The sequence below is a fragment of the Babylonia areolata genome, chromosome 21 (assembly GCF_041734735.1).
Source record: "Babylonia areolata isolate BAREFJ2019XMU chromosome 21, ASM4173473v1, whole genome shotgun sequence".
In the NCBI taxonomy this organism is placed as follows: Eukaryota; Metazoa; Mollusca; class Gastropoda; order Neogastropoda; family Buccinidae; genus Babylonia; species Babylonia areolata.
The window spans coordinates 41,715,361-41,787,449 of NC_134896.1; the positions used below are offsets into that span (position 1 = coordinate 41,715,361).

The window sequence follows — 72,089 nt, forward strand, 5'->3', positions numbered from 1 at the left end:
CAGTTGAGTGTGACAAATATATGGACATGACCAAGACTGAAATTACGGATTAAAAAAAATGGGGGGGGTGAAACATATTGAGCTCAAACAAAACATGAAAGTAATAATAAGACACAGTAGCTTGATTTATCATACATCAAAATAAAATTTTAAAGAAAAAAACTAAGAAAGACTATTTCCGAATAAGGAACAGCATGATAAAAATCATCATTATAAATTCTTCAGTGGCAGTTTCTGTACTAAAAACATCCCATTCATGTACGCCATAATGTTCTGATTTTAACATATATAATGATACATTAAGAAACAATGATTCTGAAATAAGAAACCCAATTACAAGTTAATCATTAACAAATTCTTAAAATTGCAGGTAAAGTAGGTCAATTTAGAAAACAAACATACACTTAGATATAAAGGCAGCATTGCCCACCCACTCAAGATCTCTTTTGGTTTGCTTTAACAAAATGAACCAGAAATAAGGTAGAGCAGGAGCTAGAGAAAATGCCCACTGTCTCACTGTGTCAGTTCAATGGTGGCTGGGGTGGAAAAGCAGAACTTGGTGGCTTCTTTTTCATCTGAAGGTACGTCTTTTGGGTCAACGTAGGCCATAAAGTACAGGGAAAAGTCCATTCCGTCTCCAAAGTCCAGCTGCTTCAACAACCTGTCACCATCCACACTTCAGGTTGAACAACCCAGACAGAACTTTCATTGTTAATCAATCACATCACACATTAAACCCTATCAATCATACCAGAACAGAAAAGAAGGTAATTCCAGTGATATAGTGTGTGTGATTGAGTGTGTGTGTGTGTGTGTGTGTGTGTGTGTGTGTGTGTGTGTGTGTGTGTGTGTGTGTGTGTTGTGTGTGTGTGTGTGTGTTTGTGTGTGTGTGTGCGCACACACACACACACACGCAAGCATGTGCACATGTATGTGTGTGAGAGAGAGGATAAATAAATAAATAAATATATATATATATGATATATACTTATATAGATATAGATATCTGAGCGGACAGATAATCAACAACAACAAAAATTCACAGGTCAGAGCCAAGCATCAATTCAAAGCACAGAATTTGGCTTTTTTACAAATATATTTTATATGCATTCATGACAGTAATCGTGAACAATGTGAATCTTCAATTTCAGCAGTAATTCCACATCTCAAGGAAAACTTACAACAGATTACAATTCACAATGTTAATCAGTTGCTCCAACACAAAGTCCATACCACTACTGGTATATATCATACACATATGGTCCTTATATCCATAAAAAGTACAGCTGGTTCTGTAGAGTCTTCTTTAGCATATTTAGAAACAAAATGTAAAAAAAAAAGAAGGGAAGTGTGATCTTTAAAAAAAAAAAATCAAAAAAAAATCTAATGCCCCCTAGCCATATTACTGTTGAGTTCTATTCTAACCATTCTTCTTTTCAAAAATAAATAAATAAATAAACAAATAACAAGGACAGACACCGTGGAAAAATAAAAAAATCAATATGAAAAATGGTGAACCATACGTCATCCCCATGACACGTGTGTAGAAATCCAGCGACCTCTTTGGGTCCTTGATTCGCAGCATTGTCTGCTGCATGAAAAAGCCCTGAAACAGAAAAGAATGGAATCTGACCAGCACATTATATGTCATAATAAATAAAAACACACTGCAATTTCACATTTTATAATCAAGTATAGTTGTTTTCACTATCAACTTAATATAGAGACTGGACATGGAGGAAGACAGGAGATTGGGTAGGCAAATCTTCCCGTCTGGTTTGTATTCATCATCAGCTCTCTTCTAACTGAGGTCTTGGGAGTTACACTATTTCAATTCAAATAATTATATGTCTGCAGGTGAAATCTTTTAATGTTCTCTGTCTTGTGCAAGCACATCCACAGACAAACAGAGAGAAAATAAAACATATATTCAAAGGATGCATGTGCAGTGCATACATACAAATGCACACACTCCGGGAGGTTATCGGCCGTAGTTTCGTTTTCTTCGCATAGGCGGATAGTAGTTTGCACAGGACAGGAATGTCAGACCCCTGCCCGAGTCTGCACTAGTTGTGTCACGGTTAAGTATGTGTAATTAAAATGATGTTTAGCTGAAATCAACAACACATTTTTTTCCAATATGACCTCAGTCACAGCTGACTTTTCCCTCATTTGGCAGAAGATCTGCCTCTACTTTCTAGTTCATTACCAAGTTAACACTAACAGCAGCAGAAATTATCATGCCTATTATGATAATTATGAATAATTTACAAGCATATTAAAACAAAAATAAACAATTAACCAGAAACGGGAAAAAAAGGAAAAAAGAAAGCAAGAAGAAGAAAAAAAAAACATAACAAATTTGTAGTGGGCTGTCTGCTTTTGACTCAACTGCAAAGCAAGCGAATAAGCCAGTCCTAGGAACCACTTAATACCAATGCCAAGTCAACCTGAATCTACTTTTCTGCAACAGAGAGGACAGACTTGGAGCACATTATGCTGGATTGATCATATAAAAATCAACCAAATTTTCAACCTTGCCCTGGGCTAGAATGAAACTAGTGTGTGTGTGTGTGTGTGTGTGTGTGTGTGTGTGTGTGTGTGTGTGTGTGTATGTGTGTGTGTGTGTGTGTGTGTGTGTGTGTGTGTGTGTGTGTGTGTGTCTAGCTGTCTCTGTGTGTCTGTGTGTGTTGTGGGTGTATGTGTGATAACATCTGCTAAGCAACAACAAAATCTGATGTGCAGCTTTCAGACACTTTCAGACTTATGATGACATTCAGTTGTTCACGTTATGCTTATTCAACAAAATTCTGTCATAACAACTTAAAGCCCAGTTCGCACTTTTCCACTCTTCTTTTTATTATTTTTCTTTGTAAGAAAATAAAATTACGCGTGAAACCAAAGTGCACAGTTGCACAATGTTTGAAAACCTGAAAGTGTCTGCTCTTGAACTTGCAATGCGGACTTCTACTCTTCTCTGTGAACTTGGATCTGGTTTCAAACGCACCAAGTTCAGTTCAGTTCTGTTTCAAAGGTGGCAGAATGGTTAAGACGCTCAGCTGCCAATACAGAGAGTCCGTGAGGGTGTGGGTTCGAATCCCGCTCTCGCCCTTTCTCCTAAGTTTGACTGGAAAATCAAACTGAGCGTCTAGTCTTTCGGATGAGACGATAAACCGAGGTCCCGTGTGCAGCACGCACTTGGCGCACTGAAAAAGAACCCATGGCAACGAGAGTGTTGTCCTCTGGCGAAATTACGTAAAATGAAATCCACTTTCATAGGTACACAAATATGTAAGCATGCACTCAAGGCCTGACTAAGCGCGTTGGGTTATGCTGCTGGTCAGGCATCTGCTCAACAGATGTGGTGTAGCGTGTATGGATTTGTCCGAACGCAGTGACGCCTCCTTGAGAAAGTGAAACTGAAACTGAAATCTGTTTCTCAAGGAGGCGACACTGCATTCAGACAAATTAGGATTCTAAAGCTGTATTTAGGATGCTAAAGTGGGACTTTACCTAAATCCATATACGCTACACTACATCTGCAAAGCAGATGCATGACATGCTGCGTAGTCTGGCCTTGGGGGGGAGGGGGGAGGGAACAAAAAAACAACGAACCAACCGTTGACCCCCTTTCAACAACTAAGCTGCGTATGTATGTACTGGCATTTCGCTGTCCACATGGACCTGCTAGACAATACGTGCATTTTTTCATACATTATACTGTACCTTGGTTTCAGGTGCCGGTGCCGAACATGCTGCCAGAGCTTCTGTTTGTTTCAGAGCCATCGTTCTTGCACTTCTGACGATTCTGCTGACACACGACAGCGTTGATTTGCAAGGGAGAATGAGAGTGAGAGAGTGGTCTCTCTTTAAGATAGGCGTACTAACCATTAATTTTCGTTTGTGCAGTGTGTGTGTGTGTGTGTGTGCGCGCGCGCGCGTGCTTGCGGATTCCCCTCCCGAACACAACTATTCTCACGTTCACTCCTCAAATAACACTCAATGTCTGTGGGAAGTATACGACGGCGAAGATGGATTAGGCGACGGATTCTCAGTTGTTGCTTGAAAGTACATATTTTAGCACTCACTATTTTCAGATCAGTGGTTAGCACTGTGAAAATAGCTGGTGTACAGTTCAACGCGGATTATTTTACCAAGACCAATGGATTTTGTTACATGTGCTTTTTTTTTTTTAAGTTTATTTTTTAACTGTCAGCAGATCTTCAAATCATGATATGGTTCAATGCGCTGGCAGTGCAAAATGGTTTGGCACTCTTGTCGTGTTGTGTTCAGTATCTCGCGAAAACACCTCATTTCTACGGCTTGGATTGTTCTGTCCAAATCTTCTTTCCAACGAGGGTCTGTGTTCAGCCGGGTTATCAGTGCCGGCCCGGGAGATTTAACACTGACGGATGTGAGAGAGACTGGGGACCCCCCTAAAAAAAAACCCCAAAACTAACTGTTACCGGGGTCACATAACCTTCCGCTTGGGGGACGAAGGGGGTTGGGGTGGGGGCTCCCTACTGAGCTGATGCTGACTCCAGCAACAAAAGTTCCGGCTTAAAGTTGTTTGCAACCCCGCCGGCCGTCAAGAACCGTGCAAAACTGAATCTCCGATATTTCATTTTTCTCAGTTTTGCACGCATACAAACATACAAAATAAAGAACAGACAATGTTTCCTATTGGCTTTTAATCAGAACTATCATGGACTTCTGTCTCAGTGAAAGCCTGGGGGAGGGCGGAGGGGTGGGAGACATTTGACATGATCAGATCAGTCACTGGCTGATCTGATGAGTTTGCCCCCACCCAACTCAGTCCCCGCCCTCCCCCCCCAAAAAATCATCAGGTTTAATGTGTGTATCAGTTTATCTTAGTAATGTGTGTGCTAATGTGCGCGCACCTGGGGGGTGTGTGTGTGTGTGTGTGTGCGTGTCACGTGTGTGTGTGTGTGTGCCGGCGTGCGTGCGTGCGAGCGTGTGCGTGTGTTTGTGTGTGTGTTAAGACATTCACTGACATCAGTTGTGCAAGTCAGTGTGACGGAGTTTGAGACTTCAGTTGTTACATCTACGTGGAAGTTGCACTGCTTTCCACATGTACCGACGTCTGACCCTTTAACAGAACTGGACTGACTTTGACCCCCACCCCTCAGTTTAGCCCCCTATAACCTTTACCTCAGTCCATCCTTTTTGTTAATTTCTATTCTGTCCAAATACTGAAAAGGATCTAGGAGGGTGGGGACAGGTGTGGCCAGTATAGACAATGGGAATGGAAAAGGAAATGAGAAAGAGAGGTGAGTGGATATATGTCGTATTATATATACACACACACACATATATATAAAGGAGAAGCCCAAGGAGTTGTGGAAATGGATGGATAGAATAGATCTACATGGGTATAAATTGCTGATGATGCCTGTCCATTTAATAATAATGGAGTCTCCCGTCGGACCGACGGATGAGTAGGCAGGCAGGCTTATCTGTCGGTGTGTGTCCTCATATGGGAGGAGAGGCCGATTCTGGAAGCGCAGCACTTCCCACAGGTGTTGCAAGGGAAAACGTCTCCAGAAGTTGAGCCCTGCTTCCTTCAGTCGCTCACGCTTCTCCTTAATGGCCAGCGTTCTCTTGTTTTCAAACGTCTTTATGCCACTAGAGCACAGCATCCTCCAGCGAGAGCGGTCAAAGACATCAGTTTCCCTGAGGAAGCGACTGATGATGTCTATGTCACAGGTTTTGAGGTTTGTCTTCAAGGTGTCCTTGAAGCGCTTGCAGCGGGGTCTTCCAAGTTCACGGTGGCCTTCCTTCTGGCCATACAAAAGCATCTTCGGGATCCTGCTGTCTGTCATGCAGACGTGTCCTGTCCAGCGTAGCTGGCACTGGATCAGCAGGCTTTCGATGCTGGGCAGGCCGCTCCTCTCTAGGACCTGGAGGATGGAGACCGTCTTAACACTTTGTGCCGAGGATCTTTCGAAGGCATCTCTGGTGAAACTGCTCAAGTTGTTGAATGTGACGGCGATACGTCGTCCATGTTTCACAGCAGAACAAGGTGGTCGGCACAACAGCTCTGTAGGTTTTGATTTTGGTGCTGAGCCTGATGCCCGCTGTCCATTTACTTTTGAGTAACACACACGATCTTCTAACTGAGAAGACAATGAAAAGAGAGTGGTTGGGGAGGGAGGATGAGAGAGAGAGATAGAGATAGAGAGAGAGAGAGAGAGAGATGGTAAGACCTGATTGCGTGTGAGTGAGATGGTGAGATCGGCATATGTTGGAGCAGTTGGAGGACGAGGAGGAGGAGGAGGACCAGTAGTAGTAGAATAGGGACAAGGCAAGCTTTGAAGCTTTTAAATAGTCCTTTCTTTGTTTCATAACACTGTAGTTTGGTAGCAGTTTTGGTCAAGGTTTGACTCTTCATCTTAGTCTTGTTTACTTCTCCTCAGTCTTCTTCTTCTTCTGCGTTCGTGGGCTGCAACTCCCACGTTCACTCGTACGCAGACGAGTGGGCTTTTACGTGTATGACCGTTTTTACCCCGCCATGTAGGCAGCCATACTCCGTTTTCGGAGGTGTGCATGCTGGGTATGTTCTTGTTTCCAGTAACCCACCGAACGCTGACATAGATTACAGGATCTTTAACGTGCGTATTTGATTTTCTGCTTGCACATACACACGATGGGAGTTCAGGCACTAGCAGGTCTGCACATATGTTGACCTGGGAGATCGTAAAAATCTCCATCCTTTACCCACCAGGTGCCGTCACCGTGATTCGAACCCGGGACCCTCAGATTGAAAGTCCGGCCAACGCTTTAACCACTCGGCTATTGCGCCCGTCACTTCTCCTCAGTCGAACCTCAATGTGCACTCATCACACTGATTTCGTATAGGTATAGGTATAGAATAGGGACGAAGTAGGCCTCGCGGCCTTTTTGATGTCCCTTCTTTTTCGTCAACATTGAGTAGTGTCTGCATTGCATGCGGTAATTTTCCTACGAGTAATTTAATCATCATATTCATACTTTTTTATCTTTACATTTATATCAGCGTCCAGAAGATTCTTGAATTGGTTAATTCCTTGAGGCGGAGACACTGCATGGGGTAAAGATGGCAGCATGTGAAAAAACATAATAGTTGAAAGTGCAACCAGACAGCAAGATGCAAACAGAAGCAGACCAAGCCACTGATGACGGGTGAGGCCTGGAAAAATATCAAGACAGAAAACAAGCAATTAACCCCACACCCCTTCTGTTCCTTCCACTCGTGACAAAACACATGCGTGCGCACTCACAAACTTACAATGAGGGTTTAAAGCCCAATGATCGAGTGACGTCTTGCAATACACAAGTATATCCATGGGAGAACCAAGGCAGCTGCGACTGTGCAATGTACCTATGTCCAAATGAGAGACATTGGCTGCACGCGTGTTTAAGCAAAACTCTTTCCATGCTTGCAGTGTTGACGAACCTTTGGTACCTCAGCGACAGATCCCAGATAACCGCTGCGGCCATGAAATGTATCGACTTACTTAATTTCAGCACACAAAAACATGACGTCAAATACGACGACAGTTTTTGTTGCGTAAAGTCAATAGGTATAGGTATAGAATAGGGACGAAGTAGGCCTCGCGGCCTTTTTGATGTCCCTTCTTTTTCGTCAACATTGAGTAGTGTCTGCATTGCATGCGGTAATTTTCCTACGAGTAATTTAATCATCATATTCATACTTTTTTATCTTTACATTTATATCAGCGTCCAGAAGATTCTTGAATTGGTTAAGAGTTGGTGCTGTTTTGGTTAGTTCTGTTAGTGGGTTCCACCATTTTATAACGCGGTTAGTAAAAGTGTATGTTTTGGCATTTAATCGAGTATGTTTTGGGTATATATCTTTGCTAGAGCTTCGTGTTTTTTCAACAGTGTTAAATGCAAAGAAATCTTCCACTCTTAAATCATCTAAATTGTATATGATTTTGTATACTTGGATCATATCTCCCCCATATCGTCTATATTTCAGTGATGGAAGGTCCAGTTGCCTCAGCCTTTCTCCATAATCCATGTCTTTTAGTTCACTTAATAATTTTGTAGCTCTTCTTTGCACCCTTTCTATTGATGCTAGCAATCCTTTCCGGTTTGGGTATCCCCATATAGTGTTACCATATTCCAAGTGTGGTCTTACCAAGGCTTTATATAGACAAAGGAAATTTTCTTTATCAAGGTAAGTAACGGTCCTTTTAATAATTCCAAGCATACTATTTGCTTTATTGATTGCCGTATGAATATGTTTCTCAAAAGTAAATTTTGAGTCAAAGATAACTCTGATGTCTTTTTCTTCGGTACATTTAGTAATGCTTATACTTTTTTGCAATGGCAACAAATGGGACAAAAGTCAATACAACTGAGGAATTGGAAATCTAAATCAAAAGTGGGAGAGACTCATAAATCTACGTGGTGTCCAATATGTGCACAGCAAAAATGATTTTTCTTCACAAAGAAATCCACAAAATCACCATGAACTGCACGGCAAACTAAGGAGCTGATGCTGGAAACGACCATTGCCAATGCATAGTCGAGGTCAAGATGAAATTAAAAAGAGCTATAGATCAGGAGAATCAACTCAAAGACTGAAAGTGACAAAATGTGACCAGTATCAAGAAAAAATTCCAGCTGGAACAGGAAAATAGTTTCACTGAGCCCGCTACAATTCCTTGAGGCGGAGACACTGCATGGGGTAAAGATGGCAGCATGTGAAAAAACATAATAGTTGAAAGTGCAACGCAGGCAGCCAGATGCAAACAGAAGCAGACCAAGCCATTGATGACGGGTGAGGCCTGGAAAAATATCAAGACAGAAAACAAGCAAAACTCAAACTCACCGGGGCAGAAAGTGGAGAAGCAGCCATGAAGGAAGCTAAGAGCTGTATCAGAAAGCCGACGACAAAAAGGAAGTCAAGTGGTTCAACAGTGGAGTGGTTTAATTAAGCGTTGGACTTTCAATCTGAGGGTCCCAGGTTTGAATCTTGGGAGCAGCACCTGGTGAGTAAAGGATGGAGATTTTTCCGATCTCCCAGGTCAACACATGGGCAGACCTGCTGATGCCTAAACCCCCTTCGTGGGGCCTAAACCCGCTTCGCATGCAGAAAATCAAATACACACGTTAAAGATCCAGAAATCCATGTCAGCATTCGGTGGGTTATGGAAACAATAACATACCCTGCATGTACACCCCTGACAACGGAGTATGGCTGCCGACATGGCGGGGTAAATAAACAAAATTGCCATACATATAAAACGTTATACGTCTGCATGAGTATTATGTGTGACTGAAACCTGACTGAATGACAGGAAACAAAATGATGAGGGCCCAGTGACAGTTCTACCCAGGTAGGCTGCCTGTTGTGCAAATGATTCCGTGTTTGTAAAGCTCATAGAAACTGGCCCATAACCAAAGATAAGCGCTGTATAAGTATCCGTATCATCATCATCATCAAGTGCAAAAGCTCTTGTTACTGAAGCACAATGCAGCTGATTGATTGATTGATATGGATACTTATATAGCACCTATCCTCAGTTGGTGAACAAGTTCGAAGTGCTTTACAAATACCGGGTTATTTGCACAACAGGCTGCCTACATGGGTAGAGCCAACTGACGGCTGCCATTGGACGCTCATAATCAGTTTCCTGTGTCATTCAATCAGATTTCAGGCACATACGCACTCAGACAGACATGTAACATTTTATGTGTATGACCGTTTTGCTTATTTACCCCACCATACAGGCAGCCATTCTCTGTTTTCGAGGGTGTGCATGCTGGGTATGTTCGTTTCCATAACCCATGGAACGCTGATATGGATTACAGGATCTTTAATGTGCGTAACTGGTCTTCTGCATGCATATACACTCGAAGGGGATTCAGGCACTAGCAGGTCTGCACATATGTTGACCAGGGAGATCGGAAAACTCTCCACCCTTTACCCACCAGGCGCCGTCACCAAGGTACAAACCCAGGACCCTCTGATTGAAAGTCCAATGCTTTAACCATTCGGCTATTGTGCCCGCACCCAGATAGGGACAACCAGGCATCATGAAACAGCTAATGAGTTGTAATTATGCCAAGGATGTTTCTCTGTTTGCACAACATGGGCTGCATGTTTGATGGTGGTTGTAATACAAATCTGGAGAAGGCTGCTCATTCCAAGACAAAGCCTGATCACTCCTGTTTCCAGTGTAGTAGTAGGTATATAGCCAATATCAGTTCAACTATCTTGGGTTGAAATAAATGAATGACTTCACTTTATTTGTTCTGGGAGATTGTTCCAAAATCCTGTGGTGCTAAGCATGAACAAGTTTTTTATTGTTCTGTTTTACATAACTGTAATCTCTGCCATAACTTTTTAAAGTCTGCGTCTTGGATACAGATTTCATGTGGATACAAGAACTGTGGCCAGAACTAGATGACATAAATGATATGGACACAAATGATGAATCAATTTGTAAAAGTGAAATAGATTATGCCTTCTCCATCTTTCTGTCAATGGACAAAGACCAGGCTCCTCCCACAACTTTTTATGATTGTCCATCTAATTCCCCAATGGTTCTGATTAACTCCATGCATCTGTTTTAGAGTGTTTTCCTGTTTCAGTACAATTGTCCTAAATTTTATCAGCGTGTGTGTGTGCGTGCATGCAAGTGCGCTCGTTTGAGCATGCTGGCACTCTCTCAGCGGAGAAAGAGAGAGAAGGCAAGAGCAAGTGTGTGAATTACCTCTGTTCAGCTTTTTTTTCAAGAGCAGGCATCTCTCGCTTATCTTCTGTGCATCTGAATAACTTGCACACGAAAAAAAAAAGGTGGTTCTTAACTTTTGATGTATCAGTCGATGTATGGATCTGCTGATGTGATCAATCAACACAGAGATCTATCGATGCTGAGATCTATGGAGAGGAACCCTGATGATAATGATGGAGGAATGGAGGGATCAAAGGGGCAAGAGAATGTGAAGGTGAGAAGGAAACAGATGATGACAGCGATGTTGGTCAGTAACTATGATTGGAAGACAATCGTGAGGAAACAAGTTTTTACATATTAGAATTTTTTCAGACTGATGCAAACATTTTTTTCATATCCTAAACAGTATGGCATTGCATATTTGTTTGTGAATGCAGTATATCCAGACGTTTAGGATCGAATGACTTTCCCTCATTTTCACAAAGTCCAGTCTATTTAAACAAATGTTCACAACAGTAAGTATTTGATCCTTTCATTGTGTGAACATCCCTGTCATTCCTAATTCATCCATTGAGTACCAATTTAAAATTATTGTTCAGATTTAAAGTGATGCACATTTTTGCCATGTGACTGGCCAGCGCCATTGTATGCATATGGATTGTGAGTAAAAACTGTTCAAGTTACTTCAGTTTGTTTGTGGTCAATGGCTGACATTGCAAACACTGCACAGCACCAGGAATGTAAGTCAGGATCTAAGGGGCACTTTTTTTTCCCCTTCCCTTTTTATTTTCTCTGCACATTTTTGTCACGTGACTGGACGTTATCATCTTACACACTATAGGTTATAACTGCTCAATTTACTTCAGTTTGTTAGTAGTCAATGGCTGACATTGCAAACATTGCACAGTACCAGAATGAAAGTCAGGATCTGAGGTGGACAAACAATTTTTCTTTCCTTTTTATTCCCCTTTGTTTTTGTTCTCTCTCCTTCCTCTCATACATGTGTGTGTGTGTGTGTGTGTGCTTATGTGTATGTGTGTGTGTGTGTGACAAGGAGGTATCTTTCGTGTTAACAATTAGTAAATGTCACTGAACAGTAATTAACTGACTTCTCCATAATGCAGCTTGCTGGAACTGAACATGATGAATTACGTCTGTATTTGTTTCTAGGCAGGTCTATTGGCAATGAAGAAAAAAAAAATATATATATATAGATACACACACACACAAACACACACACATATAATCACACCAAGACTGAAGTAACATATACAGAAATCATTTCAGTATGTGAATGTTTGGGTGCAATCCAGTGCAATCTTTTGAGTGACATATGCCCTGCTGGTATGTGAATCAAAATACATGCACACACTGTCAGACTTGACTGTGACCATGAGCAATTATCAAAGCCACGGTTACAAAACAGACATAACATGGTGGTGGTGTTTTTATTTTAAGTTTTATATGCCAGCAGCACACCTGATAGCTGAATAGAATATTGAATACAACTGGATTTTTTTTTTTTTTTTTTTTAAATATACAATCACACCATCTATGAACAATATAGTACACTGTGGCAGTGGAGTCACATGAATAATTTCCTTTGTTGCCAGCTCAGGACTTTTTTTCTTCTCTCCCCCCCCCCCCCATATTTTTTTTTTAAAGAAGAAAAAAATTATCAAAGAAAAATGAAAAAAACAAAACAACAACAACAAAAAACAACAACAACAACAACAAAAAAACCCACCCCGACTTCTCATGTTCAAAGTTTGAAAAACTGAATTCTTTATGTTAAAAAGAGAAGAAAGAACAACAGCTTAATTCTGAAACTGCTTTCTTTAGATACTTTGAGGGGGAAAAAGAGAAAAGACTTTTGTTCATTAATTTTAACAATTTCAACATTTTCTCTTTCTATATCTCTCTTTCTCTTTCATGTTGCTTTCATCAAAAAAGAGAGAGTGAGAGAGAGAGAGAAAAAAAACCCAAAAACTTCTTTTACAAAATTTAAGAAACATGATACTTTATTGGAAACTCTGACCCAAACTTTGTGAAAAAAGTTAAAGGAACACCACCAACCCAGAGCAGTAAAGACCCACCCACAAAACCTGTTACCAGTAATACTGATATCCCATTTCACATGCAGATTAAAGGCCAGAGTCAAATATCCCTCAACTAAACACACTATCCAAAACATGATCAAAGTACGTAAGGCTGTTGCAAAAGAACAAAATGAAAGAACCTTAAAAGCAAACTTGTATCACACACACACATGCACACACACACACACACAAAAACACAATGAAAATGGAAAGCTGCCTTGTGTTTGATACACTAAAATACAGGGGGAGAAAAGACTGAACAACAGGACGAATATTTGTAGAAAGAGACAGACAGAGAGAGAGAGAGAGAGAGGGGAGAGAAGAGCAAACAAAGGGAAACAGACATACATATATACATGATTATAATACCCACAGAGAATCACAACTAACTGCTGTGCCATAAGCAGAGAGGGTGTGCTACAGAACATGCATGGTAGAACTGGTGTCAGGATGATTAAAATATAGTGGTTGTCACTCACATAATGTGCACACTGTTGAGAAGAAATGGAACAGAATTTAAGCTGGTAACTGCAAAAAATAGTTGTTCCTGAGTAAGCCATTTAAAACACGAACAACTACCTTGTCCCAATCAAAATCAGCAATGCTGACCACAGACATTGTGATATGTCTAATTTTGAGACCTTCACCTCATCTCATGGATGAAGTGGACAATTTTTTGTCCACACCTATGAACTTAAGAGTACAGAGTTTGCTTATGTGGTAAAGCTGTACTCGGCACAAAAACAACAAAACAAAATTGCAATTTTTTCCAAAAATAGCCATGTCACTGAGGCAACCCAATGACGTTGCCAAGGACTTAAAGCTGTCATGAACACAACTGTCCTTTCCAGAGACTGAAAATCACTTTGGATGACAGTGACAATGACACTGGAGACAAATAACAAATGAAAGAAGCCAGCAACAGATAAGTCATCCATTCCATATGGAGACAGAAACAGACAAACAAAACAACTTAACAGGGGTATAGCAAATACCAAAGGCACCTGACCGGAGTATAGCCGAGATGCAAGATCAGTAAAAATGGTAAGGCACACTAGTTTAATCAATACATTACATGCTAAAGAACATCCCTTTAAAGGTTCATTTTTTTTTTCAATCTGCCAGAAAGAAAAGCCTTTAAAAAATATCTTGCTGTGGACTATTTTTTTTTTTTTTTTTTTAAGAAAAAGGTTGAACGTTACGTGATGATTCTTTTCTCTGTGCATCCCTGAAGCAAGGAATGAACTACAGGACTTTAAAAATTACACCCCCCCCACTTCTTTTTTTTCAAAGAAGATGGAAAGTGCATTTTGGCTCTTCTAGTCACAAAACAGCGCTATGGATTCTGTAATAGTATGAATAGTCTGCCCTTTCTTTACACAATGCACACCTCACAACACTCAACAGCCAAGTAAGAGCAGTGGTGAAAAGATGAAGAAAACCAAGCCATTAGCATCTGACAGATCGACAGAGAAAAACTGACCTCTAATATAAGATCAGAAGAGATTTCAACATTCTAACCTCGCCTGAAAAAGGTGTCCAGAGGGGTGAAAAGGCCAGATATACAAAAGTATATTTATCCAATGATACCATGTGTGAGCTGCAGACTATCTGTGCATGAGCGTACCTTGAGAAGATATAAAATGAGAAATCCTGTACATTGTGAAAGTAACCGCCTGCTGTTCACAGTCTTCAGAAAGAACACATACACCTGTGACTTGCACAAGAACTTTCAGGACAAACAAATGTGTTATATCATTACCCTGTACACACTTCAGATTGCATGCTTCAATGCACCTTTTCAGTCTGTAGAATGTCTGATGCAAACACAGCAATTCTAAAATACATTAAACGGGGAAACCAGTGAACATTTCATCATGATGCAGTAAAAATCACGCTAAGCGCTTAAAGTTGATCTGACAAGATAAAAAAACCAAAAACCAAAAACAACAACAAAAAGCAGTGAAGAGAATGAAGGGACTGGGTTGTGCCTCGAAGATCTTGATCCTGGAAAAACAACAACAAAGAAACAAAAAAAAAACAACAACAAAAAACATCTCCAGTTTAACTTGTGAACAACATTACAGTGCTAGTGAGGATAGTCTTCAGAATATTTCTCTGCTTTTTCTGACAAGACAGTGGTGGTGTTTTCTTTCATTCTTTGCTGTAGTGAGCTGTTTTCTAACTTACAACAAGCGCTTATACCTAAACGCCATCAATTCCTTCACATGACAAAACAATCATTACGAACACCCAGCCCTTTCACTGTCACTTGAATAGATATACACCCTCCTCAACAAGTTCAGGCCTACACAAACAGCAAAGAGATCACCGCTGGTTTTATTAGTTTACCGCACCAACATGACATTTCATTAAATAAATATTATACATTTTGTCCTTTTGGTGATCTTTCAACAGGATAAAACAAAGCTTGCCGACAGATTTCTTTTCATCAAAAATAAAATCACGCCCAATGGCATATTTGTTTGAACCACACACCTCTTTCTTTCGCATGCACACTTTCTGTCTCTCTCTCTCTCTCTCATATACACACAATTTCTCTCTCAATCTCATACAGAAGCCATACATTCACTGCAACAAAATGCTTAAAACTCCTCTCAGCAGATGCACATTTCCGACACGTCAGTTTTCTTCTTCAGAGTAGTAAAAGTCAGAATTCTCTTCCTCATTGCCAGACCGTTCCTCTACGATGTCGAAGAGGCCCTCAGGGACAGAGGGCTGGTTGAAGAGACGGACAGACCTTGCGCCTGATGCTCCAGCCTCCTTCTCCTCACTCTGCTCCGTCTTCTGTGCCACAGACATGCACCACACAAACATGGTGATGGCAACTACACCCAGCGTTTTTCTCTTTGTTAGACCTTCAAATGGGGAGATAGAGAGAGAGAGGGAGAGGGAGAGAGACAGGGAGACTGTGTGTGTGTGTGTGTGTGCGCGCGCGCGCGCGTTTGTGTGTGTGTGTATGTGTGCGTGCGTGCGTGTGTGTAAGCATGCATATGAAATTCTGTGTAGATATGTGCATACATGCATGTTATAATGCAGGAAACTTTTAATTAAAAGTGATAGTGAACTAAAGGTGTGCAAGTCAAAACTGTCTGTTGGGCCGTTATCATCTGCCACTGCATTTAGGAAAATTGATTTATACAATATGCCCAATAGTGATGAATAATGGCAAGTCTGTTCATCTTGAACCAACCCTCATACACCTCCAATGTCACCCCACTTGATGTCAGCACAAGCAGCAGAATATTAGATTTATATTTTGTACACATTTATCCAACTGACTTTGTAAAATTATGAAAGTGTCTTTTTGTTTTTTATAAGTATTTCATTCTTGAAAGTTTGGAGAAAATCATGCACCAGGCATCTAACAGTTACTTTTTCTCCTTTAGAGAAAAAGTAATCTTTTCTAACTGTATTAATGAAATCTTCCAATGAATTTGAAACTCAAACTAATGCAGACATTTTGCTGTGATTGGCAGCTTTCAAAAAACAAAAACATCCACAATATCAGCTCGTTGTACAATAACAGATTTTGTTTTTCTTCTGCTTAACTCTCTCTGGATGATGGAATCCTATTGCGTTCCTGACGTAAGGTGTGGTTCAGGACGATGGAATGTGATAGCAGTTTTGACAATCAAAACATTTTCCACGTTTTCCTCACGAGGTAGCCTAACAATCGCAGCTACACACGGCATTGCGAATGTGTCAAGAATCTAATGGAAAGTTTCATAGTGAGATTCTATAAAAACACACTCGCCGGCAAGCTACTTACTTCAGCACCCCACATGACAAGCTAATCTGCATACGTATCGAAAATGACATGGCAGGCGATACAAGTAGACATGTTTTGGAGCAAACTAGATCACGACAGCGCCTTTTTACTGCTGCTGAAGTGATTGAAACGCTTTAAACTGAACATTTGGACACTGATGAGGATGATGAAGATGTTGAATAAAGTATCTGTATTGAAGAAAGCTACCAGCAAGAAGGTACTGACAGTGACTAAAGACTCGGAGGGCAGTGAAGAGGGAGGAAGGTGGGTGTACACGTAACGAGAGAAGAGGGGTCAGTGGGTCAAGTACATCAAGTTTCATTCAGTTACTTTATGTTTTTTATTTTTTAAGATTTTTTTCCTAACCCTAACAAATGGGTCATCTGTAGGGAAAAGCAAGGGAGAAAATTATCCATCCCGAGTGAGTTAAAATGAAATGAAGGCGTTTGATTGGCTGAGAGCGGGTGGGCCCGTCTTTTCACTGTTAGCCGCGCGAAATTTGGCCAAGCAGAGCAAACCAATAGGCCTAGTTTGCATCAGTTTGACATGGTACAGTATATGACACCAAATGAGTTATTTTCATACTATATTTCTGCTTTTCAAATGTATCTTACATGCTTCTGCACTGATGTGTGCACTGTGAAAATATGTTGCCATAAAAAAATGCCTTTTGATCAAGAGAGTTTAAAAAAATCTTTTTTTTAAGAAAACAATGCACACTATTGTAGGCAAAACTGTGCTGGATTTTCACATATCACAGGATAAATCTTGATAACTTTTTGTATAAGCTGTAGCACAAAAGACATCTGATCTTCATACATCACTTAGGACGAGTCAAATCTTGGTAACTCCTCTAACATCACACAAAACTAATTAATAAATCTAGGTTTTTACTTTCCCTTCAAAATTTACCTTTTTGTTGAAGGATCTGGTGTGCTGTCTCTTGTTTTTCTGGTGCCTGAAGATGTACTGATCTATGTCTCTTCTGGAACAGAACAGACACATCAAAATACATATGTGTCTTTGTAAAGTCATTTTTTAACAACAGCAGGACTGTTTACCTGCACTGGTTTTCCTCCGACCCTGAGCATCACAGCAAATGTTTTGAACACACTTTGAAACGATGAAGTTAGGTGATACTGTTAATGATCATCCAATAACAGTGCCCATGAATCTGCCACCACCACTGATGACAGGCATGGAAGTTGATGTGAAACTGAAACTAAAGTCACTATGACAGCACACAGTGTATGACAATTTCAACATTACAACAAAAAAAAAGAAAGAAAAAAAAAGATGATTAAAGATGCTGCTGCCGCTCTGAAGGTCTTTTCTGGTGTGGGACTTTGTGATATGGCAACACTCTTCGTTTCCTTTCATTATGTATCCAACATTTGCCTGTATTTTTTCCTCTTCCACTATACCTTCAGTGGTGGTTTGTATGCTAGTCGTTCAGATGAGATGATAAACCGTAGTCCTGTGTGCAGCATGCATTTAGTGCACATAAAAAAAACAACTACCCACAACAACAAAAGGGTTGTCCCTGGTAAAATTCTATACATGCAGAACAGCAGACACTTACCTCTCATAAACGGAAGAACAGCTAATCCCATTTGACTGTCGTATTTAGTCTTTGCAATTCACGTCACTGTAGGCTAGGCCTAAGCAAAGCAGCAGCAGCAGGCGTGACTCACAGCCACTGTACCACGCTTCGCGTCTGCCACCGAGCAGAAAGCGCACTACTGTTAGGGCCTAGGCCTATAGGCTGTATCCTCCTACAGTAAGTACTGAGTTTCAGACGATCGCGTCGGCATCTTTCAACGCGCTTTGCAACTTGCGGTTTTGGTGTTGAAGGTGTTTCAGTTTCGTTCTCAAGTCTCTTTCTCTTCATAAAACAGGACTTAACAGTACCTTTCAAAAATTAAAAGGACCTCCTGATGAGTTAAAAGGACCAACTTGCTGAATCAAAGCACTTAAAAGGCCTTTTGACCAAAATCCAATTCCTAAGGACTTAAAAGGACTTGAAAGGACCCTACGAACCTTGAAAAACCAACTTTGATAGGGAAACACATATACTTGCAGACAGAAAAAAAAGAAAAGAAAAAAATGGTGGAGCTTTCATGTGCTCTCTCTGGGGAATTTCACACAAAGAATTTTATTGTGACAAAAAGAGTAATACAATACAATACAATACAACACAATACAATACATAACCTGAAGTACCAAAAAGCTCCAGAAGTATGGACACTTGCAGCATTGGTCAGGAAACTTGAGCAAACACATCCATGAATCGGGTGACAGTCAACAGGAAGAGACAGAAGTCTTACTTTTGGGCGCTGTCCTTGCTGTGCCAGGGACTGTTGGTGATGGCGACAGTGGGTGTCTTGCGGCTGGAGGCGGGGGTGTGGCTGACAGCACGCCCCATCAGCACCCCGTCGTTCCTGGGTGTGAAGAAGTTGGGGTTGCGACCAAACACATCTTCATCCGTTTTGCTGAAGTCGATGGCAGCAACCTGCCCACAGCATGCAGAGAACAAGGGGTGATAGCGACTGTGGTGAATTGCGGTGCAGCAAAGATAAACGGTTGTGTGTGCAGAGTTTAAAATGAAATGACACACAGGGATAAACTTGAGAGTCTGAAACAAGGCTGTCTTGTGTTCACAATCAAGGATACGCAGAACTAAAAGCTTGAAATGGAGTTATACATGTGTTGTTTACATTATGGTATCTGTTGCAGCATTTCCTTTTCACTCTATAACTTACCAATAATTGCATTTATGGTTATGTGTATGTCAATCACTGTGTGTATGCTTGTGCATCCAGGTGTAGAGAGAGAGAGAGAGAGAGTGTGTGTGTGTAACAATAACAATAACAACAATAACAATAATTTTAATGCAGTCTTTTCAGGCCATCTGGCCCATATGGACAGGAGAAGTGAAATTCTACATGGGATAAGCAGCACAAGGTGAGCATACAGACATCAAACATTAAGTACATAGCATACATGTACATAGCAACCTTGAAGGCTAACTTCCCATTTAGGTTTCTACATAGCAACTGAACTTTAAAAGATGATGGAAAACGGTGATAATAAAGTGGAATATATTACGAAGTGTTGCATATCTGGGGCAAACAAAAAGAAAAGTGTGTGTGTGTGTGTGTGTGTCTGCGTATGAACACGTGTGCCTGTGCTTATAAATGTTTACAAATGATGTGTGAACATAATCAAATACTCTATCAAAAGCACAAATACTGAAATGAGTGGAACAGTTATCGAGTCACTACAAAGACAACAAACACACACACACACACACCTTGGCCCTCTTCTTCGTCCTGAATGGAGTGGCCCCAAACAAGTCGTCAGGACTGTTGTTGCCGTTGCTGACATGTTCCCAAACAGCCCTCTTCTCCTGCCGTCTTTTCAGAGTGCCACGCTTCGCATGCAGCACAGGAGTCTTGTCAGCTGATGACAGCAGTCACACAAACAGTAAAAGTAAGAGTGAATCATTTTCATAGACAGCGCTAAATCTTGTGCAAAGCAACTCATCGCCCTTGACACACTCCACTCACACAAATCATATGAGTATCCAAATCATCATCATCATCATCAATGCATGCACTGAAAGTAAAACCACACACCATAACCAGCCATCTTCAGACACATAGCCTGTCACACAGCCAACAAAATAAGTATGTCCTGAGACTGATTTTGAATTTACTCAAAATTGGAGTGTTACAGAGATGGCAGCAAGTACCAAATTTCTGGGGCAGTGAAACTAAAACCATATTCCCCAACTGTCTTAATTTTATGTTTTGGAAGTATTGACCCTTTCGCTGCCAGGGAAATAAGATTTAAGAGAAATCTATTTGCCAGGGGTTTTTTTTCCACAAAAAACAGGTATATATATTTTCAAAAAATTCTGTGCTCTTTGTTACTGGAGAAAGACCCATAAAAGTACATTATTTTCTGAAAGGTAAGTGACTAAAGAATACAAAACACATAATTTGTTTCCAATTTCATAACTTTTCAGTGACATGCTGTTGTTTTGAAATCAGTGTTTTGTTTTTTGTCACATTTTCAACTTGTTCATTACAAACATTAGTCAGGTAATTTACACCATATTTTCTGGAGAAATTGATAATACCTGTACCAGGCTGGTCCAGCCGCTGTGTAATGCTGTGTAACTATGGTTGACGGATCGTATTTTTATAATTTTTCACTTCGCCCAAGCAAGCGCAATACTGCATATATCGAGCTGAAAGATATACCAGAAAATAAAACCAGCCTTTGTTCGTTCCTGTAAGTGTTTTTTTGTGTGCAAGACAGTGTGAGTGAAACTGATCGCCCGAAGCGGAGTATCCTTCGCTCTTCAAAACGCAGCGTGGTAAACAAGTTTGCTGTCTGCTTTTGGTCTGAGAGGGTTGGTGACAAAAATAGGTTACGGACATTGCTCCTTACAACCACTCCACTTAAGAGACCTATCAAATAAAAGATCACGTTCTCTACTTTATGTGGGCTAAGTTTCCAGTTGATATATTTTACTCGATTTATAAAAAAGGTGGCTCAAAATTTACCTATTTTTCTTGACACTCTACTGCACTTCCAGACAAAATAAATCTTCTAGTCAAACCCACCACTGAAAAATTCATTCTTTCACCTTTAAAATGCTTTATAAAATGACCCGAAAGCTTTTAAGGAGCAGCATCCGTTTAACGAAAAAATGGAGACCTCATATCTTTTATACCACTGATCAACTAGATCTATTTTAGATCTGAGGTTTCAATGCCCGGCTTCATGGAAGTCTTGCTGCATAACTCAAAGTAGTTGAGGTTTTGATTCAAATACTGGGGGAAATTTTTTTAAAATGGAAACCAACTTTACATTACTTATTTTAGTAAGTATTTTAATGACAGGTTTCATAATTTCAGTTAATATCACTGTTTTCTGTTGTGAAACAATTTTCTTTCTGACAACGAAAGGCAGCCAAGAACTCCGTCAAAATAGCAAACGAATTTTTCAGTGAGAAGTTCAGTTAGTCTTCTTCAACTTTGTAATCGCACAACATACTTACTCTATTTTCTTACTTGTTTTATTTCACACACATACACACACATAAACAAAGCAAAAAACAAACAAAAAAAACAAAAAACAAAACAAAACAAAACAAAAAAAAACAAGAGAGGCAAGGCATTCAAGACTCACTTGTGATACACTAAATAAAAAAAAAAAAAAATCTAATCGTTAAAATGTGTTCTGTATTTGTTATTATAAAGCTTCAGGTTAAAAAAAAAGAAGTCCAAACCAGATTCGAACCCATTTCGGGTGAGAAGAAACTGTCTTACTCATTACACTATAGTGGCTCCTTAACTGACGTTCTAAAATTTAATATTTGAACATACTTTTTCAATGGGCGATAAATCAACTGCGGTATTCACAGTGAGAATGCTGTTTAAATCATATTATTCTGGTGTATCTTGACCATTCAAAAAATCTTTAAGGGCAATAAAAAAAATTCTTTTTAAGTCCGCGGTAAAGGAGACGTGGCTATCACCACAATCACACTGCAACATTTAGCCGTTTTCACTAGATCTAGATAGATGTACAAGTTTAGTTACACCCGCCGGGAATGTAGTACGGCACAGTCAATTCAATTTCTCTTTTATGTTCATTCTAGTTTTATAGTTTTAAAGTTGATATGAAAATTTAGTATTCTGTTAAACAAATAACATGTAGAGCCAAATACAAGTACTTCTAAACGTCGTATGAAGTGAAAAGAACTTCATTTTGAGAAATGTCAAGACTGGAAATTTTTTCGTTTCATCAATTCAAGGGTATGGTTTACAATTTTTAACTATAAATTCCGACTGATTCTGTGGATACTTTTATAGCAGTTTGGGGCATAATCCAGTAAGTGATGAGGCGTTTACAAATCTTTCTCTGAATAAATATTTAACGGTCTCCTTCTCCAACTTTCCATCACATGTTAACGTGTATTGTCCATTGAATATAGGATTGAACGGGCAGGTCAACAACTTGAAACAAAATGGCGTTGTTCATGTTCGCGAAGAATATGAGCACGCGCTTTGAATGTGTATAAATATGTGTACGCAACTGATTTTTGCCCATGACCTTCAGGGCTCAGCCAATAGATCTATAAAGTCCACTCGTCATATTGTTTTAGTATTTTCTGAAAAAGACCACTTGGGTGAATGAACACAGTGAAAGTAAAACACACAAGCTTTTTATGTATTGAGTATAATTTCAAAATGTAATGTTTAAGATAAGAAAGATCAGTTTAAAACAAATTAAGTCTCCTAGCATTAATTACAGATTAATTTCCCTTTTTTACTATCTGCACCAAAACGTTTGCTTAGCAAAAGAAGTTCCTGTTTGAACAAAAAATGATAATAATGACTGCTCTTGTTGTTGTGTCAGAATATCAGATCAAAGTGCCAAGTTTAGAGAATAAAAAAAATATATAAATATAACAGTAAATGCAGTTTGCATATAATTTGGCTTCTTTTTTAATTTTTTTTGTGCCCTTCCCAGAGGTGCAATATTGTTTTAAACAAGATGACTGGAAAGAAGTGAATTTTTCCTATTTTTATGCCTAATTTGGTGTCGACTGACAAAGTATTTGCTGAGAAAATGTCAATGTTAAAGTTTACCACGGACACACACACACACACACACAGACAACTGAACACCGGGTTAAAACATAGACTCACTTTGTTTACTTTGTTTACACAAGTGAGTCAAAAAAAAAAAAAAAAAAAAATATATATATAGAGAGAGAGAGAAGAAAACCTAATCAAAATAACACAACCAGGGATACATTTGATGCTGTATTGTAAGACTATTGTTTCCTTTCAACCTTTTCATACTTCAGCACTGATATGGAGCATGCATTAGTTCAGCTGGATGTCTGTACTTTGAAACTGGTATGATCAGCTGTGCTGATTAATAGTTAATAATGATACTTGAACAAGAAAACATGCAATTACATAAAGTGATGCATACATATTGATTCTGAAACACACACACACACAAATCCTGAAAAATATGTAAAAGGAGAATCATTTTTAGCTTTAATGGAGCACATTATCCCCGATTGTCTTGAATAAAACTTTTTTTTTTTCCATACAATCATATCAAAAGCTGTCATTTATCAAGATTTATCATTAGCATTTGCTGTCTTGTAAGTCTAGTCTTTCTTGAACCTGAAAATATCTTAAATGTTTATGTAGATGCAATAGTTTTTGAGTTTCAGTCATTTTGGTAATGCTACTATCAAAACTGCAGGATCAGACATGCAGAAAAGGAAAATTTCTTCCTGCAGTTACGTTTAAATAACATACTTACCATGACCCACTAGTGCAGACTCCGGCAGGGGTCTGACATTCCTGTCCTGTGCAAACTACTATCTGTCTATGCAGAGAAAACGAACGTAGCTGCGGCCGATAACCTCCCGGAAGTAGGTAACCTCCCCTGTGCCCCCCTGACAAATAATCATTTTCCTCAGAATGTATGACACTGGCATCCAGCCAACTAAAAAAAAATGGGAGGTCTTCTGTTTACTATACAGATCATATATGAAGAGTTTTGACTGGTGTGTATAGGGCATGGTTGTTGCATGGTGTATTGTGTGTGTGATGTGCATCTGCATGTTCTGGTCGGTGTAAGTTTATGTACGTTGCTGTGTTGTGATGTGTGTGTGTGATATCATTACATATTTATGTCAGACCTTCTTTTATTGAAGCACTGAAAAATTAATGAACTGCTCATTCTTGACTCTTTCCTCCTCACAAGCATCATACAGACAGTTGACCACCATAGACAACTTAAGTTGACATCTATGGGTCAAGTTGAAGGACACGTTTTTCACATTTTAACAAAGCTTGACAGCTGCAGCCAACTTACCCATGCAACAAGAAACTGACTACCATTCCTCAACTGACCCAGTCTGTAATGAACAAGTCCACAATGTTGTTTTGAAATGAACCGAGTCATGCAACTGACGGGGAGTTTAGTCTGAAGTGAACAAGTCCACAATGTTGTTTTGAAATGAACCGAGTCATGCAACTGATGGGAGTTTAGTCTGAAGTGAACAAGTCCACAATGTTGTTTTGATATGAACCGAGCCATGCAACTGATGGGAGTTTCGTCTGAAGTGAACAAGTCCACAATGTAATTTTGATATGAACCGAGTCATGCAAATGATGGGAGTTTCGTCTGAAGTGAACAAGTCCACAATGTAATTTTGATATGAACCGAGCCATGCAACTGATGGGAGTTTCGTCTGAAGTGAACAAGTCCACAATGTAATTTTGATATGAACCGAGTCATGCAACTGATGGGAGTTTCGTCTGAAGTGAACAAGTCCACAATGTAATTTTGATATGAACCGAGTCATGCAACTGATGGGAGTTTCGTCTGAAGTGAACAAGTCCACAATGTAATTTTGATATGAACCGAGTCATGCAACTGATGGGAGTTTAGTCTGAAGTGAACAAGTCCACAATGTAATTTTGATATGAACCGAGTCATGCAACTGATGGGAGTTTAGTCTGAAGTGAACAAGTCCACAATGTTGTTTTGATATGAACCGAGTCATGCAACTGATGGGAGTTCAGTCTGAAGTGAACAAGTCCACAATGTAATTTTGAAATGAACCGAGTCATGCAACTGATGGGAGTTTCGTCTGAAGTGAACAAGTCCACAATCATGTTTTGATATGAACCGAGTCATGCAACTGATGGGAGTTTCGTCTGAAGTGAACAAGTCCACAATGTAATTTTGATATGAACCGAGTCATGCAACTGATGGGAGTTTCGTCTGAAGTGAACAAGTCCACAATGTAATTTTGATATGAACCGAGTCATGCAACTGATGGGAGTTTAGTCTGAAGTGAACAAGTCCACAATGTAATTTTGAAATGAACCGAGTCATGCAACTGATGGGAGTTTCGTCTGAAGTGAACAAGTCCACAATCATGTTTTGATATGGACCGAAATGCGACTGATGGGGAGTTTTTTCACACATAAAGTAGGTGCCAAAAGTGAGGGGAAAAAAAAAGACACCCCCCTCCCCCCCCCCCAATCTGCTTTCCTCCATCAAACCTACTCTGCTTGGTCTTCTTTTCTTTAGCCTTGCCATTGGGTCTCTTGTCCCCCATGTCGTCCTTCAGGTGGAAAGCAGCACATTCCTTGGATGACCGGCTCCCCACATACTGACTGACCGCCTCCCAGTACTCCGGGTGGTCACTGCTGATGCTCTCAATGCCCCTGAAACATGTGTGCACAAATGTGTGGAGTTTTATTGATAAAAAGCAAGTGTGTGTAGAGTATGTCAATATACAGTAAACTTACTGGTAATGAAGTTATGTTTTTTTAACACGTCTGATCCAGTGCTGGAAAATGTACAGACAATGCATGGATGTACTTTTGTCTCCCAGTCATCCAACTCTTTCTTCTATGGATTATTCTCAACTGCTGTACTGTTTCAAAACACCTTATATATATGTGTGTATAACTTTTGTTTGGTTTTGGTCATTATATATATATATATACACACACACACACACACATATATATATATATATATATATAGAGAGAGAGAGAGAGAGAGAGAGAGAGAGAGAGAGAAAGAGAGAGAGAAAGAGATTTAAAAAAAAAATTCATGTTCCTCTCTGTGTGGTACAGTCATTTCACTGAGATTACCTTTCCCCTCTACTCCTCTGAAAAACCCCATAAGCATCACAAATTCTGGAATTTTTCTATCAGTTTGCCAAAAGCTTGTTCATGACAAATTTGCATGCTGCAATGGATATAATTTACAAGGTATGCTCTGTGCAAATGACTGTGACAAAAAGGGATGTAATTAAGTCACATAAATGCATTACCCAAGCATTCCGTACTCCTGAAAAGTGAATAAAATCCAAGTCAACATAAAAAAATTTTTTTTTAAAGAAGCATGGTCAATACCTGTGAAGATTCTGAATCTCCTTTTTGCTCCAAGGACGTGTGCCGTCCGACTCTGACAGGTTTTCTTTCTGCAAGGAATCTGCCTTTCCCGTCTTTGATGGCGCTTTCTTCCAGCCTCCCTTTGTGTTGCGGGCCTGCAGGCGCTGACGCGTTGACCTGTTCCCAGCCCTTCTCTTTCTATGACCCTCTTTCTCCTCACTGTCCTCAGCACCTGAACCCTCAGAAGAAGGCTCCCAGTCTATGCCTCCATTATCCACCTCCTGATATGATTTCTTTCCTCTTGTTCGAAGTCCTTTTCTCCTGGTCTTGCAGTCAGGGTCTGAGGTGTCCCTGTCTGTGATGGCGCTCTGTGTGGGACCTCTTTTCCGATGGGCATCTTTGCTTGGAGTTATGGAGGCTGAAGCAGAGGAGGAGATGCTGTTTGTCAGGGCAGACCCACTGACATCCCTGCCTTCATCACTGTCTCTGTCATCAGGGTCAGACATGATTGGCTGAGACTGCTTTGGCTTTCTGCCTCTGGTAGCACGCCTTCCAGGGTCTTTGTTCCCGGCACTGGTACCATGGTGTGGTTCTGCCTCGTCACCATCAGAAACAGCTAACTGTGTCTTTCCCCTTGTTCTTCCCTTTGTGTCTTTCTCGGGTGGGTTTGTGGGAGACTGTTGTCCATTCCGCTTTTGTTTATCCTTTCCTGTGAGCCTTAAATTCTCTGAGACATTTTGTCTTATCTCTTCAGGCAACTTTGTGATACACACTGAGACAGGCTTTAAGCGTGTTTCCCCTACAACCTTTTGGGTACAGAATTCTTTGTCCTTATCTGTGTTTTCTAATGAGTGTGGTGCTCTTTTGTTAGTCGTTTGCTGAGAGTCATCTGCCTGCTTGGAGTAGCATGTTTTTCTCTTCTGTACTGACTTTTGCAGGCGTTTGGCTTTGGATTGCTGGATGAGGGACATGATCTCCTCTTCCAGGGATGTCTCATTTGCAGTGTTGTGGCCAGAAGGAAGAACACTTTGATCATCATTTGCTTCTTTTCTGGAGGCTTTGTTGGCTGCAGCGGTGTGAGAAAGTGTGCCTGCAGATTTCTTTCCTCCGATGCCTGCAGCACTGTGACTGGCTCTGCTCTGCTGGCGGGGGGAATCTTTCACACTGCTGTTCTTTTTTCGGATCTTTGTCATCTTGGTAGGCATTGGAGAATTTCTCAACCGTGGCTGCAAAAAAAGAAAAAGAAAACAAAAAAAACTAAAAAAAACTGAAACTGATAATTAACAGGATACAACTGGCATAAAATGAACCCTACATTTGGCTTGACTCAGATTAACATCGACACATAAAGTGAGTTATTCTAAATGAATGTTCACCAAACATGCAACATATAGTACCTCAGTTGTGAAGCTTGCTATGTGTTGAACTAAAAACACGTGCACATGAAGGAAGTATATGACTTGCACTGCATCATCCGTTCACCTCAAGTTTCTGGACCCCGTCCACTGACCCTGGTCAAGTGGTCAGTCACACACACACACACACATACACACACACTCACATATATACACACATACATACACACTCACTCACTCACACACATACACTCACACACTCTCTCTCTCTCTCACTCAGCAAATTCAGTGCAGCATTACAGGCCAGTGATGTGGACACATTTGGGAGATTTCACACAATGTAAAGTCTTCCTGTTGCTGGAAACCAAAGAAACTGACAAAACCTAATCAAAATCAGGCATTGGCAGTGGTTTTATTCACTGCTACAATGAACAGGCGACAGGTCAGAAACATGTCATTTCATGAAAGTGGTTTATTTCCTTGCCTATGCATTTCCTGTTTTCTGACATACAATCCTTAATTTTGCAATTTTCAAAAGATCTGGGAAAGGAAAAATAATACAGAAGTTATCTTATCTATTTTTTTGTAGAAGCTACATTTTCACGCATCCTGACAATATAGTATCAGTATGAATATATTTATGAAATACAACTAATGCATGTGTGAATATGAGAATATTTTGAATTAGTCTCATCAACATTCAAAGTAAGCAATGAAGAACATTTCACCATAAATCTAAACACACCTGGTGAGGAGTTTTGACTCACAAGAAGGGAACCACTATGCATTCATGGTAAAAAAAAACAACAACACACACACACACAAAACATCACACAAACACCAACAAATAAAAAAAAAAGTCTCCCAGCCCAGCAGAATGACACTCACTGGAGCACACAACTCGTGCTGAGCCATTACAGCAAAATACTTCTCAGCAGCCAGGGACTGGAAGCCAATGGTGACGTTGCCATCATCGTCCCGCTGCATGTACTGACCAGCCCACCTTGCCAGTGGTGGAATGACGCAGCGACCACTCTTAGTGCGACGCACATCCTTGGCACCCACCATACGGGACACCACACCTCGTGGGGTCCAGACTGAAACCATGAAAGAGGCATTTTTAGCTGACAATAAGTGTCACGGCGGGTGTTATAAACTGAAATGAAATCAGGAAAACAGCACCTTTAGCTGACAATAAGTGTCACGGTGGGTGTTATAAACAGAAATGAAATCAGGAAAACAGCACCTTTAGCTGACAATAAGTGTCACGGTGGGTGTTATAAACTGAAATGAAATCAGGAAAACAGCACCTTTAGCTGACAATAAGTGTCACGGTGGGTGTTATAAACAGAAATGAAATCAGGAAAACAGCACCTTTAGCTGACAATAAGTGTCACGGTGGGTGTTATAAACAGAAATGAAATCAGGAAAACAGCATCTTTAGCTGACAATAATTGTCATGGTGGGTGTTATAAACAGAAATCAAATCAAGAAATCAGCACCTTTAACTGACAAAAAAAATGAAGGGTGTTCTAGACAGGACTCCAGCAAACGCTGACTGGAATAAGGAAAGTGTCTTTGACAAAGGATCTGAACAGAGAAGAATTTGCTAGCTCTATGCTTTGACATGTCCCATTTGATATTGTATTTGGTGTCATTTGTCAGAAATTAGACTCAAGTCCTTAAAAGAGAATAAGCACACAGTTTGAAACAATACTGTCAATGAATCATTTATACCAATCAACAAAAATGCATACACACACAGAGAGAAAACTAGCATTGATTTCTCAGCCATCTCTGCACCCTTGTCAGTTAATCTTTCAGACCAATGCAAAAAGCTATCCACAAAAGCTTATCCAGCAAAAATGTTATGATCATCATTATTATTCCAGTGTAGGTGCTTTACTCCAGTTGTTTTAATCTTTGATTCAAAGTGTTGTGAATGACCTGACATGTACAGATCAGTTACAAGCAGTAAAAGGAAGGGGTGGGGATGGTAAACAAGCTGAAGACAGAAAAGAACAATCAGACCTAAAGGTAACAATCAAAACCAAACATGAAACGATACAACAGGGGAGTGCACATCTGCAGAAGTCATATTTCTGTAATTTTCTACAACTCGGCACATTTTCAAGAGAACAGATGAAGAGATGCCACTCTGCAAGCTTATTTCTGCCCACACTAACAAAATGTTAATGTTATGCATCTGATCACCATTGTCAGCCCTTACTTGTGTGACCGTCTTCCGTATCTCCTCTGACTCTCTGAGGGGTGCGAAAGCTGTTGGCGTTCGCTGTGGTTTTCTTCTTCCTGGGGGGTGCTGTTCGCTGATTGGTGATTTTCTCTTTTGGCTTGGTGTGCTCTTTGGACGATGCAGGCAGAGTGCTTGTCAACAGGGTCTTGGAGTTTCTGATTGAATTAGGTGAAAGAACACACTGTTGAATATTGCCAGTCCCATCATAACGACACTGATATCCATCCATGTATTATGTAGACTGTTTAACAAAAGCTTTTATACGCTTGATGAAGGGAATCATGAGCAGACTAAACACATACACTGTCATCATCCACCCCAAGAATAACCAAAACATACTGGGTGCAAAGCAAAGAATCTAACTTCAGAAGATAAAAACCTGCTGACTAACATCACACAGAAATACACAATTCTGAAGTATACAAAATATCAGATCATATTTCCCCCTAGAGATCAATGCAAATGCATAGCATCTCCTTCCCTTACCTTAAAAAAACCTCTCCATGATGTGTTTCCAAGAGGAAAATATCCTGTTTATCAGAATACGATACTGTAGAATATCCATCCAAAATATTTTTTTTAATCGCACAGCCACAAAAGCTCCACAGCTTGCGAATACCTTTTCCATTTTATATTCACAGTTACTTTGGGCTTAACATTCATGATCACTGTAACATCTTAATCATAAAAGTTCTGTGATCTGTAGAGTTTTTCTTCACACACAGTCAGAAAACATTCACATATGACAAGCGGAAGGAAAAAGGGCAAATTCACTTCAGCTTCCAGTCTTTGGAGCTGAAGAACTCTTAAGTTTACAGCAGGGTGACCAGACCAAAAATCCAGACAAAAGAATTACGAAACATTCATATGTAACAGGGCATATTTTCTTCATCAATAATACAGTCGAACAATGACAAATCTTAGTATCAGCAATATTTGCATTCCACAAATGTTAATGGAATGAACACCCACCACATGATCAGAACCAAGGTGAACAAGAGGCAAAGCCTTCAAGACTCACTTGTGCTTCGCGCTTTAGCCAGCAAAAGATTCATGAGGAGAAAAAAAAAAGATTAAAAAAATCATTGAAAAGTGCTCTGTATTAAATATGACATATAAAATAAACTTTGGAGGGAAAAAAAAAGGCATGCAAGCGGGATTGAACCACACATATTCAGTTCCAATGCAAGCAGACTAATCCACAAGGCTGCCGCACATCTGACATTAAATGACTAAATTTAAAATTTAAAGCAATGTTGACGTTTTCTTCTTAGTGCGATAAATAAATATCATTGTAGTAGACATAATAATGCTGTTTAAATCATGTTTTTTGTGTGTTTTATTTTATCTCGATTATTCTTTTACTTCAGCAGTGAAGGAGACACTGCCATCTCCTTCAAGCACATCACTGCACATTGTAGATTCCTAGATCTGCAAAAACCAGTCTACAATGGGTTGAAAGAAACGATCGATTCAATTTTTCATTTAGGTTCATTCCCATTAATTTAGTGTTCACTAAAGAATATTTATAAGCAGTAAATACATTGATGGTGTAACTGGTATCACTGTTAAGTATTTTGTCTAGAATTTGTTTCTTTCCTTTTAATTGTGAAAAAGAAACATGAGGTCATGTCATCTTCGAAAACAACCTTCCTTCTTGTCAGCCAAACTCAGTGGAAAGCAGTTTTTAGAATTTTTGGATTTTGGAACACATCTCAACGAAATAAACCATTAATGATTCAGAAATGCGGCTTAATTTGGGAGACTTACAACCTGTTATTAGTATGACTGTGAAGACTTTTTTTCAAGCTATGTTTTAGCCAATTTTGGTATTGGCAGACAAAGTATTTCTAGAGAAAATGGCAATGTTAAAGTTTACCACACACACACACACACACACACACACACACACACAGACAACCAAACACTGGGTTAAAATATTGACTCACTTTGTTTACACAAGTGAGTCAAAAACAATCACTTACAATTCAGCAAAAGCAACACTGGATTCCAGAAGTTCCTTCCAGTCCACAGGAAATCCTCTTTTGAACAGCTGCGTAAGTTCTGCCGAAAATCCTGGAGGAAGGAAAGACAGATAAAAGAAAAAAAAAGATGGTCAGGCTACAGTACAACTGACTTAAACTAACCACAGTCATGTATACAAGTCAATAAGTAAAAGAAACCACCAAAAAATACAAACACAGCAGGATTTTCAGGAACAAAGAACTTGTAAAAAAAAAAAAGCTAACAACTGTTTCCCAATCTTACTGTTAATCTGTCACTGAAATTTGAATTAATAAAACATGATTATACACACTCACACTTACAATAAATGTACATCAGTAAACAGCTTAAATAAAAAGTGAGATTGTTACAGATGGTGTCAATAGTAACTATAACAATCTGCCATTGCACTCTGAATTAATACAAAATATGATCACACACTCACCCTCCCAATAAACCTCCATATCACCATTAATCAACAGCCTAAATAAATTGTGAGACTGTTGAAAATGACGTCTACAACAAAATCTGAATTAATACAAAATATCATTACACACTCATCCTCCCAATATATCTCTGTCAATCAATAGCCTAAATAAATTGTTAATTTGTAAAAGATGATGTCTACAACCTCTCTTTGATCACACAATCATCCTCCCAATAGATCTCCATTAATCAACATCCTAAATACAACATGTGATTGTAGAAGATGACGTCTACAACAACCTCTCTCTCTCTCAAAAAACAATAACAAACAAAACAAAAAACAAGTGAGTGACTGGGGAAGTTACCTGCCGCTCTAGTGTTGAGCGTGGCCATATTGCCCACCAGCTGGTAGAGAGAGCCATTGGTGGTTTTCAGGACACGACTGCTGATCCGCTCCACCACCACCGAACTCAGCCAGAAGTAGTCCGAGTTCCTGTACAAACACAGCAACATGCCAGTCAGCCTGCTGTAAAGATCAATGACCACCACAAACAAACTCAGCCAGAAGTAGTCTGAGTTCCTTATTCTTGTTGCTTATAGTCCAGCCACTGTACAGGGCCATATCAGGACTGTCAAACCATACAAATGCTCAACGGCGTCAACAAGAAACTGTCACGTTTACAACAACAAAAAACTAAGACAAACTCACAAAACACAGTTCACGACACAGTATCCTAACAATTTAGCTCCTAATGGCAAATAAGACTAGGCCATGCTAAGGACACCAGTCATTCCACTTAATTTATCACCCCAGATTACAAAAAACTGTAAAAAAAAAAAAGGAAAAACAAAACAAAAAAACTCCAAAGCCAAACAAACAAAAAATATATAAAAAAGGCCATATAGGCAAATAACACTGCAGAATGGGAAGCTAGTGCCCATCCCAGTGTTTACATCTCACTACCTAATCGCCAGAGCAAAACAGCACAGATAGTACATCACAGACTGCGGAAAAGAAAAAAAAAAGTGTCAAGGTTTGCTTGAAAAAAGAAAGGGGAATGGACTGGGAAGGCAGAAAAAGGTGACAACAGTGAAGATAGAAAAAATGCAGAAACAAAGAGAGTGACAGAAAAGAGGAAATTTCTAGCACAGAATTTCCAGGAGGCAGGGATGCTATTTATACTGAAAGACACTTGGCAACCTCACGGGGAAGGGAGGGTGTGTGTGGGGGTGGGGGGAGTGGGGGGTGGGGGGAGGGTCTGAGTTCCTGCACACACATGCCAAGATTCCAGTTAGCCAGCTGTTAAAGATCCTTGATACTGCTCATGTAAGACATGTAAATGATAAATATCAATAATATTCAGCTGTTAATGCAGCAACTAAACAATCTTGATCATAACAAAGAACACTGTTTCATGTTTCTGTTGGAACATGAATTTTTGTTAACATATAACATATAAAAAAATGATCATGTTATTCCAAATATAGATTGTTATTCCAGATACACAAAAGAAAATACATTTTCAAAAAAAAAAAAAATGTAGACAGAGAGAGAGACGCTTTGACGCTTTGATATTTTATTGTCATTACCTGCATAGGTCTGTTGACAAGGGGGTGATAGGGTTAATTCTTATGTCACCACAAGTACCATACCACACTCTGCTTAATCCATCAAAACAAAACAAAACATGCAAACAAAGAAAAACAAAACAGCTTTTATCGAAATACAACATCCTTACAGTATGGAAGCAACAAACATTAAAAAAGAAACAAGAACAAAAACAAAACAAAAAGACAAAAACACCATTACTCGACCATCCATTCTATCAACGATACTGTTCAATGTCTATCTTATTATCTGGCTTACAGTCTGAACATAAGATAGTAGACATTATACATTATTATCCCCCTCATTTACTCTGGTATTGTTCTGAATAGTAAGAATACATCTTATTCTTTGTGCTTCTACAAGAAATTTAGCTATTGACAGTATTGTGAGGTCATCATCAGACGACAAAGCCGAAACAATGTCGTGCCTTTTAGCTACATCAGACTGAAAGAACTCGTACTTATCTCTTACCCTATCGAATGATTTACATTGAAACAAGTAATGTTTTTCATCATCTACACTAAAAGCACACAAAGGGCATGGTGATTCTGTGGATGTCCCAGGCTGAAACCATCTTTTATTTGCATTAAATCCAAGTGTCCTTAGTCGAAATCTTGCAAAGTTTATTCTTTGCCACTTATCTGTGATGACTGTCAGGAATTTTTCCGCTTGAAATATACTTTTGAATGAAAAAAAAACAACTATATTTTTCTTTAGTTTCCATATCAGAATGCCAATTTTGTTTAAAAGAACAAATAAGTCTATCTTTAAATTCCGAAATAAACTGCTGTTCATTTCCCACTTCCTGGGACATCCACACAATTCCAAAACCATGTTCAGACAAAATCTTTTTAACATAACAAGCCCAGTTTTCTCTGCCTAAATCCATTTGTAATAACATCATATCATAAGCCTGTTTACACAAACGTGATTGCGGAAGCTTCAATAATTTCAACCAATATTTTATGCATTTCACAAAAGTTTTTATGTACAAAGGATATCTACCTGTTTCCCCATATAATACAGTATTGGATGAGTGAATCGGTACATTCAGAAAACGTTTTATTGCATATGTGTGCACTTTCTCCATTTGTGAGTTTGCTTTTAGCCCCCAGACTTCAGCTGCATACGTAAGTACAGGTTCAATTTGTGTATCAAACATTTTCCAAAACAGGTGATAATCAATTGAGTTAAGCTTTTTTAACGATTTCAGTATTTCGATTACACCTTTGCTTTCCTACAAGATTCTTCCCACGCATAGTTTAAATTTAATTTTGTTGAAAATACTATTCCCAAATACTTATATGTATTGGTTACTTTAACATCCGCATTTCCATATAACCACTTTTCATGTACTGAGAGATGCCCACCCATTCTAAAAATCATAATGTTAGTTTTATCTAAATTAACTGTTAAGACAGAGAGAGAGAGAGAGAGAGAGAGAGAGAGAGAGAGAGAGAGAGAGAGAGAGAGAGAGAGAGAGAGAGAGAGAGAATTTGCATGAACAGAAGGGGAACTTAAAAACTATGTGGAAAAGATGTTTACACAGACATACACATGTGCGAGTGCATGTTTTGTTTTTTGGGCGTCTGTCTGTGCATGTCTAAGTCTGAAAAAAAGATGAAAAGACAAGAAAAGAAACCACCATCAAAGAGTGTGTCAACATTCTAGTAACTTCACAGTTTTGTGTCAGAGGCTACTACCACACAAACCACAAAGAGTGTGTACAAGATTCTAGTAACTTCACAGTTTTATGTCAGTGGCTACTACCACACAAACCACAAAGAGTGTGTACAAGATTCTAGTAACTTCACAGTTTTATGTCAGAGGCTACTACCACACAAACCACAAAGAGTGTGTACAAGATTCTAGTAACTTCACAGTTTTATGTCAGTGGCTACTACCACACAAACCACAAAGAGTGTGTACAAGATTCTAGTAACTTCACAGTTTTATGTCAGAGGCTACTACCACACAAACCACACGGTGTGTGTACAAGATTCAAGCAACTTTGCAGTTTTGTGTCAGAGGCTACTACCACACAACACGAACAAACAACAACAACAAAACAAAAAGAAATAAAAACTCTGCCAAACAGAAAACCTTACGGCAGTTTCCCTTCAACGCGGACGCTTTTCAGGCGGGCGATGGGCTGCAGCGACCAATCGGAGAGCTTGAGGACCTTGTTCCTGTCCTCTCCAGCTGTGGCGGCCACCCTGCCACCCTTCCTGGTCACCTGGGGTGCAGACTTTGCACCCTTGGCAGCGTCAGCCGCCCCCTTTCTTTTGGTTGTTTCACTTCTGCAAGATTTCCTGGTTGCGCAGGCGATAGCATCTGGTGACAGAATCACTGGTAAGGGACCATACAACATGGATTTAGATTCTTGTCTGATAAAAAAAAACAAAAACAACTCACATTCCCAACCACTTGAAAGAAACCAGTTATAATCTCTGGGATATACTTTTTTTTTTTAATCCCAAAGTACCAAAACAGAACAGTTGTTTTGTTTTGTTTTTAAATCTTACAATCTCATGTCTGGAATATTCTTTTCAACCCAGATATTCTTTTGTCATAACACAGACATCAGAATACATTGTTACACTAGGCCTGTTTTCCTTCAAGATCTCTAGTGTAGAAGTGCACTGCAGTCCAGGAACACTGAATAATTCAACACAATACAAATTATAATTGCTTTTAATGAATATACTCTTGTTTTTACACTGTTCTTGACACCAGGTACCAGTTAGCATAGGCACAACACTTATTGTATCACACTCATGATATTAAAACTATCAAAGATTTTAAAGACGTAAATAAAGAGACAGTCAAGGCTAAGGGTTAATACATAAACCTTAACACATTCTGTTCCACCTTTTCAACAAAAATTTTTTCAGAATACATGACCAAATTTTGTTCGCGCACGAGTATCGATATATACGAGTTATAAACTGCCAGCACAAAATAACACAATAATAAACAATAATGGGTATTTATAATGCACTCTACCTCCTGAGCAGAGGGCAAAGAGCATTAACAATCACAAAGAGAAAATGTTAGAAAACACGGGGGCCCCATAACCAAAGACTTTTAAGCAAAGCATGTGAACTGTCAATAACAATTAACATTAAGTTCACAAACACATACACCACATCCTAACACCTTGATATACATGAAAGCAGTTGTGTTTTGAGGCTAGATTCGAACCAAGAATTTGTTCCAGCATGATGAATTTTGGCAGAATTTATTCCAGGTGACAGGACTACTGTATGAAAAAGCACACTGTCTTTGTAATTCTTATGATATGGATATAAACAACACAATGGGCACATGAACTGGCTTATAAACGCAATGAACAAACAGAAGATTAAGACGCAGTTTCAGCATATTTCTGTTGACTTTCATATCATCATCTGTAACTTTGAAATAACAACCACTCTTTTTCTCCAAATATTCCAAGCAATCAGTAAAACAGCAACCTTTAATACAAAGAGAAAGACTGATTTAAAATATGTGAACCCTCCAGTCGTATTCCTGCTAACATCTGTCGTCATTTATTGTAACTATTGCTTACTGCCCAGCCAGCCACACATGAACATATATGGGCTGTACTTGTATTTATCTTCAGGAAAAGAAAGAAATCATGCAATTATAAATGGAAAGAGAGAGAAAGGGAGAGAGAGAGAGACCAGACCTGAAGATTTATTCAGAGAGGCCATAGCCCCTACTGAAGAGACAGAGAGAGAGAGAGAGTGCATGTGTGTGTGTTGGGTTTGATTCCCAGCAGCACAAAGTGGGAAAAGGAGTGGAGATTCTTCTGATCTTCTTCTTGGTCAACTTAAGTTCAGACCTTACAGTGCCCAAACCATCTCCATACACAGGAGTAGAGGATAAAACCATGCCCACAAAAACCTCATAATTCATATTAGCATTTTTATAGAAAAAAACAACTACTCCTGCTCCTGAAAAATGTGGATCACTGGTATTCTAAGTGGAGGGATTACAAATAAATGAATAAAATATAAAGTTAAAATACAAATTCTACATACTGTGTATACTACAGCCCATGTACAGAAGAATACATACCTTCATCCACTTCAGAGACATTCTCATCACTGCTGACATTAGGACTGCAAACAAACAACTGTTTGAATGTTTCAGAATATAGATACCACAAATTGTCCAGAAACATGCAAGTACAGTCACATCCACAGATATAATATATGCTGCATACATGTGTGTATATGCATGTGTGTATGATTAACGCATTCTTGTGTTAAAGAGACAACAGTCATAATATTAAATCAAATCGGGCATATGACACATTACGTGAATTCAGCAGACACCAATTAGCATCAGATCTACTCATAATTTGATTTTTGTATATTTTCTATGTAATAATATCATATAATCTCCAGCATAAATATATAAAGCACAGAATCAGTTTCACATACCATGCATATTACTCTAATTATTTGCTTATAACCGGTCAGACTTTAACAGTGCAGAGGCCATATGAGGGTTGAAAACAGGATCAGTACATCCTCAAATCTAAACACACGAACCAAGATTATAACAGACCTGCTTGTACATGAAATGAGTCAGAAAAGATACTGTTAGGACCACTTGCTTCACAACTTATAAAGCAGATGAAGAAAATTTCAACTTTCAATATTCTGAGACGATTTTCAAGTACACAAGAGTTGTTACACTCCAGAAACTGTGGTAAAACCATTACTGTGTTATCTTTATTAATAGAGGTGAGGAAGAATGGGAGGCTCAGTTGGTAGACCAGAGCTTGTCTGTGGTCAAAGTGAAAGTTTACAAGAAACATTATACCCAAACAGGTCTTTGGTGCTTTGCGCTGGCTTCACCGCCCGCTGACCAACGATGTCAGCCTCCACATTGTCTCTTGTGTTTTGTCTACCAGGTTCTTTCTTCTGTCTGGGTTTTCCAGCAGGTTTCTTTTTCTTGTTGACCTCATCGCCCGAGGCTTCTGCAACTGCTGGTCCCATGGTGCGTGTTCTCATAGTCAAGGCAAAAGCGCCCTTTGTACTTTTCTCTGCAGCATGTTTTGCTGACTGGTCAGAAGTTCGGTTTTCAGGTCCTTCACCACATACTGCTTCAGTTTTTCTTTTGCTGTTAGCGGTCCTGGCTTTAACAGAGGTTTGGTTAGAGGTCTCTGCACCAGTCTCTCCATGAACAGCTTTCTCCATCCTTTGTGTGGATTTAGATGACTCCACATCCTTGGCAGCACAACTACCCTTGGCCTGGGTTGAAGCAGGCTTAGATACAGGATCCCAGTTGTCACTATCATCACCATCACTGTCATCAGACCCCATCCCGGAAGCGGACTGCAAGCGCTGCACCAGCTTGCTGACCAGCTGCAGCGTCTCCTGATCACCACCACTTTTAATGGAGGACTTGTTGTTGGGACACCCTGTGGCTGATTCCAAGGTTGCTGTAGCAGACAGGAGTGTTGGTGGTGAGCCTTCTTTATTCTGCATATTCTGAACAGCTGTTACTTGAGCAGAGCCACGGCAGAGGGGCAAACATATTTCTTCTGTCATGTTCTCTGTGACCTCACAGTCTGTTATTGTGTCACCTGTATTTGTTAACTGTCTATTTCTTGTGAGACGTCTTGAAGTTGTAGGAGCAGTTATTTCTGAAGTGTTCTTGTTGCACTGTCGTTCTCTTGAAGAGCAAGACTCAAGGTCACCTCCTCGTCTCCTTGCCTGTTCTTTTGTTGGTTCTGGTCTGGTGTCCTGTGTCTCCCTGTCTGTTGTCATGCGCCCTGCTGATAAAGCATCCACTCGTGCAGCGTGCCGTGCAAAGTTGAGAGCAACACGCATAGCTGGAGACTCTGGGACAGGTGGCAACTGACCGTTTCCATTCCTGGGACCTTCACCACTTTCTGTAGGGAAAAACAAAGATCATTTGAACTTTATTTATAGATAGAAGTTCCAGTAGATTATGAATATGATCTAAACATAAAGATGTGGGACTGTTTTGTGTCTGTATGACAGATGAAATAATTCCATTCCTGTTTTTTTTTATCTCATACATAACAACTGAATAAGAACATGGTATCATGGACACCGTTTCAGAAAAAAAAAAAATGCCAATGAGAAAACAAATGGAGATATACCACATGGTTTGTTATGACTGAGCATTCAAGGCCTATCACTTCATGCTAACTGCATCAGTAACATGCTTATCCCCCAATAATTATGGGCAAAAAAATGCACATCCATATAATACTGGCAGTAACATATTTCCTCTCTGTTTACATCCATCAGTTACAAAACAAGGTGTGGAGAGCTGTTTACACAACACCAGCTTCGTTACAAAAGACTTTACTCCACAAACAGGCTGTCACTCTACATCAAGTCTATCAAACAATGGATACAGTAGTGTGTAACATAAAGAAATTAAAATCATTTTGACATAGCTGTTGCACATTCACAATGGCTCTACATCTAGCTCATCAACAAACTTGGTCCATCACACTGATTTACAGCATATCAAGTCAAAGGAATCAAATCAAAATTTACCAAATATATTTCATCACAACTAATGACTAACTGTTCTTCACTCTATCTTCAATACAATGTGCAGACTGAGCAGGTACTGTGGTTATATCCCCCGCTCTTTCCTCTCCCCTCGCCAGTCATTGTTAAAAAACAACAAAAGGAAATGTATGATTAAAATCTTTATTTTCATTTTGTTGTTTTTTAAAGAACTGCAACTGCAAACAGCTAACATGTAAAAAAAACGACAAAAAAAACACCAATATTTATTATCATAGCTTTCTTGTTTGAATAATATTCTTCTCAACAGTTCTTCCACACTGGAGCTTAACTATCTAAACATTTTTATCTTTCCCCAGCAGCTTCTGAAGGCCTGTAGGAGGTGCATTCACAGCATCAGCAGGAAGCATGATTGTACACAAGACCAAGAGAAAACTGCACAGAACATCTCATTCAGAGAGCGTACCTGCTGAGTGATCCACTTCGTCCAGCAGATCTGTGTCTGGGCTGGGAGTCTGGTTTTCTTTCTCTGTGGGACGTGCACAGTCCTTACCCAGACGGCTCTCCACATCCGCATCACTGTACAAAACACAGTCACTGTTCAGTGCACTTCACACTGCCGTCCAGTGATTAAACACGATCATGTTCAACTTTCTTTCCTTGTACTAAGCAAGTGGGACAACTGACATGTTACTGACACGGCTGTTTAGGAAAGAAACCTGATTACCGACTGCTTCAGATTCAGTCAGCAATGAAAAGTCCAAGACACTTGAACACACAAACCACATCCACACACAACTGAATCACTAAATGCCTGAAAAAGCATCCATGCAGCAACTAAAAATAGAAAAGAGATGGCAAATAATCTAATCAAATGGTATGATAATTTAACTTTTCCAGCTTTCAAACTTGACTCCCAGACTCCCATTGCTTAATAGTTAATAACTCCCAAATTTTGGTCAGGGGGTCATAGAGACTGCCATTTTGCATTTTTAGGCCAACGAGAAACAGAACCAGCCCTTTAGCATCAAAGACAAGTACTGCTGAAAAAATGGTATGAGCATCAAGTAGGATGGAAGGAATACTTTTGAACAGGAAATATAGTGGTAAAAAGAAGAAAATTAAATAAAAATGCCAAAAAACCACTATTCTAATCACTGGGCTGAGCCCATCTCTCTGTGAGATGCCAGATGAGAAGCCTAGCCCCCACACACATATCCACACACACATATCTATAACCAAACACACACAAACTGCTAAACAGAAAGCAAACAGATCTCTTCAGTTAAAGCTTTTTGTTTTTTTCTAAACTCTATAATTACAGCAGTCACACAAACCACTCTCGTAACACACCCAAATGAAGTGTTTGAAGTGCAGATGGAAGAGTTGAGTTCAGAGCACATGGAGGAGTTGCGTTCCTTCATGGTGTCAAAGATGGCTTTGATCTTCACCTTGCTCCCACCATGGGCTGGAGAAGCCATTGGAAAGGCTGCCCACTTCTCTCGAATAGCAGAAAGAGGCTGCGCACACACACACACATACACACACACAAACATACACACACACACACATACACACACACACACACACACAAACACACACAGAGAGAACTATATCGAAACTGACAACTTAATTATTGGTCTAAACAAATCTGGGGGAAAAAAACAAACAAAAAACAAACCACCTGGAAAAAACATAAGGCACAAGTACAGTCACATTCATGCATATGAACTGGGACATGTCTCTGACTGAGTCTGACAGTGACATTGACCATTTGGTCAATTTTTCTTTCTTTCTTTTTTTTAACTTCTTTTTATTCATATTTTATGTTAAATTTTCATCCGTACATGCATACAATTCATAGGCAAAAAAAAGAGAGGAAAAATGAAAAACTACACACACATTCATATACACATATAGTGATATACACACAAAGAATTAAGCAAAAACACACAAATTATACAGTAGCACACACACACACACACACACACACACACACACACACACACATACACACACAAACAAACACACACACATACAAGGAAGCTGGTAGGAGTACATCTCATGAACACTGATGTACATATAAATGTCGGACACAATTCTTAAAGTGTGGTAGGCCACAGTTGCTTTTCATACAATAATGTGCACCCATGCACTGATAAGCAAGATACATATCATAAATAGCAATATCATAACTGCAGAATCCATAGAAAACTTATTACTGACTTAAGAAGTTAAGTTCTTATTTGTAAACAGGGCTTTATATGTAGACCATCTAGCATGAAAGTCATTATAAACAAAGTTTGTCCAACCAATGTACTCTAAAATTGTATATGTCATCTGTGTTTCAGTCTATTACTATTAGTACTAGTATTACTAAAACACTGTAGATCAAGTGCCATGTTGTCTAACTTGCATTGTAACACATATTGTTTCGCAAAAAACAAAATGAAATAAAAAGTGGGATGAATAGCAATGTTTTTGTCAAGTCCAAGTACGGCCAATGGTTCTGTTATTCTCAAGTTTTGAGTATTTGGGCATCTTTCATTCATTGTACAATTGTACCAATTAAAGCTTGCCAGAACATATGTCTGATGCTGTCTTTCGTTGTGTTACAAAAACTACACAGGTCACTGTTCAGAACCCCCATCTCAGTTTTAATATAACGTGGATGGTCATGCACTGCCAGAACATATGTCTTATGCTGTCTTTCGTTGTGTTACAAAAACTACACAGGTCACTGTTCAGAACCCCCATCTCAGTTTTAATATATATAACGTTTGTCGTCAGGCATCTCTATATGATTCTTACATGGAACTATTTCATTTTTACATCAGCTGATCAGGGATCTTACTAATGTATAAAGAACATGCCTTCCAATCATTTACTACGTTAAATCTTTCATCCCATTTTGAACAACACTGTGGATATATTGTTATCTGTGAGTATGTCATAATACAGTTTCAAAACCTTAGATACAGACATCAATTTCTTGAAAAATATAGATGTATATTCGGTCAATGTTTCATCATAGGAATAAAAAAAGAATTAACCTGAACATTTAATTATACAGAATAAACAAATTTTTATATCAACAGGGATACAAAATCAAAAATCGACAACAGCTATATCGCATTTCCTTGGTGCATATAAAACAATACAACAAAGTAACTAAGTGACAGCGTCTAGGCTTTTTACTAGAATCAGTAGAAAGAAAAAAAAAGTGAATTGTTCTGCAAGGCAGAAATTAAGAAAGGAAGAGATGACATTGACAAAGAGAAAATGGAAAAGCCAGAATCAAAGAGAACAATAGAAAAAAAGTAAATTTCTAGCACAAATTTTCCAGAAAGTGGGAATACTGTTTAAATACTGACAAAGCCCCCAGCAAACACAGAGAGAAATTTTTTCATTTCAAGAGGTAAACAATTTGGGAACATGCAGGCCACAAACTGACAAAGACAGAAAAAGAGAGGTTTACACTGGACATGGACTACACAGTATCTTCTTGCCAGAGTGTTGTCCGAATTTCTTGCTGAAAAATTTCTAATGAAAAATAATATATGTTTGATGCTATACATATCTTTTATATATACATCTTGTGCAATGTAAACATTGTGATTGTAATATGTACTCAACATACAACTGTTATCAGACAAGAAAAAAATGCAAAAATACCTTTGTCAATTTTGGCATTGGACTTCGCATGTATAATTCCTCAAATGCCTCTTCTGCCTGTTTCGGAGTGGCATTGTGAAGAGAAAAACTTGAATTAAAACTGGAATTGGCCATTCTCCTGTGTTCAGCACACCTACAAAATAGATTTGAGAACATTTTAAAAGGTTTTAAGACATGAACAAATACAGAAATAAACAAGAGCATTATATTTCATAACATTCATCTGAAGAAGTCATGTCATTCTTAGACTAACAGTCTAGTTTCTACACAAAATAACACATGCTCTATTTCATTTGATAAAGATTATATATTATAATATATGGCTCAATAACTACAAAACATCCATTTTGAAGAAAACAAGGGTTTGTATGACCCCTGGAGCTGAAAGTGACCACCACCCCCCACCACCACCCCTCATCAAAAGAAAAAAAATCTAAAAGACAATGGGTCAATTAAATTGCATATACTTACAGACTGTCACGGAGTGAAGGAAAAATATATGTGTACCTGGCAGGTTCAATGAAAATATTGATATGTGCAATGAGCAGAAATAGCTTGTTTTGATGGCACCTCATGTGTCATAATAAATTCTAATCTTACACACAAGCATGAGAAAGAATGTACAAACAATAATCCAAATGCAAACCACATACAAACATAGTTGCATAAAGTTAATTAATATGTATAATGAATAACCATACACAATACAAAAAAAAAAAATAAAAAAAAAATAAAGACTCACATCCACATGTGCACACACACATACCCACACAGTTATTACATTGGCAGATGCACAAATAATCCATCAGTTAGAAAGCTTAAAAGAATCTAGGCCACATGTTTACGATGTAAAATGCGAATCCTGCTTTGAAAACTTTGCTTCCGAGAAACTCAGAAAGTGAATAAGTGAATACAGACCTGCCGTTGTTATTTGATTTATGCTAATTACTCTGACATACTTAATTAGAATGAAAGTCGTGCTTTCAACATACCTTCATATTGTGATTTCACAAACAAACAGAACTGGCGATCACCAAAACATCAAACACACTTTAATTTTAAAGACGTTGTCGAAAAGACCGCTTTCCATTTTGATCAACTTCCGGTTAATAGTCAACATGACTTGTGTCCCTTCTCCCCGGAAAAAACAAGTTTGGGGTGGGGAGGTTTTGGGGGGACGTATATATGCATTTCTGTACGGCCTTGGGGGGAGGGGGGGGGGAGTTGGTGAAGCATTCACAGCCAACAACTACTGCAGGAAGGAGAAACCAAAAAGCGTTCGTATGAAAATATGCCAGTTTTGTAGGCCCATTTGGACTCTGTCTAAATCAGACTGGCAACGAAAACACACACAGAGAGAGAAACGCGCGCGCGCGCGCACACACACACACACACACACACACACACACACACAAAGAATGAAAGAGATGAGTTTCAGTTCCAAAGGTATCAAAACATGGGTATCTAGTGATATATATATATATATATATATATATATATATATATATATATATATGCCACTGCATTAGCTCTGTAGAAAAAAAAAAAAGACAAAAAAAAGACACATGAACTTCACATAAACCCGACGCACAGGCGGCTGTTCATAGCTTGAGATATGGCAGCTTAAAACAGCAAATGGGAATCTTCTGAATCTTCTTTTTGACCAGAATGTATGGAGTTTCAGCTGATGAACTACCGTACGTGTTACTCAGTATCTGGAATTCTCAGTTTCCATCCACTTTCGTTCCGTCCAGACCTGATCGAGCCCTTCAGTATTAAGTTTCTCTCAGTTTCTTGCCTGCTTTGGTTACCCGGAACTGGCTCGGCTCACTGCGACTGATGATGATGATAACTGAACTTATGTGCTCATCCACAGCTGGAATGACCTTTATAGCTTTTGCATTTTCTTCAGTTGTTGTGTAAAGTAACTTCAGTTCGTTTGTTTACGGACCGACCCTGTCCAACAGATAGCACAGTTGACGTGCAAATCTTTCATCAACGAGTCAAACATTAACCGTTTCAGGAATTTATTGGATAATGTTCCAAAACCATATGTCAGGTCGTGTACGGCCGCATCAGTACCACACACACGTGCGCGCGCGCGCGCGTGTTTGTGTGTCACAGTGTTTGTGTAGTGTGGTGTGTGCGTGTGTGTGTGTCAGTGTGTGTGTGTGTGTGTGTGTGTGTGTGTTTGTGTCACAGTGTTTGTGCAGTGGTGTGTGCGTGTGTGTGTGTGTGTGTGTGTGAAAGGACAGAGTCAGTTTGAAAATACATAATTTTAAGATGCTAATCATGCTGCGAGTCACAGTTGTGATCAGTGCGAGTACGGCTGTATCAGTGACGTGTGCATGCGTGCGTGCGCACCACTGGCCAGCATGCGTGATTATACATATAGTATATATAGAGAGATGATTGTTTAGTCAAATTAGAGTTTGAAAATACATAATTTTAAGATGTTAATCATGCTGCGAGTCAACAGATAGCACAGTTGACGTGCAAATCTTTCATCAACGAGTCAAACATTAACCGTTTCAGGAATTTATTGGATAATGTTCCAAAACCATACGTCAGGTCGTGCACGGCCGCATCAGTCAGTACCACACACACATGCGCGCGCGCGTATGTGTTTGTGTGTCACAGTGTTTGTGCAGTGTGGTGTGTGCGGTGTGTCACGGCGGTGTGTGTTTGTGTCAGTGTGTGTGTTTGTGTGTCACAGTGTTTGTGCAGTGTGGTGTGTGCGTGTGTGTCAGTGTGAGTGTGTGTGAAAGGACAGAGTTTGAAAATACATAAGTTTAAAATGTTAATCATGCTGCCGTGCGAGTCACAGTTGTGATCAGTGCGGGTACCGGCTGTATCAGTGACGTGTGCATACGTGCGTGCGCACCAGCATGCGTGATTATAGCCTACATATAATATATAGAGAGAGATGATTGTTTAGTCAAATTAGACGGCCGATGAAATTTTAAAAGTGTTTGCAATTTTCCTTTTCAAACAGAATATTCAGTTTATATCCCCCTCCTCCCGCTGTCCAAATCTAAAGGAAGGGGTTATACAAAAAAGTGCTATCATTTAAATTAATGTCAACTACTGTGCAAGGATCGACAATCTTGTCAGGTTAAGTTTTTATTTTACTGTTCAAAAACAAACACTAAACACCACTTTAGTTGTATTGTAGGCCTACGTATTAACAGTCCTGATGCAATGGACTTGATGATCAATCGATCGATATAATTTTACTACTGACCTGGAAGCTAGCTGGCTAAACATAAAAGTCTAAGGCCCTTTCTTCAAGTCTGGTCTGGCTGTGCAGCGCCGTCTCCTGTTTTGATGTGAGTGCTGTGGGCATACCCACAAACGTCAGTTTAATCATTTATGAAGTTGCGGCTACCGTACAATACATTCAGTGAACAACACATCCCACTTCCCACTCCCCGGCTCTTTCCGAACACGATTTCTTCCTTCAGATCAATGACACGACTCTGCCCCGTGGATGCAGTCCTCCACTGCCTGCCTGTGAATGAGTTTCAGTTTTGGACTTTTTGGTAGTAGAATTCCTTTGACCATTTTTGCATTTGCTATTACTGAGACCTAACACTGATGTACTGATTCCCGCACAAACGGAAGCAATACGATAAGGGGCTTGGTCTGCGGAACATAACTTGAATATTTATATCTGCTTTTAAAATCCCCATCACAGACATTTATCATTGTGTAAACATACACACACGCGCGCACGCGCATACACACACACGCACGCACGCACACACGCGCACGCACACCGTCATACACACTCAAGTGACACACGCACGCGGCACGCGCGCGCGCTCACACAAACTCACACACAAATTCAGTGGAAAACGATAATTCATCCATGCACTCACTATCATTTCTACTACAACAGAATAGAAGAGAACGGATGAGAGAAGAAGACAGAACACAAGTGGATCTGATAGAATCACAGTTGATTTTTATTTTTCACATCAAACACATAGGCTATTTGCCTTTTGTTGTTTTTTAACACACGCGCGCAAGCGTCAAATATGCGTGCATACGTACACCGGCGACACTAACTCCTATATGAAATACGCCATGACACAAACAGCATAGTAAGTGATACATGTGTAATTCTAGTTACTGTTGAGAAGATGAAAATTTGGCAAAACATGGGAAATCGCAAACCCACACACACACACACATACACACACACGCACGCACGCACACACACATACACACACATGTATATAAATGCAGGCAGCTGCACAATGTGGAAAATCTCAAACACACACATACACATACAGGTATTTCAGAAACTTTGGGGAAGAGGCAAAGTAGGTAACGCGGGCACTGAATCGCAAGCACACACACACACACACAGTATCTCTGTCTCACACTTTCACACACACAAAGGCTCACAAACAAATAGACTGACAGACAGACAGAAAAAAACCCATTACGCACTCGTAGCCGTAACACAGATATATTATGAAAAAACAACAACAAAAACAACAACCTTGCATCACACTGTGTTCATGATCTCTGTGCCGCATCACCACTCATACAACACACAGTGCTTTAAAACTTACATGTAACCACTATCACCAACAACAGCACTGATAACAACATGTGCTGTCAGATGTCGATTCCATGTGTTGTATACATCAAACAACACACACGCCGTGTGTCCGGATGAACACTACCAGTGGACTTCAAATCGTGAGACTTGTCGCCTGCGACGCTTGCTCTGTGAACAGATTGGAAAGGCAGACCTGACAGTTTTAGACCTTTTATCATTGACTTGACACGAACAGATCTGTTGAGCTTAACACCATTAATCACACAATAACATGTATACGTTTTTCCCCCGTCTCCAATTGAATGTGGAAAGTAACTTGATCTACTCACGCTTTCGCTGCCAGGGAAATAAGATTCAAGTGAAATCTATTTGCTAGGATTTTTTCACAAAAAACAGGTACATATTTTTTAAGAAATTCTGTGCTCTTTGGAGAAAGACCCATAAAAGTATATTTTTTCTGAAAGGTAAATGAATAAAGATTACAAAACACGTGATGTTTTCCAATTTTATATATTTTCAGTGACATGCTGTTGTTTTGTTTTTTGTCACATTTTCAACTTGTTCATTACAAACATTAGTCAGGTAATTTGCACTAAAATATCATATTTTCTGGACAAATGGATAATACCTGCACATACAAATTATACTAGAACAACCAAAATAGAAAAAAAAGAGACAGATACACTATGTATTGTGACTACTCCAAGTGATAACGTGGATGTGAGGCCACGCCCCCTCGGTCTCCAACCCCCTCCAGTTCACCCCTCTCGCACGGTCACTTTATCCAGTTCTCATTAGACTGCGTTTAGTTGGCTGAGTGCCAAGAAAATCGCCCACACTGTGTCCTGCTAATAATTCGTTCACTTTCTGTAGTTTGCAACAGCTGTACAGCCTGCATCACTCACTGGTAGTCGTATCCTGGCCAGTATCTTCACTGCTCCCTTTATTTTCTATCAAATCGTCTGATAAAAGTTAATCATTGTTTGCTCCTCTGAATTTACACTTCAATTCATTCTGAGCATTAAGTAAAGAAAGCAATCTTGGTTGATATAGTACACCACAATCGCATATCTTGGGCACAGTGTCAGGCATTTTGTTAAGCGAGCGAGGAGAGGAGTCAGGCAAACACTGTGGCAATAATCAAACCAAAACGTTCAAATAAAGGACTGCCTCATGACGTAGATAGAGTTTTTAGCTATGAATAGAATCTAGAAAGATTCCCCAAACTAAAGCTACCAGTATTTTTGTCAATGAACTCAATGCAAACCGGGGAAAAGTTAGAATATTTCGATGACGAGTTATCTCGTCACCGTGGCAGAGAAGCGTACATGCTTGCGCTGACGAGTTATCTTGTCATATAGGCAGCATAGGGGTTTTAACAACATCAATTATACAATGACATATGTCTGTTTGGAAATATACCGATTATTTCTATCTCTAACGTGCAAAACAATTCTGACCCACTGATATGTGGAAAAAATGAAATGATATGCCAACGCAAACTGTACACATAGGTATACAGGAATTTTATTAGTTTCGTATTTGATCACCGGAATAAAAGTGGGAAATAAAACGCACGTGCAAACATGTACGTTTACATCCATGCATACATATACATGCACAAACACGCAAACCGGCAAACACACACGCAAACACTGTGACACAACCAAACGCACATAGACTTAGACAACTGAAACACTCGCTCATTGACATACAGAATAAACTCCCCCCTCTCTCTCACGCACGCACACACACACACACAAGCGCGCGCGCACACACACACACACACACTGAGACAAGCAATGAAAACCACCACCATCGAAGTGTACACTTATGTGTGCGCGCGCGCGCGCACACGCACACACACACACACACACACACACAGCGTTTTCATTTTCATTTTCAAGGAGGTGTCAAAGCGTGGGGACTGATCCATATACGCTACACCACAGTCTGCGGTTGACTAAACACAACTTAACAGACGTGCGTGCGCTTGCGTGCGCTCGCTCGCGCACACACATACACACACACACAAACTCATACTGTCCATACCCGTCGTATCACAGACGGAGACGAGGGCTGTCTCGGCGAGACAGACTCCGACACAACATCGCCACATGCAACAGAAGCAGGTAGCTGTGGCGGCCCCGACACAACACGACTACATGATGCAACAGGAGCAGGTAGCTGTGGCGGCTCACGTGACTCCTCCTGCGCGTGCTGGGCACGTGCAGCGCGCGTGGCACGCTGTCTCCGTATGACCTGGACCTCCTCGGTCGTCATGCGCTTCTGGCTTCTGCGCTTTCTACGCACGTTGAGTCCACTCTGTGTTTCCATTGCGGGACGTACTTTTTGCACGTGAAGCTGTTGAGTTCGAACATAACCAGTTGATCAATCAAATCAATTTTGCTGTTGTTGTTGCTTCTTTTTTTTTTTCTCTCGACTATTATGTGAAGTCGGTGTATTGTGTATGCACGTTGTTATCTTTCTTTGCATTGTTTGTTTCCTAAGAGGAGGGTGGAAGAATGCTTAAGACGCTTGTCTGGTAATGCAGTGTCCCTCAGGGTCAGGATTCGATTCCCGCTCTCGTCAATTCTTTCAAGTTTGCCAAATTAACTGAACTGAGCGTCTAATCATTCGGACGAGACGATAAACCGAGGTCCTGTGTGCAGCACGCACGGAAAAATAACCTATGGCGACGTAAGTGTTGTCTTCTGGCACAATTCTGTAGAAAAATCCATTCTGACAGGTAGGCCTACACAATTATATATGAATGCACTCAAAGTCTGACTAGCGCGTTGGGTTATGCTGCCTAGCAGATGTGGTGTAACATAATATGGATTTGTACGAATGCAGTGACGCCTCACTGACAAACTGAAACTGAAATTGCAGTGTTTGTTCGTTTAGCAAATCAGCTCAAGAAGGACGAATCTTTAATTTCCGTCTTTCCGGATTCTACATCTTTTAATTACTCCGAACTGATTTATATTGAACAAAGCTACTAAATTACAAACTCACTGGCTCTATAGCTTACCATAACTGTCTGCATACCGATTAACTATATCTGCCTAACAAACCATCCAATCAATCGACTGTCTCAATAACCAACTGAAATGAACATGAAATTAATTGTTTGACAAATGAACAAGTAATTCAGCAAATGAAGGACTAAGTTAGTAAAAGCTGACAAATAATTAACTCGCTTTGGATTATATTTCTGTTTAAGGGACTTTATGAACTGCCGCGAACCATCCAACCTGCCACGGCCAGACATCCAACCAATAAACTAAACTAAGCTGAATTTCAAATCATACCAAACAAAACCTAAACGTCCTCGAGTAACTTTAACACCAATCAATCAACCAACGAACACACACATAACAAACAGACTGGCTAGCTTACCATTCAATCCAGCAATTTGTACCAAGAAAGCAACCGCCAACCAACCAAAAATTAACAAAAAGTTATGCAATCGGCGAACCAAACGCCAGTCATAATAACAGCGAAACGACGGTCACAAGTTTTTATTATATTTTTGATACTTTAAAAAAAATTCCTGATGGCCTTTCACCGGAAGATCCAGCCGCCAGCCATCCTGTTTGATGTTAGACTTACACTGCGAGCTGGAAGCTGAGGCTGTGGAGAATGGAACTGTGCCCTGGGGAATCCTGAAGAGCCTGTGTCTTCCAGAGCCACCTGCAGCAGGTAATCAACCACGTTGTGGTCCGTCAGTTCCACCTCCGTGTTCCGCAGCAACTGCCGTTCCACCTGACTCAAACCCGTCTTGTCGTCCTCTTCACACACATACGTGTGAACGCACGTGCACACACACACACACACACACACACACACACACACACACACACACACACAGAGACAGAGACAGAGAAGATGATATACGAATGCATTCGGTTTTTGTACGATTTAGTCCCATCCCTTAAAAAAAATGTGGGGGAGGAAGGGGGGTACGGGCGGGGAGGGGAGTGGGGGGTGGGGTGGGGCGTGGGGGGGGGGGGTGGGTGGAGATTCTCATTGTTTGTTTCTGTTTCTGCCTGCCGAAATTACAATCCAAGTTGTACAGATCCGAGTGGTTATGGTATTTTTTTTTCTATAACAGGTACTCTGATTGAAGGTTAAGGGATTAATTACAGCAGGACAATTACTGATTTTAAATAATTACTATAACCAACAGCTGTTACCAAGATCCACAGAAATCTGATAATTAAAATGTCAAGAACCAGTAAATAGTGTAACAGTCCAGGCAATGACAGTCGTCCTATCTCTGATGTGGGTTCTGACCAAACAACTGACTGAAGACCAGCAGGTGGCAAGCTGGCTGGCTGATTTGGTTGAAAGCAAAGTTCGCAGTCAAAATGTTCTGAGTTCGAATCACAGACGCCCAACAGAATGTGCTTTTCGCTGCCAATCTTAACGTGCTGTCGTTCTGGTGGTATATATCTGAGCAGAGAAAAGAGGTCATGACCCACAGCCGAGTCTACATGCAAGACCGAGACAGAATTGTTTTCACTCAGGCAACAGACATACACCCCAAAGAAGCAGATGAAGCATCTAGAACGAGACAGAGAACACTCAGACAATGGCAAATAAATGATTACGTTCAAAACATACAAACAGATCATAAACAGTCTGAAAATGCATTTCACAGAACTGAGAACAATTCAAGACAAACATAAAATGCATTCAACAGACCAATACGAGACAGACAATATCTTCACAAATCAACCAGAGACAGACAGACAATATTTTCAACAGACCAGAGACATGCAGATAATGCCTTAGGCAGACCAGTCAGAGACAGACAGACAATGCCTGCCCTTCAACAGACCAGTCAGATGCAAACAAACAAAGAATGCCTTCAACAGGCCAACCAGAAACTGACAATACCTTCAACAGACCAGAGATAGACAATGATTTCAACGGACCAGTCTGAGACAGACAGACAGATCGTCCGACCAAAAACAAGGTCTTCAACAGACCAGAGACAAACGATACCTTCAGCAGACCAATCTGAGACTGACAGACAATGCATTCAACAGACCAATCAGAGGCAAGCAAACTGACAATGCCTTCAACAGACCAATCAGAGACAGACAGACAATATTTTCAACAGACCAGAGACATGCAGATAATGCCTTAGGCAGACCAGTCAGAGACAGACAGACAATGCCTGCCCTTCAACAGACCAGTCAGATGCAAACAAACAAAGAATGCCTTCAACAGGCCAACCAGAAACAGACAATACCTTCAACAGACCAGAGATAGACAATGACTTCAACGAACCAGTCAGAGACAGACAGACAGACAGATCGTCCGACCAAAAACAAGGTCTTCAACAGACCAGAGACAAACGATACTTTCAGCAGACCAATCAGAGACAGACAGACAATGCATTCAACAGACCAATCAGAAGCAAGCAAACTGACAAGGCATTCTACAGACCAATCAGAGACAGGCAAACTGACAATGCCTTCAACAGACCAATCAGAGACAGACAGACAATGCCTTCAACAGAGCAACAAGAGACAATACATTCAATGGACCAATCAAAGACAGACAGGTAACGCATTCAAGAGACCAGCCAGAGAGACATTCCACCGACCAATCAGTGACAGCAGATCCGGTAGGTCAGTGTCTTGTGCTCTCTGCAGCTCCTGAAGTGCACCCGCCACACAAGGCGTGTTCAGCACGCTCTCCCCTACTCGTCTGATACAAGACAAGACAAAACTTCTTTACTTCCGAGGATAATAGGTAAGCACTGGTAAGGTTTTATCTTTATTTTTTATCCAGCCCCCGCCTTCAACAGGGTACGCACTACACAGTTGTAACTAATAAAGGCAAAAGTACGGTGGCTGAAATATAAAAAGAGGAAAGAAACATGACACACACATCAAAATATGATAAAAATGTCAAGTTGTGTTGGGAAGGAACGGTATGCACTACACAGTTGTAACTAATAAAGGCAAAAGTTCAGTGGTTGAAATATAAAAGGAGGAAAGAAACATGACACACACATCAAAATATGATAAAAATGTTGTTGAGCTGGGAAGGAACAAGAGAAGGAAAACATGTATACAATGATACACACATTCTATGAACGGAGTAAAATGTATATAACAAGAGAGGCAAGGCCTTCATGACTCACTTGTGATACACTTATTAAAAAAAATCCAAGCTTTTTGTGTATTGAGTATAATGCATTTACTGTTATATTTATAGTTTTTTATATTCTCTAAACTTGGCACTTTGATCTGATATTCGACCCAACAAAAGATCTGTCATTATTATCATTTTCTGTTCAAACAGGAACTTCTTTTGCTAAGCATGGAAGTTTTGTTTAGTGCAAACGTTTTGGTGCAGACAGTAAAACAAGGGAAATTACTCTGCTGGGGGACTTAGTTTGCTTTAAACTGATCTTTCTCATCTTAAACATTACATTTTGAAATTATACTCAATACATAAAAAGCTTGGATTTTTTTAAAAAAGTGCATCACAAGTGAGTCTTGAAGGCCTTGCCTCTCTTGTTTAAAAATGTAATGTTTAAGATGAGAAAGATCAGTTTAAAGCAAATTAAGTCCCCTAGCATTAATTAGAGTAATTTCCCTTTTTTTACTATCTGCACCAAAACGTTTGCAAAATAAATAAATCTTCCATGCTTAGCAAAAGAAGTTCCTGTTTGAACAAAAAATGATAATAATGACTGCTCTTGTTGTTGGGTCAGAATATCAGATCAAAGTGCCAAGTTTAGAGAATACAAAAAAAATATGAATACAACAGTAAATGCAGTTTGCATATAATTAGGCTTCATTTTTTTTATTTTTTTGTGCCCATCCCAGAGGTGCAATATTGTTTTAAACAAGATGACTGGAAAAAACTGAATTTTTCCTATTTTTATGCCTAATTTGGTGTCGACTGACAAAGTATTTGCAGAGAAAATGTCAATGTTAAAGTTTACCACGGACACACAGACACACACAGACAACCGAACACCGGGTTAAAACATAGACTCACTTTGTACGACAGAGTACTGCAGATAACGACGAACAACCATACTGATAGAAATACACATCAGCTGCAATAATGGGAGAACATTACAGGAGCATGGGAAGCATATGAGTTAGAGAGAGGGAGAGAGAGAGAGAGAGGGGGCGGGGGGGAGAGAAAGAGATGAAGGGTGGGGGAGGCTGGGCCTACAGTTATACTGTATCGTTCTAACAGCTATAAATTCTTCTGGTTATAAACAACTCTCACACTTGAGTAAACCTGTTCAGACAGCTGGAAACACCACAATGGAAGCAGAGAATTATTTCGAATAAAACACGCAGCTACCCATATCAACCAGTCAACCCACCTACCGACCAAAACGACCCCTGTGCGACATGTCCATACTTACTTATGACTGAATGACGTCAGCACGCTTGCTGGTGTCGGCAGTCTAACACGAGGATCCAACGCGGCAGTGCGAACACACGGAGTTCGTGGTGAGTTTGGCTGACTGAAGCTCAGGTTGATGAGAGTGGGCACCGCTTTGGGCACCACCTCTTGCCAGCTGTTATTATTCCGAAGTATGTCACTGCAGGTAATTGCTGTCCCGGGAAAACATGTTCCCAAAGGAGTTTTGAAATGGAGACTTTTGGGCAACAGGTCCAAAGGGCCAACATGGGGTTCTTGACAGAGTGTTTCGGGCTCACTTGAAATTTCTGGCGTTGCTGTGTTCTCTATTTCTTCTGCATACTGCCATGATACAGGTAAAAATACATATGCGAACATTGGGTATATTTCTCACGTGATGTGATTATAGGAACTTAAAGGCTATACCCACGTACAAGCAACAGAATCATTTGCTCTGACCTTTACCTGTTCCGTTGCTGCCACTGCCATTTTACAGCTACTGCTACTACTTCTGCTGCTGCTCCAACTACTGATAAGACTGATTTTCTTGTTCAGTAAAAAAAAACACACACAAAAATAACATATATATATATATATATATATATAGTGTGTGTGTATTAATGTGTGCTCAAGCTTATCATAGCTGCTTGTGCGTCAGTGGCAGTTTGTGGAGGTGTCTCATCCCCGGTGTGTGTCGGGAAGAAGGGAGAGGCAGTCAAGTATTAATGCGGAGTCATGATAATCTGAGACCACGGTGATATTTGAAAGACACCAACCTTTTCCCCTCGACCTCCAATAATTATGAGTCGTCCCAGATCTTAATTGTACATAAGAAAAAAACCGAATTCTCTGATTTACCCTCTTTACGTACTTGGTTATCCAAACATTATTGACATCACAGTGGTCGTCATCACAATAACTAAGGAATTATCAATTTTCATACTCTCGGTAGATCTAAATTCAGTAATTGTCTCTGCCTTGTGCAGAAAACAACAACAACAAAGTTTAATCAGACTAGTAGTTCACCCCAGTTTTCTTTTTCCATTGAAACATTACCTTCAGAGAACGTTCTGTTTCTTCCGCTGTTAGCTGTGGCAATGGCCCTTTGTTAACAAGAGAATGTAGTATTTGGCTTGGCTTTGGAACTTTCATGGCTTTTGAAGTTCGTTAGTTTTGGTGTCATCGTCTGCTTGCTAAAGGGAGAGCACTAAGCAAGAAGGAAAAGGGGCGGACCGGATCAATTTTACTTCCGGGTGAGCGGAAGCAGGTTTTCGCTCACTGAAACGCCCACAGAACAGCGGCTTTCTCTATGTTTTAACCAACATGTGTAACGAATGCGTGAAGGAAGAGTTTCCCGAAAGAGTACGTTAAAATTCTATTCAAATATATTCTTTTTGTTAAGTAAATATGTCAAAGTTAAGTGTTTTTGAAAGCTGCAACAATGAACCAACTCGATAAACACAACCTTGCACACGCACGCACACACACACACACACACACACACACACACACACACACACACACACACACACGAAGCATTCCATGTTTGTTGGTGTGCATTTTTGATCAGAAAACTAAATAGTGTACAGACCTGTTGAACAATGACAACAACAACAACAAAATCGTTTTGGGATACAATGCACTATAAATATTTCATGTACTGATTCAGTTTAAATTCTTTCTATGTTCGGACCATCATCATTCTTATCAGAATGTAGGGAGAGAAGAGAAAGGAGACTCCCTCTCTCTCTGTCGCCCCCGCTCTCTCTCAAAGTCTCACACACACACACACACACACACACACACACACACACACACACACACACACACACACACACACCACTTGTATATGCTCTTTTTCTTTGACAGAGTTCAGGTAATTCCAGACTAAAACATGGCCTGTTGTGCAACCCAAAAATCATATAATTTAGGGGCAGTTACACACATGTACATGCACACACACAAACACACACACATATGCATGTGCATGCAACAACACACACATATATATGTGCCATAAGCATGCACCCCACCCACTCACCCACCCACTCATCCACCCACATGTTCACAATACATACCGATTCACACATGTATGCATGCACATTCATATACAGTTGTAAGAAAAAATAATGAAAGTGCTTTTAATGCTCACTTCCACATGGAAAAGTGCTTTTTAATGAAAGCCTATTTCAATGCCTGAACTACAATTTGGCGAAGTCTTTACCCCTTGCACAAACTGTTTTGAGAAAAGGTCCAGCAGATATTTCATTAGGTCTAAACAGAGAACTGAATCTGGGAGTTCTTCAAAGACATTTTTTACATGGATGTCTACATTATGTGTTACTATGATATGAAACAACAAAAAACAAAACAAAACAAAATAAAAGTGACTATGGATTCAGAATCCACTGAAATTTCAAATTTGATGATGCACCTCCACTGAGCCTACTTCTCGCTCTTGTGCAGAATTATCAAAGGCTATTTCATTATGGAGGATCATATTAACTTCTTCAGATGAAACCTGATATCCTGTGTTCAGCATGCACCTAGCATGTGTATTAAAGTACCACTGCAAAAAAAGGTTGTCCTTGGCAAAATTCTGCAGACAAAATACACTCTAATTTACACTGTATGTGTGCATATGATTGAAACCTGACTGAATGACACAGGAAATAGTATGATGTGTACCTAAAGGCAGCTCTCAGTTGGCTGTACCCAGATAGGCAAACTGTTACAAGTGCTAATGACTCCGTTTTTGTAAAGTGCTTACAGTTTGGTTTCTGACCGGAGATTAGCACTATATAAGTAAGTAATGATAATGATGACAATGATGATAATAATAATCATGATATTGTGCAGGACACCATGTGCCTCGAGACAGGGTCCTACATGCTGAACTATGCCGGCTGTGCGCAGTGCGGTGGCAGAGAGCTGGAAGTCAAGAACCGCATCGTCACAGATGATGTGGATGAATTCATCACATATCAACGTATGTTTGTTCTTTTGTTCAACGTTTATCCACTGTTTGTGATTTTAGACAAAAATCCCCCCCACCCCCCACCCCATGCCTTAAGTCATCACTACTTTCTCTGTTCCTCTCTCCTCAATTAGCATAAAAAAAGAGTATAAACAAAATAAAACCAACCAGCCAGTCAGCTAGTAGAATTACTTCAAAGAGCCAATGGGGCTCCTGATAAAAAAATCATCATTGTGTGAGCATTCATTGTCATATTGGATATTTCACATATCAACATATGTGTGCTGATTGTTGTGTTGGATTTTTTACATATCAGTGTGTGTGTGCTGTTGTCATGCTGCATATTTCACATATTAACATGTGTGTGCTGATTTTCATGTTGGATATTTCAATATCAACGTACATGAGCTGATTGTCATGTTTGATATTTCACATATCAGTGTGTGTGTGTGTTCATCATCATGCTGGATATCTCACATATCAATGTTTGTATCCTATTTTAATGCTGCATATTTCACATATCAATGTAAGTGTGCTCATTGTCATGCTGGATATTTCACAAATCAACGTATGTGTGCTGATTGTTGTGTTGAATATTTCACATATCAGTCTACGTGTGTTCATTGTCATGCGGGATATTTCACATATCAGAGTATGTGTGTTCATTGTCATGTGGGATATTTCACATATCAGAGTATGTGTGTTCATTGTCATGTGGGATATTTCACATATCAACATATGTGTGTTCATTGTCATGTGGGATATTTCACATATCAACATATGTGTGTTCATTGTCATGTGGGATATTTCACATATCAACATATGTGTGTTCATTGTCATGTGGGATATTTCACATATCAGAGTATGTGTGTTCATTGTCATGTGGGATATTTCACATATCAGAGTATGTGTGTTCATTGTCATGTGGGATATTTCACATATCAACATATATGTGTTCATTGTCATGTGGGATATTTCACATATCAACATATGTGTGTTCATTGTCATGTGGGATATTTCACATATCAGAGTATGTGTGTTCATTGTCATGCGGGATATTTCACATATCAGAGTATGTGTGTTCATTGTCATGTGGGATATTTCACATATCAGAGTATGTGTGTTCATTGTCATGTGTTATATTTCACATATCAACATATGTGTGTTCATTGTCATGTGGGATATTTCACATATCAACATATGTGTGTTCATTGTCATGTGGGATATTTCACATATCAGAGTATGTGTGTTCATTGTCATGTGGGATATTTCACATATAAGAGTATGTGTGTTCATTGTCATGCGGGATATTTCACATATCAGAGTATGTGTGTTCATTGTCATGTGGGATATTTCACATATCAGAGTATGTGTGTTCATTGTCATGCAGGATATTTCACATATCAGAGTATGTGTGTTCATTGTCATGTGGGATATTTCACATATCAACATATGTGTGTTCATTGTCATGCAGGATATTTGCGATTTCGTCTTCAGTCAGTCAGCTGATTAGAAATATTCACACCAGGCTAAACACATGCAATGAAATATATGCTCAAGTATGCACGCACAGATTTACACACTCACTCACTTACACACACACACACACACACACACACACACACACACACACACACACATGCACATGCACAGACATCACACACACACACACACACACACACACACACACACACACACACCTGCCTCAAAGCACACAAGTTACACAGATCTAAGAAATAAATGAACTGAAAGAAGCATGTGCAACATCCTTGGATCATTTCCTTTCAACTGGGATCTGTGAAAAGAACTTTCTAAAACTATAAGAATCAACAGTCCTTGAAGGTTTGAAAGGCTTAGACATTAATGATCAAAGATAACCATGTATCTTTTGAAGAGATATGGAACATACTTTAACATGAAAGAGAAAGTCATGGCTGATATTAAAACATGAGAGAAAATTGGTGCCATGTACCACTGCAGTGAGAAAAAAAATCAGTTTGCTTTTTGCAACACTTGCATAAAAAAGGACTAGAAACCGCATCAGTGTAAGAATGTAAATATGTTTAGAAATGGCCTTTTCATGTTATAGATTGTTCAGAAATGAATACCAATTTAGGAATTAATGACACGTGTGTGTAAGATGCGGTAAATGAACCAACATGGCTGATTTGAAGTATTTAAAACTTTCCAGATTTGTACTCTCATGGATTTTATGTTTGAATTCTTAACTGATCAATAGATACTGCTTAGATACTGGTGTCCCTGTTTGTTGGGAATTGAAAGCATCACTGGAAATTGAGTGAAAAACATACAGTAAAAATGAATGGTGAATGAAGTGAAATGAAGCAAGAGCTTATTATTGCAGTAATTAATATCATTGTGAAAAAAAGGCAGATTCATGTTTTGAAGGAGTGTCCTATTACTAGTACAGATATATCAATGAACACAATTTATTATCTGTTTTATGTGTGTGAAAATCTATGATCTGATGTTTAACATGTGTGCACTGTCCATTTGCTTTTCAGATGTCTGTTCCCAGTGCCAGCATGTTGTTGCCAACCATGAGTACACCTTCAAGGTATCAGATGAGTATCAGGTAAGGAGCAGTTACTCAAAGCTTGGAAACAGGTTATGCATTACCCGAGAAAGGTCTTGAGAGAATAATGAGAATTCCACACAAGCATTAAATGCCCATGGATCATGCAGAAAATGTTTGTTGTCCTGTGGTTGTGGTACTTGTATCGTGTAACTTACTGGTCTTCAACAAATTTCTAGATGTTATTTTTAGGCTGCTCTCCTGGGGAGAGTGCATCACCACTGCACATGAATATAACCTCTGATCCTTGCTTTCTGGTCAGGTGGTCTGATACTGGGATTTCGATCCTCTATCTGATGCGATTGTGTTTTTTAATATTTTATGACTACACTAGCAAATAAAATGAAATACACTAGCAAGCTTGGAGTATGAGTTGATGATAAAAATAAAAGGATTTCAGCTTTTCTTGCTGTTGAGAATATTTCTTTTTTTGAAATTATATATATATATATTACCTTTGCCCAAAGATTGAGAAGTTTTGGTTACAGTTTTTTATTTATTTTGGTGTGGATGTTTATAGGTGGGTGTAAGGGGATGTGACAAATAATAAATAGAACAAGATGTTCAGTAAATAATCATGATCTTTATAAGATTTTGCAAAACATCTGAATCAGCCAAATCTCAGTATCATTTCATTCATAAGATGTGAATAAAATCATGAAATTTAAGATTCTGTTATCTTAGAATTCATGATCAAGTAATATATGTCATATTAAGTCATATTTCTTTTTAACTTGAATAACTCGTGTGCATGAGTGTGCACACACACACACACACAAAACCACACACACAGATTCACACGCATGCAAGATCTAATATCAATTGAATGAAACAAAAATAAGGTGCTTGTTTTTTGTATTCTTCACACACACACACACACACACACACACACATACATATATATGAATATATGTATACATATATATATGAATAACAAAAACCAAACCTATTTTCAGGAATACGAGATGTCCTGTCTGTTGTGTGGAAATGGAGAGGACACCAGAAGTATAATGCCATACGATCCACGTGGACCACAGTCATAGCGGGCCCGCTCTGCTCAGCTGAGGACAACATCTCAAGGAGTTGTTGTGGTGACTGCAGCCACAGGACACCTGGTTATACTGGTTCGGGTCTGGTCAGTGGTTGGGATGGCCAACGTTAGCAATGCCTCTCCCTGGGAGGTTCGAACTTGGCTGAGTTGATGGTCTGGTGGCAGCGCCGAATATCTTCCTCACCGGCATTGACGGCCTGTGCGTCTCATTGCATGTATGGCTGCTGCTGCACTGGGAGTGGATAGGTCCAGGTTGCCACTCTCCACTAGTCTTCAATTTGTGTCGCAACATACGCCAGAGTATGGCTGCAGGAGGGCAACTGTTAGCTTGTGACTGCTGATGCTCTGGTTGCTGGTGGCAGCCTGGCATTGTGAGATAGGTAGGTCATCGATGGAGCATGAAGAAAAACAAACTCAATGGACATCAGCCTGGAACAGCTTGATCTGAAGGGTGAATGCCAGTACGTCGCTTAACTCCACTTCAAGACACAGTCATGTTTCTGGAATATAACCTTCCATTAAAAGGGAGGGATTTAAAAAAAATTGTGTCCAATTTAAACAACAACCGTCAGTATCAAAGATTTGTTTTTAGTTGCAAACTGAGAGCACTGCAATGCAAACTTTTTTTCACAATTTCTGTGTTTGTGAACATGTCTTAAAATGAAATCTGGGAAATGAGTAATGTTATCAGTTTGTAATCTGATAGTAGTTGAGAAGTAGCATATAAATGTTATGTGTTCTGAGAACTTTGCAAAGAAGCATTTACTGGTTTGTAGAAAAGATTTAATTTTGATGCACATTACTTTTGCATAGCTGTTTTCAAGTGCAGGTGTATAGTTTCATAGAAACATTTCATTTGTTTTGTCTGCTAAGCTGCAAATCAAATGTAGGGATAAAATCATTACAAAAGAGAGAAATGCTATTAAAATATAGATTCAAATACTGAAGTTGCATTGATATAACAAATTTTGTCAGGCTGGTAGGGTGACAGTTTGTAAAAGAGAGGACAGTGGAATGTTCTGAGTAAAATACCTGTCTTCAGCCACTGGAGAGAGAGAGAGAGACAGACGGAGACAGAGAGAGCGGACTTGAAAGAAACTGGTGGTGTTCAAAGCTGAATTCCATTTAGAATGCAGAACCAGACTTGTGTGCAAGTTCAGGTTAAAGGTGCCATTGCAGTGAACTCTTACCCACTGTGTCTCATGCCCAGCATTGGTAAAAGGGGTCTAATCTTAGCTGTTTTGTGCAGATGTGAGAAGTTGTTCTGATCCTGTGAAGAAGTGGAACACTGCTATCGGTGAATGAGACTTGGGGTGGAGAATGGGTGGAGACAGAACCAGTTGAAGAGGTTTACATCAACTTTGTATTTTCCTCTGGTCATTTTCATGGTTATCTAGTTTCTTGACCCACAAAAAAGCGTCTTTTTGTTTCATATAAGATATAAACCCATTAATTTTCCTGTTTGGCCCTTGCATTCTGCTTTGATTGCATTCGTAAAAATGACCACAAAATCAAGAATCAGAAAGTAAAAAACAAAACAAAAAAAAGCAAACTCAAAACAACCCCACTCACCTACTATCCTCCTTCACCTCCTCTTCCTCTAAAAATAAAATTATGGAGATGGCATGTGGAAGAAAGTGATGCTCAAAATGAATGGATCTGTAATGTCAGGAAAGGTAAACGGTGTACCACAGACTCCAGAAAATCGCTGCAATGAAAATAGAGAAAAGTGAATAGGATAAGAAGTTACTTGGCTTAAACCAATGACAATGTCATTGACTGTGTTTTCAGTTGTTTTTTTGGCTGGAAAAAAATGTATCATTCACTTTTTATATTTCTGTTACAATATAGCATTTATAATATGTATAAATCTTGTGAGTGCAATTACCCTTTGCACACTGTTGAACTGTCTCTGTATCAAATGGAATCCTAGCTTCACTGTGTGTTGGCACTGTAACAATGCCTGGAGTGTTTTGTGTTGGTGCAGCTTTTCTGTACTATCTGAATCTGCTTTGTTGTACCCTGTCTCTTCCTGAAAGTAAGTTATGGCTCCGAGTTCTTTTGGTCACCATTAAACCCCTATAATAATCCCTTCTGCACCCCCCCCCCCATTTTTTCTGTATTACCCATACTGCTTACCTCCCATTTTTTTCTGTTGAAACATGTGACAGTGTGTGTGTGTGTGTGTGTGTGTGTTTAAATTATGTTGTAATTAATAAATAATTGAATGGCACACAAAAAACAACAACAAAAAACCAACAAACAAAATCCAGGACAGTTGGTTTCATAAACACAGAAATAAAATGGAAAGAAACTGTTCACCTATGTAAATATTAGAGCGTGCTTTGTAAATGTTTCTTTTCACATGGAAGTTGTTTTGGTTGATGTTCTATTTCTCTGTATGTGTCACATTTTTGCGATTTATGAAGACCCAATGAAAAGAACATAACTACTGGTGCTGTGCCCATGAAAGCATGGACACTGTGCATTGTAACTTTCCCTTCTTCCCCATTTTGGTATGTTTTCTTTCAAATGTACATATCATATATAAGAATGCACTCACACACACACACATGCAGGCACACACACACTAATGTGTGAATGCGCACATATACCCACACACCAACTTCCCCCATCCCCCAAAAAATGGAAAGAAGAAAGATCAGGACTCAAAGGAAATGTTTAAAATACTTATAAATGTGATTGTTTAGGTGAAAGTGATAACTCACACATATACAAGCCAAGCATGGAGAAGCTCTGGCTGATCAGTTTGGTGCATGTTTTCTCATTATAGAAAAAAGGGGGGCAAATGATGATGATGTAATGGTACCATTATGTCAGTGGGTACATACACAGCATGCCTTCTCTACCTGTTGCTCCACACTATGTCGTCTGATTCATCCTCTTGATTTCCACCACTGCCACATGGAAACAGAACTGTGCTCATCACAGAATGGAAAATGGTCACTGATTCAAGGTTCCTTGGTCCCGGCTTGTTTACATATCCTTATGAACCAAGACGAGACATCTGTTTATAGGTTTCCTGTATATTTTCCTTGAAATATCTGTCACTGAATTTCTTGAAACATTTTCATGAAGTATATTTTCACTTGCACATTTACAGTCATTTTACTTAAATGTGTGAAGGAAAAAACACTTGTGTGTGTGCTATAGTGTCATTTGAGTAAGTGAGAGAGAGAGAGAGAGAGAGAGAGTGTGTGTGTATGTGTGTGCGCATGCACTTAGTTCAAAGGTTTACAAGAAATGGACACACACAAACACAGAGAAAGGAAGAGAAATGGCTTATTTCATTTTAGAAGGCAATTCAGTATTCCATGTGTAGAGATAAACACATAAGTTGCAAACGCTGATAAAATTGTCACAACATGCATGACCTGCATGCCTGACAAACCAACAGAGTATTTGATTTTCTGAAAGAATTACAATAGTAGAAAGAATGTTTAAACTTTTTAATTTTTTTTGTTTTGGGAAAAACAGCAACAAATTTATTTGTTTCAAAAGTTATTCAATGAAAAAAAGAGTGATTTATTCATCAATGCACTCACAGTGAATAAGCAAAGAAACTTTATTTTTTATTTTAAATGTAAAAAAAATAATGAGAAGTTTTCTGATGTTGTCCATTCTCCCGAATCCCCGGAAGGGGATTACAATCCACCAACAGAGCATTTATATATGTTACATATTTAGAATGAACATGAGAGACTGATGGTATGTTTTTTGTTCTTGTTTTTCTGGGTTTTTTTTTTTCAGACAGCTTATGTTCTGAACACATAACAAGTAACCCACAAACTCCCCAGACAACACAAACTCATCAAAGTTCTGTAAGTTCACTTTTATTCTATCAAGTTCACTTTTATTCTGTCATACTGGCTGCTCAATGTTTTAATAAGTGCAACCAACGCAGACACAACGCAGACATGAATGTGTGTGTGTGTGTGTGTGTGCATGCGTGCGCATATGCTTGTGGGTGTGTGTGTGCGTGTAAATTTTGAAGTTCATAATACATCAAAAGATCAGCTGTACAATGGATTTACAGGAATGTTTTTTCAAAGGAAAACAAATATTGTTTTCAAACACATGGAATTGTTATGATTTATGGCTTGACCCAGAGGCTATCACATTCCGTTGCTGGACTGGACCTTGGATTGTGTGCATATATCGATCAGTATATCTTGTGACATTTCTGCTTCTCGAGACAAAGCCTTGTCACAAACATTTACTATATATGTTCTATGGAACAAATAATTGCATAAATATTGAAACAAAACAGACGAAACCAATGGAACGGTACATTTTTTTCAAATGACAAACAGGCACATTCCTTCAATATCTATGGGATAAAGATCAAAGGCACATATTTTTTTCCACTTGTTAAACAATATAACACACGCAGGTGTGCATGCACACACACTCACACACACACAGAGGTAATGGTGAATCCATGCTATATATATAATATATATATATAGTGTGTGTGTGTGTGTGCATCTCTCTGTGTGTGTTTCTGTGCATGTGTGTGAAAGTGAACACATACATAAAATGGCAAAATGAAACTGTAATTACTTTCAAACAAATTCAATTCTGTGTGGGTATGGGTGTTTCTGTGCATGTATGTTTGTGAACACATGTGTAAAATGACAAAATGAAACTAGTACTATAATACAAACTCACAAATTCAACTGACAAAATTCATATAAAAACAAAGAAAGAAAGAAAGAAAGAAAACAAAAACAAAAAAGCAACATAAAAAAAACCCCGAGCTGATAAACTGAGGTGTTGATGCATCATGAGGCCTACACAGAATCCACACGTAATCATTCACACAATGTTTTCACATGATTCTACAAAGTCTACCTGCATAATAAAGTCGACTTGAATAATGAACGACATGCAGAACAGAGGTTGGAAGATTCATGACCACTTAAAAGTTGTTTTAATCGAAGTTGAAAAAAAGAAGAAAAAAAAGCCGACTTACGATGGATTGCATGAATAAAGGCATGTACAATATGCCTTTTCTTAGAAACATGTGACGCCATATGTGCAGTCTCTTTCAACAACATAACATACCTTGACGAAATGTTGCTGTGGAGCGCTTATGTCATAAACGTTTGACTTCGAGGCCAAAGTTAAGTTATTAAAAGAAAAAAAAAGAAAAAAAAGGGGGGGGGGGCACGCTGAAAGTTCTGGGTAGCCGTTGAGGAACTTCTCCCCCCCCCCCTTCACCCCCCATCTCCCCCCCCCCCCTTCACCCCCCATCTCCCCCCCCCCCTTCACCCCCCCCACGCCGCGATGTAATGGAACGAACAATGTCGATCTTCTCTTTCAATCCTCTGCCTCCCAACCTATCCGCAATCATGACATTATTTAGCTCACCAACCTTCCTTCATGCAGTTTCAGTTTCTCAAGTAGGCGTCACTGCGTTCGGACAAATCCATGTACGCTAAACCACACCTGCATAGGCAGATGCCTGACCAGCACCAACACGCTTGTCATATGTACCTGTCTGAGTGGATTTCCACTACAAAATTTTGCCACGACATTTTATGTTCCCATGGGTTCTTTTTCAGTGCGCCAAGTGCGTGCTGCACACGAGACCTTGGTTTATCTTCTCATCCGAATGACTAGGCACCCAGTTTGATTTTCCAGTCGACTGGGAAAAGGGGCGAGACCGGGATTGGAACCCAGACCCTCACGGACACTGTACCAGTAGATATAACAAAGAGTCTTGACTGACCATTCTTCCACTTCCCCCAACTCCTTCCAATTTTCCAAAGGGACAGTGAAAGCGGGATTTTCAAGTCCGTAATATACGACACTAAAGATCGAAGAACTCCAATGAATCTGGCAACTCAACTGACTGAGTGCGATACAAGCAATACGAATAGGGCTTGATAAGACCTGGCAACTTAATTCACACCCCATCCCCTCCTCTGCCTTCTTCAGTGAAGTTCCTGGAGATTCAGTTCCTTTGTGCGCCGGCGTTCACATACCTGTCACGCACTACCCCCTCCCTCTCTCCTTCCTGTCCACTCTGGGCTGTATTGTCACTTGGTGTACCAATGTTTTCTGTCACCCTGTAATGTTCATGATTGTCAAGCTTCGTGCAGTCGTCTTATCAAAGGGGAAATGGCAGTTTTTGCCTTCAAGTCGGGTTGTATCTTAAAGCTTGGACAAGCTACCACTAAAGTCCAGTGAAAGCGGTTGTACTTGTCAGCCAAAGGGACTCGTCTCAAAGTGGAGCACAGGGTGTGTAAAAAAAACTTTCCAGTTTTTTCGTCAGTAAAGCAAGAGTAAGAGAACAAAAACGAGCATACGTCTCTTTGTTGACATTCAACAGATTTTCGGGCTGTGAAAGGTTCTTTTTGCGGTGGGCAAACAAAAATGCTTTCGTAATCAAAAGTACTGCTTTATATATATATCCATAAACGCCCCCACCCGACCCAAAACTATCTCCACCGTTTCCAGAACTTAGCATTCCGTGAAAATGCCTGCTCCAAAAGAAAAAAACAACAACAAATAAATGAATGAATGAATAAATAAATTACGTATATTTCAAAATAGAATACACAATAACACGAAGTAAACATCTCATATTTTAAATCTGTCATTTTTCAACAAGAATCTGTACGTTGCAGATGAATTCGAAAGGCAACATGGAAGCAAGGAAACATGGATTTCAAAGTCAAACAACGAGGAATGATCGGTATTCAATACTAACGTGATGTTTGAGGTTGAATTATTGTAGCCTGAGCACGTTATTTCTTCTGTGCTGAAATATGCGCAGTGCACCACACCTTTAACTGCATTCTGTACATAGATTTTAAAAGAAAAAAAACCCACCTCTGCACAAGGTACACGCATGTGTAATGCATTTATTCATAAAATAAACCTTCACACAGCATCTGCTCAGTGGTGACGTCACTTTTACATTTCGCACACGTTCAACAAAGTCATAATTTGCAATTGGTCAGGCAGTTCATTTGACATCTCATTCCTGTCGCAAGGTGGGGAGAATCTCAACACAAAGTCACGATAAAGGCCAAATCACCACAACGCACTCCCTCCTGTCAGCCAGTTTTCATACAATGATGGGACGGAAAGTTCATCGTCATTCAAATCATGGAAGTATACATACCTACACCGTGTACGACGAAGACATCAAGCACTCGACGCACATCAACGCGTACGCTCCCGCCATGGGTTGTTCCCAGGAGGTGTCAGAAATGTTCATCGTCATCAATCATTATCGCTAATGATCGTCATTATTATCACTATTGTTACAGTGACAACACAGCAGAGAAGTCCACACGTTGATGCTTCTTGTTCTTAATATTACTCAGTGACAAAACGAAACGATAGTGTCACGTCATAAATGTCGGAGATTTAGAGGGAAAGGCGTTCCAAGTTACTCGTTTTGTCTGAAATATTAAATAAAAATGCATCGATCGAAAGGAAATGTCACACACACACAACACACAGACAGAGAGACAGAGAGACAAGACAAATTCTCTATTATCGAGGATAATAGATAAGCACTGGCGCGCTTTCTTTCATCCAGTCCACGCCCTGAAACAGAGAGAAAGAGAGAGAGGGAGAGAGAGAGAGAGTTTCGGTTTTCGATTTTACTGTCGGTCTGATCATTTCAAACGAATTCAACACAGTTGGAAATATTGAATGTTTTTTTGTTTTTTTCCTGCTTTCCTATTTCGGTTCTTTTAAACCAGTTCTCAAGCATCGAAGTGATAACCCCGTGTCAACCGAGTCCTGCAGTGTATTCGTTCACCACAGAACTCCGTCAGCTTTGAATCTGGTTCCAATGCCAGTTTGTTGCTATGATCCACTGTACCGAATTTGATTAAATTTTTTTTTTTCATATGTTGTGGAAATTCTCACAATATAGCACTTGAACGGGCCCCTGTATAACAATCAATAAGTTCAAATTATTGTGCCCATGATGATCTCAAGATGTAAAAAAACACCTAAAAAAACCCAACAAAACTCCCCCAAAAAAACCACCCCCCAAAAAGACTGCAAAATTGTGTAAATATTGGATGCATGCATCCCTTCAGTTTTCCAGTCAGTTTCATAACCCTCTTCCCGCCACAGCAGACAGAGAACAGGGTGTTTCTGATGGTAATTCTCTGACAAAGCAGAAACCCTTCTTCGTTATGAATACATCAATTTCATTGCACCATCAAGCTGTTCTTGTTTTTATGTTTTGGTTGATTCACACAGTTTGGGCTGTCTAAACCATTTTACTCAGCTACTTTTTACTATATTCTGTGTACTTTGGATGCCTTTTCGAACACTTGCATAAAAATTCGCCTCTTACATACCTCGAGGTTTCTAAATTGTAACTGTTCGTGTTCTCTTTTAATCTTGAACCATATATATTATGGTAGTCCAGTGTTAGAGAAAATCGCCACATCATTACTGCCCACTCCGTCCAACTGATCATTGAGAGCTGAGAGATTCCAGAGTTTCCCTGAGCTCTCTGTTCTCCCCTTGAACCAGGACTATGCTACACACAAGACATGCCACGGAGTTAAAGCTCTCTTCACCTCGTCACGTGTGGAAACAGAAAAAGAAAAAAAAGAAGAAAAAGAAAAGCAACAACATATTTATAAACATGATAACTCAGTTCAAGGATAAAACTTTGGGACTAAAACTTATCTGGTTAACACCGTGGACACAGAGGTACTTTACAACAACAACAAAAAGAAGAGTAGAGTCATGTTGCGCAGATTCAATGAGATGAGAACTGGCCAACCACAGCAACAGCATGACTCATATCGTATCGTTATTGTTCCCCCAAACTCTGCTCCACTGTTCAACGTCCACTTTCACGGTAATTACAGTTTCAGGGATTTCTTCTGTGCGGGACAAGTCTAGCTGATGCCCGCAGTTCATGCCCAGAGATGCTACGTTAGTCACCATCCACATGAGATGGGTGGTGGAAGAGAGCTGGAGGAAGACCATGAAGGAATCTGGAATGCACTGGTCGCCCTGGTAAGCCACTGTGACAAAGCAGTTGCCACAAGAAAGCAA

General features: G+C 39.6%; 3 protein-coding genes across 4 annotated transcripts in view; 1 reads left to right on the forward strand and 2 right to left on the reverse strand.

Annotated features, from left to right (window-relative positions):
• The window catches only part of LOC143296066 (lactoylglutathione lyase-like), a 10,472-nt gene extending 6,596 nt beyond the window's left edge, over positions 1-3,876 (reverse strand). The window contains exons 1-3 of the mRNA XM_076607819.1: positions 3,727-3,876; positions 1,524-1,606; positions 518-661 (exon numbers count right to left, since the gene is read on the reverse strand). Coding sequence (XP_076463934.1) covers positions 518-661; positions 1,524-1,606; positions 3,727-3,786 — 287 coding nt within the window. The 5' untranslated portion in view covers positions 3,787-3,876. The remainder of the gene's footprint in view (positions 1-517; positions 662-1,523; positions 1,607-3,726) is intronic.
• Positions 3,877-12,391: 8,515 nt separating this feature from the next.
• On the reverse strand, positions 12,392-45,514 carry LOC143296106 (uncharacterized). 2 transcript variants are annotated; one of them, XM_076607884.1, is made up of 17 exons: positions 45,406-45,514; positions 44,414-44,546; positions 42,092-42,258; positions 41,205-41,317; positions 39,048-40,122; positions 38,295-38,338; positions 36,320-36,545; positions 32,968-33,095; positions 32,158-32,248; positions 30,149-30,327; positions 28,807-29,015; positions 26,585-27,789; positions 25,725-25,885; positions 19,915-20,063; positions 18,929-19,113; positions 17,514-17,586; positions 12,392-15,616 (listed from the first exon to the last, which is right to left on the reverse strand). In XM_076607884.1, exons 2-17 carry the CDS (start codon positions 44,525-44,527, stop codon positions 15,452-15,454), a joined length of 4,284 nt encoding a protein of 1,427 aa, XP_076463999.1. In that variant the 5' UTR covers positions 44,528-44,546; positions 45,406-45,514; the 3' UTR covers positions 12,392-15,451. The 2 variants fall into 2 exon arrangements, with proteins under 2 accessions (XP_076463999.1, XP_076463998.1); XM_076607883.1 differs by having other exon boundaries at positions 36,320-36,560.
• A 12,113-nt stretch (positions 45,515-57,627) lies between these two features.
• On the forward strand, positions 57,628-66,195 carry LOC143296148 (protein Churchill-like). The gene is made up of 4 exons (XM_076607951.1): positions 57,628-57,758; positions 59,256-59,385; positions 61,899-61,969; positions 62,926-66,195. Exons 1-4 carry the CDS (start codon positions 57,720-57,722, stop codon positions 63,010-63,012), a joined length of 327 nt encoding a protein of 108 aa, XP_076464066.1. The 5' UTR covers positions 57,628-57,719; the 3' UTR covers positions 63,013-66,195.
• Positions 66,196-72,089: the final 5,894 nt, after the last annotated feature.

Excerpts from the sequence above, each read along its gene's own strand:
- LOC143296106 (XM_076607883.1), bottom strand. The coding sequence starts at position 44,527 with ATGGCCAATTCCAGTTTTAATTCAAGTTTTTCTCTTCACAATGCCACT. Across the intron at positions 38,339-39,047 it reads AGCACCAAAGACCTGTTTGG|TCCTAATGTCAGCAGTGATG; the intron begins GTATAATGTTTC and ends GTTTGTTTGCAG. Across the intron at positions 33,096-36,319 it reads CGCGTTGAAGGGAAACTGCC|GAACTCGGACTACTTCTGGC; the intron begins GTAAGGTTTTCT and ends GTGTTTGTACAG.
- LOC143296148 (XM_076607951.1), top strand. The coding sequence starts at position 57,720 with ATGTGTAACGAATGCGTGAAGGAAGAGTTTCCCGAAAGA. Across the intron at positions 57,759-59,255 it reads AGGAAGAGTTTCCCGAAAGA|GACACCATGTGCCTCGAGAC; the intron begins GTACGTTAAAAT and ends GATATTGTGCAG. Across the intron at positions 59,386-61,898 it reads TGAATTCATCACATATCAAC|ATGTCTGTTCCCAGTGCCAG; the intron begins GTATGTTTGTTC and ends TTTGCTTTTCAG.